The 54,335-nt window shown below is 53.5% G+C and overlaps 1 protein-coding gene across 1 annotated transcript; it reads right to left on the bottom strand.

Annotated features, from left to right (window-relative positions):
• Positions 1-5,211: 5,211 nt before the first annotated feature.
• LHX4 (LIM homeobox 4) lies at positions 5,212-47,396 on the bottom strand. The gene is made up of 6 exons (XM_004767892.3): positions 47,111-47,396; positions 29,846-30,017; positions 14,457-14,659; positions 10,016-10,170; positions 9,532-9,703; positions 5,212-7,306 (listed from the first exon to the last, which is right to left on the bottom strand). Exons 1-6 carry the CDS (start codon positions 47,184-47,186, stop codon positions 6,912-6,914), a joined length of 1,173 nt encoding a protein of 390 aa, XP_004767949.2. The 5' UTR covers positions 47,187-47,396; the 3' UTR covers positions 5,212-6,911.
• Between the last annotated feature and the right edge of the window lie 6,939 nt (positions 47,397-54,335).

The raw sequence follows: 54,335 nt of genomic DNA, 5'->3' as shown, positions 1-54,335 counted from the left end.
GCCAAAGGAAAGATCGCCAAAGGAAAGGGTTCTAAAGGAAGATCCTGAAATCCCATTGGACAAAAATGAGAGAAGAAAATGAATGCAGAAGTCATCCAGGCACGTGTGTTCCATGCAAAAGCCCCACCCACCGTCTCTAAAAAGATGTTAACCCCCTGTCCTAGGGCAGGAGTGGATCGTCTAGATTTTTATTCAACATTTTGGGTGGCTTATTTTTATTACTCCTTTCAGAAATATAATTTTTAAAAGAGTTCCTTTTCCTACTGACTTGGCCCCTTTTAGAAACACTGGGGTTTTTTTCTGCAGCAGCAGTGGCCACTGCCTACTTCCCCAAGGCAGCAACCGTGCACACAGCCGAGCAAGCAGCCCGCGCAAGCCCTTCACTCACAGCCCCCTGCGCAGCGGGCAGAGGCCGTTAGGAAGAAAGCACCAGGAGGTGCCAAATGATAAAACTGAAGTGTCATTCTTCTAGGGAATGCAACAATTTTCCTTTTAGACTGTAAAGGACGATTTTGAAACGATGCCTCAAATATCAAATCTAAGGAAATACATCCAGACACGTGAAGGACCACCTCTCGTGGTTTTCTTCTAGTTTGGCAATCAGTTAAGTTTACAACACAGTGATTAGCCTTTGGTCTCTTATTAGCCTGTTCTGTTTTGGCTGAGTTGAATCCTACGCCCAAGGAGAAAGAGAGAAAAGCTGTGAAAATACTGAGTGTTGAGCCTTCATTCATCCTGGGTTTGTGTCTTATTTTATTCTGGCCAGTGATTTCTTTCCTATATTCTTCTTTAACCAGCCGTCTTTTTGAAAAGCCACTGTCAGAAAATCACGCTGCTCAGGGGCTGGTTTCTAGTGACCACCAAGAAAAAAAAAAAAAAAGTCAGATCCCCTCTGCTTCCTTTGTGAGCTGAGAACACATTTCATAATTCCAAAAGTTACTAGACTGGCATTGTCCCGGCAGCTGTGTGTGTAGAGTACAAAGTGGAAACGGTCTAGTGACTGTCAGCCTGATATACTCAAAAGGATTGCCACCGTCCCGAAGGCAAAGTTCAGTAGTGCCCCAGGGATACTCAGATGAGTAATTAAATTGAGGAGCAGCAGAGCCCTTCGTAGCCGCTTCGTGACTCTCCCTCGCAACCACGCAAGGGACTGGGCTAGTGAAGGAAACCGTCCTCGCGTCCAGCACCTCCCGGTCCCCCGCCAGCACCCCCACTGCCACGTGACGCTCTCATGGTCACCCACCCTGGCCGCCTTTCTCGGCCTTACGAAGTATTTACCCTAATTCCCCCTCCTGATAGCAGAGATTTGGGTCTTCACTAAAAGACTTTCAAGCCCCCCAAGAATCTCGCTGGATGTCGCTGCGGTGTCGTTCCTGTGTGACGGCACAGACTACAGACCGTAGGGCACAGCACGCACCCAGGAGCTGCGTAGAGTCGGGACGAGCTGGCAGCAGAATGGGACTGAGGACTCGGGAGTCCAGAGCCCTGCCCCCTTCCCTTGTACCCAGGCAAGTTGTTCTTGTGGGCAGTGCTGCTCACACAATAGGATGACAGAGAAGCCGGCACTACCACTGTCTAAGGAGTCTCCAGATACGTCACCATGCGCTCCAGGAGAGCCAGGGGCTAACATGACGAATGCGTTTGGTCTGCCCAGCCTCAGCACACCCCAGCAGCACCGTCCGTACAACCCTCTGCGGGGACTGACGTGTTCTGTGTCTGTGTGTCCGAGTAACGGTAGCGACTCGCCACACGTAGCTGCGGAGCACTCGAAACAGAGCAGGCGTGAGGAACGGAACTTGCGGTTTTACTGAGTAGTAACCAGTTGAAGTGTAAACAGCCACGTGTGTCTAGTAGCCGCCATGTGGGCAGTGCACCTGTTTGGGATCTTCTCTTCAAATAAAACTCATCACTAATGGGAAAAGCACTAGTTCTTCCTAGATGGAAACCCAGCTCTAAAGAAATAGGAGGACTTCAATTTTTTTTCTTTCTTTTTCTTTTTTATGAAAGAAGCTGTGTTGCTTTTTCCATTCCAGCCAACCTTCAGGTCCTGCACACTAATAAAGCCTCTGGCAGAGGAGAAACCGGAAGATTCTTCTAGAAGAGCTCATCGAGGAGCCCGGATGACTCTGATGAGTGTTTCTATCCTTCCGTCCACCTCTCGCCCAACCACAGATGTTTGCACATTCTTTCCCTGGGGAGAAAATGTTGAAGTGGGAACGACTTTTTAAAAAATGCACCAGGACAAGCGGGGCTCCGTAGCTCAGGGGTTAGAGCACTGGTCTCGTAAAAAATGCACCAGGACAAACATTAACTAACATTATGTGGCCAATGGGTTTTCTCTGCCCATTCCCTAAGTTTAGAAGCAGAGAATTGGAATCCAGAAAATTGCTGTCAGCAAAGCCAGAGCACTTCCTCTAATCGAACCCTTACTGGGCACTTCTGGTATTCATGGCTGTTAGTCGTTCTGGCATTCAGAGTTGTATTTTGGGTCTCTTTCCAGTGGTGAAAGGACCCCATGTCAGCTTGGCTTTTTGTCCTAATTATATCAAGAGAAAAAACATCCAGAGAACCAAAATGAAAAGCAAGACACATCCGCTTCTAAAGAATGTCCATATTTATTTGACATAGTTTTACCATACACATCTCATGCCAACACACAGGAGGCGTATACAAACAAACGCACCAGCTTCTGTGTTCCAGAGTCACACGGCAATAAATAAGGATGGGTGGGTCCTTTTTTTGTTCTTTTTTGTTTTGTTTTTTTTTTTTTCCCCAGGAAATGAGACTTCATTTCTTTTTAACTGTACAAAATTTACACTGCCAAGGGTGAGGGCCACAATCCAGAGCTTAGGGGATCTGGGGCTTTGAGGTCTGAATGCAAGTTCAGAGCAGCTTCTGGGTCCCTGCAGCCCTGAACCCACACGTTTGGCTGCACACAGTCCTCGAGTGGGGACATACACATGATTCTGGTCTCTAGGTGGGCCGCAGACGAGAGCGGGGGTGTCCTCCCCTGTCCACCTGTGCTCTGCCTCCCTAAGGAAAGGAATGCTTGGCACACCTCCCAGACCTGCAGCTGCCTCCTCACCAGAGCTAGCAGCATGAAACTGTGCTTTCCGTGGGGTCCTACCAAGCAGTGTGTGGATGGGATGGCTTTGCCACGCTCTCTTTTTTTGGCTCCGGTCACCGTGTTAGAGCAGTTAGAGCAACTACTGCAAAAAGGGCCAACTGACCAATCCAAGAAAGAGAGAGCCAGTGATGTGCTTTTTTATTTAGCTTTCAGCATGCCCAGAGCCCGTCAGCAGCAGCCAATAAAACAAAACTCATTTCCGCTTAATTGAATTTTTCTTCATGTCACGGTTTCCAATTTTTAAAGTGCAGTGTTTAAAAATGAGCCTCCTCAGGCCTTCCAGCTGCTGCTGGCTGAGGAGGTGTGGTCATTATTTCCGCGGATATAACAGAGATGTCAGTCGGGGTGCGTGGGAGGGGTCACGCAGGAGCCTGGGGGGCCAGACGTGCACCGTCACTGGGCACTTCTGCTCGGCTGAGGCCTTACCGCCCGTCCTGCAGGGAGGCAGTTATCTCAAAATAACCAGCTTGAGCTTCAGAGACGTTAATGTCCTTTGTTCTAGCTACACTTTCTGCAACGTGAGCTTCAGGATGAAGATCTAATGGCCCCAGTGATCTTACTAGTTTTCATGTTTCACGCTCAAAAAAAAACAACCAAAAAGAAAAAAAAAAGACAAAACCAGAAACAAAAGACCAACTTTTAAAGACACTCCAAAATGCTTGTCTTGGGTCTTGTTCTCTTTCCCTGGTGTTCACTGGTTCGCAGGAGTAACGTGATCAGTACGGTCGCTGATTTTCATTCGCCATTACAGTCCTGACTACCAGCTGGGGCAGGAAAGAGAAGGGACGAAGGTGGAGCGGAGCCGGCCTTCAGTTTGCCCGGCGAGTCCCTACAAGGAGCCAGGCTCCCCGGCAGCGTGATTTACCCAGAGGGCCGGCTTAGCGCTTGGATTTGGGGTTTCCTCTACGCTTTTCTTAAACATCTCCGCAAATGTAGATCCTTCCATAGCCACTTGGGCCCCGTTTTTGCTCATACCAGTTATCCCTGGAAACTGGAGAGGTGGGGAGTTTGTTTTTCTTTCTGACTTTAATTGGCTCCGGGATTCCGAAGCCACCTACCCTAAGGTCTACCAGCCAGATGACAGTCGCTAGCTAGCTCATTGCCCTCTTGGAGCCAAAAACAGATCCAAATATTGTAAATGCCTGTAGAAGTTCTCGTTTCATTTGAAAAATTCATCCATATCGTTTTAGCAAGGAGGAAACTGCTCCCATGTAGCACTCACCCTCGGTAATAGAGGGTTACTAGGGTATTAGCCTATGAGCACAGTGAGCGCTAGGTGAGTTCCTTTAAGAGAATGTCAAGGCGATAAGCCATGGAGGAGCCAAGGAATCGTCTTGGCTTGCGGTGGCTCCGTGGGGCCCTGGCCCAGGCACGTGCCAGCCTCCTGTGTGAGGAGACACACCTCAAATCGGAGGCCTCTGGGGGCTGTACTTCTAAGTGAGGCACCAATGCTGCCGCTTTCCAGGGAGGGGGCTGTAGGGAACTTCATGCAGTCTCCCCGGCTTTCTGGCCGGTGCTCTCAAAAGGGCTCTTCAAGCCAGCCGACACCCCCCCCAAACCCAAGAGGCTGCTACTGCCTTCGACGGTGCTGCCGTCTGAGTGCAGGAGACCTTATGTTCCTGGGGGGAACCAGGAACCCTTCTCCCGCCACCGAATCGGGAATGAGCATGAGGAAGTCACTTACAAAACCCAAAACAGATCAACTTCAGTTGATCTTAAAAAACCAGCGACACACACAGAGGGCGCCTGTCTCTCCAGAGAGCGCACCCTCCCTGCGCGTACGCGCCCAACACGGGAAGTGGCTCTGAAGTCCTGGGAGTCCCTGGGCCAGTCAGGCCGAGACGCTGGCGAGGGTGGGACAGTGGGTCGCTGGTCCACAGCCCAACACCGTCTCTGTCCTGCGTCCCGTGAGCAGCCTGCAGACACTGGCTGGAAGAAGCTGTCCTCCAAGGGACAGCTGTGTCTTCCTTCCCTTCACACAGCTAACCGTCTTCCGTGCATGTCCCCGTTCCCGCTCTCCGCGTTCCCACTACTGTGGAATCGCCAGGAGCAACCTGGCTCGGTGTGACCCAGCCCCACCCCTACATCGGGAGCCTGAAGAAGTCTAGGCTTGCAGATTCTCCAGGCAAAAGTCACAGCAGTTGCAACACACCAGAAAGTAAGGGGACGATCCCAACTGATGAGAGCCAAGGTGGCCAGAAGGCTGATCCCAGGAATTCACTGACTACGCATTTCAAAGCCTGACTGACCTCATTTTAGTCGTGGGAAGGTGCCTGTAGCAGATGCAGCAGCCAAAGTGGTATTTTAGGCCTTCCTTTAGCCTGCCACCACGTGCCTGAATCCCGGGGACCTCAAAGTGCGACGAAGCACTCACAGAAGGGGCCAGCATCCTTACGCTCCTGGCCCGTCACTTCATGTGAAAGCGAGGCAATGCCTGCTTACCTCTTCCTACTCTCTTGTTTAAAAAGATGGAGGCCAGAAGTTTCCCAAGGGGACCGGACTGCTACCTAGCTCCCTCCCCGTGCTGTGCGCTGCAGAACTCCCTGACAGACAGATGTGAGGGGTGACTTGCGGCAGCAGCCCAGAGAAATGCAGCCCGAGAACCACCTGGAACCCTTCAGGCGATCTTAGGGCTGTTCCCTAGTGATCATCTCCACCAAGATGGGCCAAAAACATGTTACTAGTTCTTGGTAGACACCAACACTGTCCAATTGAGTCAGCTACCCCAGAGAAAGCTCTCATTTCTCAAGGGCTGGGGTGGGCTGGCCAGCTCGTCTGCACCACCTCCTGCCGAACAGACTCAGGCCGGTCCAGCCTGCGGGATGGGGAGCTCTGGGAGGCTTGTCTGCTGACGTGGCTAAGCGGCCTGCACGTTTAGAATCCAAATGCGCCTGCACGTTTGCACTGATTGTCGATCTGTTCTTTCCGTATTCTAGCTTTAACCACTGTGTAACCCACAGCCTGCGTTGTGGAATAAATGATACGAGCAAATTAAAAAGGCACGGTGTGCACCGAGGGGACTCGTCGGGCAGTCGCTGTGATGGTCCAGGGCCACTCAGCTCCAGCCTGAGTCACCTGCAAGGAAAACCACTTCTTGCCATCGGGGTTCAGTGATAAGGAGGGGATTTCTTAAAGACCAAAATGGACAAATATTGTCTGGCTTGTACTTCTGGGCAGGAAAGAAATCATATTTTTCATAGGAAAAAAAGAAGAAGAAGAAGAAGGGGACGTTTTCAATATCAAATGGTGGCCATCAGAGTTTTCACTGACCTTTAATAAGTGACTTTTTATTTTCAAAATTAGAGTTCAATAAGGTGGTCCAGAAATCACTTTTATTATACTCAAGGGCCATGATGCCTCTACCTCAGGGATCTCAGTTCTGGTGAGAGCAGTGGTTCGGGAAGCATCTCATAAGACACCAGTCGGAGCAGAATTCCCAAAGGCCAAGGTGGCCTGACGGTCACCTCGTGCTACCAAGCACCGAGCAGCCAAAGCCTGTAAGCAGGGCGGGGGTAGGAAGCCACCAAGCAGCACCCTAGCGCTCTAGGCTCTGCGCCCCTGGGCCGTGTTCTGAGAGGAGGCTGCCTTCCCACGACCACCCCCCCAGGATAACAGGGCCCTCGCGTGGTCTGGCCTCTCGGCCGCCCAGGGATCAGCGGAGGACTTCCATTGAAAATAATGGAAATTCACAGTGGCGCGCTTTTGATCCTGAAAAAGCAAGTCTCTTTTGATCCTTGAAGACATTCTCTCAGGCCAGGACGGGTAGGGTGGGGAGGAGAGATGTTTAAAAAGGAGGATGATCCATTTCATCGAGCCAAGAGGCTGGGCTCGTGGGGAAGTCGGGATAGCCTACACTGCTTCCTGTGGAGATGTCAGAGGTGGGTCCCCCAGCCATGGCTCTCCGCGTCTGGCTCACTCCCTGCCCCGCATGCGCAATGATGCCCAAATTACTGTCCACCATGTAATCCAGCCCATGGAGCAAAGGAGCGTGAGACGGCAGGGACGATACGGAGGAGGGAGACTGGGGGGCTCCATAGGGGCTCCCGTCCCTCAAGTCCTGATAGGATTGTCCTGTCCCGTCCATGGAGAAGCTCCCATTCATTAACTGTCCGCCTGTAACGTCCCCCACGTTGCCATAAATCCTATTGGTGTGGCCAAGTTCTGAGAGAATTTGATCCTCTGTGGACAAAAGAACGGAGATTTATTGTCAGCCGCCAGGACTCCGGTGGTCCCTGTTCTTCACAACCTAGGAATACACGTGACCAAGGAAGGCGCCCGAGGGAGGCCGCTGCCTCACTGCCAGGCTCGCGTCAGACGCCACCACCGTCCACTTGGCAGCCCAAGACGGACCCACGGAAGAAACACCTGCAGACACTGCCGGCAGGTCCCAGGGGTCTGGACAAGTGTCTGGTGCGTTCGCTGGTCCCATGTGGCTCACGGACTAAGCTACACTAAAGCATATGAATGCCTGAACTTTGTGGGGTCATCCGTCAACACCCCTTCCTTCTACAAATGGAAAACTACGTGCTGACAGGATTTCATCTAAGAGCTTTCAGGCTGGGAAAACTTCTTGGTTTCTTTGGTTGGGAAAGAAGGCCCATGAGGGCGGGTAGCTGAGGGCCACTCTTGGGCATGGACACAAAATCCTTCTGGTCTACCCAGAAAAGCGGTTCAGTATCGAAGGACTCGGTTTCTCTCTCTCTCTCTCTCTCTCTCTCTCTCTCGAATACGCTCTTCACTGGGGACAAAGTATTGACTTGATTAAGGCAAATGGGCATTCTTGTTTCTTGAAGAATTTCATTAAGGGCTTCTAACAGAACCTGTGCTACCCGGAAGAATGCATCTCTCCAACAGAGGCGAGCGGTTTTAGTCTTAAGAAAGAAGAGTTCTGTAGTTACCCGGAGAGGTCCATGACATGTCGACCTGGGGTCCCACCTGCGCCCAGCAGAAAAGAGCTACAAAGCAAGACGCAACGATCCCGCATGTTCCAGACGTTGATTCTGGCAGCTCGGATCAGACTAAATGGCTTTCCTAATTCCACCAACACAATGGGAAGGGGAGCACAGGCTCTTGAACCCTTCCCAGGACCCCAGAGGGCAGACCTCCCGAGTAAGCAACAGTCCTTTCAGGGCACCGTGCTCTGGCCCCCAGCTGGTTCCATCCTCTGCCCCACGAACTTCCTTCTCTATTCCCACCCTGGGCCCGTGCATCAGCTCCTATCAAGCCTCCCCAGACGAGACGTCGACACCCATTCCTTCTACAACCTGCCCCAGGTCTGCCCACCCCTGCCCCCCTACCCGCCAACTCCACCCAGAAAATGGAAAGGGGGAAAGAGCTCATGCTCTTTAAAGGGGGGCAGAATGGTGAAGGCTCGGCTCCACTGGAAAATGGCCATTATCTGGCCTTTTGCCTATACCTGTCATCCCATACGACCCTCTGTGGGTGCCACAGGCTCCCTGTGGGGACAGTCATGACTTCCAAGTGTACCACTATGCTGAACTTCACCCAAACACATCCACAGTCGGCTGTGTTCATCAAACCCCACAACAGCACTGAGATGGGCAAGGAGGTAGCTGCTCCCCACTTACAGATGTGGAAACTGAGGCTCAAGAAAAGCGAATCGATCTGAGAGAGCCACAACTGGCAACTGGATTTCTGAGCCACCCCCACCCCACCCACCCACTGCCTGCTCTTTCTATCCACCCACAACAGAGGACCTTCCACCGCTGAGGACTCAGTAAATGAGAATAGTTATGGCTGTTTGCAAACAACCTTGGGATCCCAGACATGCAGCGATTTGCCATTTTGCTGACACACGAACTTAAACGTAGCGCATGCGGCAAAGCTTCTGTGCGGGGGCCAGGACGGAGTGAGCGGTGGGGGAGGGATTTCAGAAGTGAGACCTGTCCCCATCCCACATGGGCTCACTGTGGTGCTTTCCCAGGGCAAAGGGCCTCCTGAGCACGTCCTCCCCGCCACCAGGAGACGAGGACGGGGGCTGCTCCAGGGGATCATGGGACGAAGGCCAGGGTCCCCCCGAAAGGGAAGGGAATGCAGGAGAGGGGCCAAAGACTGGGGCCGAGACACAGCTGTCTGTTCCCAGCTGCACGGGCCAGCGAGAGAGCCCCAGTCCGCAGGAAAGGAGGGGAGGTCTTGGGGCCCAGGATCCTGGGGAACTCAGCTTCCACATTTCAGCAGCAGAGCTCTCTTGTGTCCTACTCCTTGTCCCGTCTGAAAGGGTCACTGACACCCGCCCGCCCCCTTCACTGCAAGTCGCCGGGAAGAGCCTGGCTTCAGGAGGCAGTTGTCCAGGCCTCGAAAAAGATCCCTCCTGCTTGTCCAGAACTACTGATTCCCGGGGGCCTTTCCTAAGGCCTCGGCCTCGCGCCTGCTGCCCTGCTCACCTCGGAAGCTCAGCTCACTGTCACTGACCCCACAGTCCTCGGCAGAGCTCTCCTTCTCCTGCTTGCCGCCGGCCCGGCTCCGCTTCACGCTCTTGTAGAACTGTCCCCAGCGGTGCCGCCCCGCGTCCTTCTTCAGGCGCTTCTCCTTGGCCCTTCGGTTCTGAAACCAAACCTGCCACACGAGCAGAAGGGACCCACTCGGGGGGTGTCCACCGCAAACCCAAGGCCCCCAGGGTCCCCAGGACAGGTCGCTGGAGACGCACTGAAGCGTCGGTCGAGCTCAGGGCCTGCAGTGTGATGTGCCCGCTACTCCCTCTGCCTCCGGCTCCGCTTCCACAACCGTCCCCGGGTCCCAGCTCCCAGGGCACTCCCTGAGCCTCCCTCCTGCACAGCGTGGATGGCACAGATCACACCCCTGCCCAGCGAGAGGGCTCAGGCCTGGGACCCCCAGACGGTGGAGGCGACCAGAGGCCCGATGTCTCACCTGAACGACCCTCATGTCCAGGCCGGTCTCGGAGGACAGCTGCTCCCTCACGTGCCGGGCGGGCTTGGGGGAGTTCTTGTAGGCGCTCTTTAACGTCTCCAGCTGCTTCGCGGTGATGGTGGTTCTGGGCCGCTTGGCTCCGGCCTCGGAGTCGTCTGCAAGGAAGACCACTCCTTACCGGGTTCTGCCTGCCCCAAGCATCTGGGGCTCATCCCCTTCCCCCCTCCTCCTGCAGTCTCGCCCACCGTGGGCAGAGCCATGGGGAAGAATAGGGAACGACCCCCACGGAGCCCACTCCTCACCACGGGCCTTCCCATGTCACGGAAAAGTGAGGACAACAGTCCCTCGCTCCGGTCCCCGCCCCGCTCCGTGCCCTGCCAGCCCAGCCACGCAGGGGCTCCCACCAGACGGAAGGGGTACGGAAGGCAGAGACACCTCTGCCCCTCCCGCCCTCAGGAGCCCCCCACTTCCCAGATCCCTTTGCGGGGGCCACTCTGAGCTCAGAAGGGGTGACCAGCGCATTCACTAGTCATCTAAGCAGCATTCCCCCATCATGGGTCAGACCCCGCTGTGGGACGCGCAGTCAGTTGCGTGGATCAGACACGGGGAGGGAAAGACGAGGGATGAGGCGGCTCCACAGGACCTGCTTCGAGCTCCCTGACGCGAACGGAAAATGAGCTGCTTACTCGGGCCAGAGTCAGTATTTTTTGAAAACCACTGGTCTGAGGAGGGTTCAGGACAACACATGGCCGGATCCCAGTCTTCCGTGGATTCTGAGCAGATAAGCCTGGAGTTCCCGGCGGTCAGAGGCAAAGACCTGGACGCACCCGGGAGCACACAGTCGGGGCAGACGGCTCGTCTCCCCTCCCAGCGCTAGACCTCCACCGTTCTCTGCGGGGCACCCCGAGTCCATAGGCCGCCACTGCGTCCCTGGCTCTCTGGGTCTTCTGGGTTCCCTCTCTGGGTCCTTTAAAATGTCACTGCTATATTCCTACCTTCCTTTCCATTTAAGAAAACCCTCTCTTAGGACCAATAACAGCCAACATTTGCTAAGCACCTACTATGTGCCTGGCATGATCTGAGAGCTTCATGTGCAAACAACCCTCACGACAATTCCAGAAGGTGTTTCTTGCAGCCGGGAGACCTGAGTTCAGCCTTCTTGCTGAACGACGGAGTGACGTGGGCGAGTCCTCTCCCTGCTCTGAAGCCCAGGGCACCAGCGCCTGCCCTGAGTGCGCGGCACATGGCCCGAGTCCAAACGGCAGTCAGGTCCACAGCCGAGGGAGGACGAAGTCCCCAGTTGTCTCCCCTTGGGCTGTTTTCTGCTCCAGCAGAGCCATCACAGTCCGTCCCCTCCACCCGCTCCCTCTCGGGAGCCCTGCGGCCGAAGAACAAGGCTTCCAGATCTACCACGGCAGAGACTGAGGAAAACCTCCAAAGTTCTCTACTTTAAATTCTATCGAAAGGAATCCAAATCTTCTGCCCCTATTTATACAGATGACAGTGGACAGCATTTGATGCCAACATGTAATAGGGCACTTTGAATACATCTCTACGGTCTTCGGATCTAAAATGTGAAATAATGAAACCAGCAAAACAATGTGATTCCTCAAGAACTGTCTAATTTTTAAAAAGGCCGGCCTAGTGATTTTAGAAACTGTTTTCACCGCGGCCATTGGGATCTACCCGCCATCCTGGTTTGGTGGCCCAGGGGCTCAGAACTGCTGTCTCTGTGCACAGGACTTTGTTCTTGCTATTATGGGGACTATTATGCTGTTATTTTAACATTCACTGTTATTATAATTTAAAATCTTTTTTATATCCTATAACAATGTCATCCAAGTATTCATTAAGTAGTGGTGGCAGGGCTCGTGCTGAAAAATGTACCCAAAAATCAATAACTTTGGTACGGAAGTTAAATGTGATAAAACGCTATGAAGAAGGCCAAGCGAGACCATGATATCCTCGGCTGTTAATTTAGGAGAGAGCATTCTGCAAGGTATTAGAGATAGTGCTGAGAAAATAAAAAGTAGCATTAAGGCAAAGATACACTTCACCGGCTATGGATTTATGTGCTTCCAGAATACATCCCCCCCCTCCTACTTTTTACATTAATTCCTATGGGAAAATTAGTCTTAAAATATGTTGGTTTTGAATTATGCAGGGTCTCCTAGCACTTGTCCCTGGCATAAAATGCAACCTCATTATATTGAAAATGCAAATATCCAGGGGGATGTAACAAATGAATGAAATCATTCACACTAAGGTACAAATAGCTGATATTAGGCCCTTTGTGTAGCCCAAGGGGAGGAAACTGTAAGCCTGAAAGAGGGTTTAGATCAGCAAGGAGGAGTTAAAACATACAAAGAACCAAATGTCCCAAAGCAGACAAAGGTCCCCGCTGCACTCAGGTTGCCCGGATTTCACAGGATGGACTGGCCTCTGCCCCATTGGCAGCCAGAGGCAGGAGGAAGGCGTCGGTTAAACTGTATGACCTTCGGCTACCTGAAATCCTAAAGCAGATTTCTCCCACTGTTGACATTCCTCTTCCTTGTGCCTCTCACTCTCATTCAGCCTCCCTCTCCGCAGGCGCCTCCTATGCAAACCTCAGGGAAGGGCCCTGGGTGTTACTCCCCACCCCCCATATGGAGCTGAGAAATCAAAGCTCAACCAGTTACACAGCTGGCCAGGGGGCCCCCAAGTTAGTGACTGAACAGAGATATCCACCAGCCCCTGATGCCAAGTCCCGTGTCCTCCTGAGGTCTGGTGCGACACAAAGAATCCCCGGTGGAAGTGTGGGCTCTGCCGTCACTCCTGCCTCCCAGCTGGTCTCCCCCCACCTCTTGAACCGTCCCCAGCAGAGGTGGGTGCCAGACCGTGAGTGCTCAGGGTCTAAACAAGGCCTCGGAGGATGAGGGAGGTCACACATTCTTAGTATCTCTGGGGAAGGGCATCCGAGTTCCAAAGGCAGCTTGGGATCTCTGAGCCCATCTGCTTTGATGGCTTATCCCCGACAAGATGCCCTAATCTTCTCTGACATCATAATTGACTCCAAAGCAGCAGCATCGGGGGAGCTTTAAGGAACCAGAGCAGATGAATACGTTAAGGCAAAGAGCCTGGGAATGGGCTTGCCGTGGCCCCCGGGAAGAGGAGGACGGGGACTTGAAGGCCTGTCCATTCCGAAAGGCCAGCACTGTGCGGGTTTTGGGAGAGGAGGGTGGGAGCCTCTGACCCAGGCACCCCTGCAGTGTGTCCCGCTCCCCTCCCACCAGAGCTAAGCTGGGCTCCAGCTGCCTCACCAAAACGGACGGTATACCTCTGCCTCCTCGCCACCACAAAACCCTCAAATTCATTTCTCCACGTATGGATCAGATCTCTGTAACGCATGGGCATGGGGGCCCAGGAAAGATCTAGAAGGAGATGCATGAAAGTGTTTTTGCTTTTTTTCCCCCATCAAGCCCAGCCCCGTTGAGAGCTGCTTTTTGCAGTAACACCCTGAGTTGATAAAAACTCTAGTCCAAGGCAAATGACCTTGATGTTTGCGAGTTTGTGCGTCTGAGATTCCCAGGAAGGGTTTGGCCAAATGCCAAGTCTGGAGCCAGGGTGAAGGGCGCAGCACGTTGGGGCGCAGCTGTGAGAGAGCAGCCGGAGCGGGGGCTCCAGCGGAGGGAGCTTGGCCTCCCTGCGGGGCCGCAGCCCTGTCTGGGTCCTGGAAAAGCCCTGGGCTGCTCGGGAGCATGGCCCTGGAAGGCCAGAGCAGCTCACCCTGGGGCCCTGACATCAGGGTCGGCCTTGTGGAGGTCTCCACATGGCAGAACCCATTCAATAGGCTGAGGGGGCTCAGGGGAGGGCAGGGTGGGTGGAAAGTTCTGTGGCTGACTGGAGTCTCTCGGAGTGAAGACTGGCTCCTGCCTCAGGGACTTCAGGAGACACGAGGGGTCCTCATCTCTCAAGGAAAGGGGAGACCCTGCCCTCGACAAGCCTGCAGTCGGAGGGGGGAAACAGAAGTATGAGCTGACATGGGCCTCGCTCCGACTCTCGCTGACAGAAGCCTTTGAGGTAAGGGAGCGCCAAGGTTCGCGTGCACCCCAGTACACAAGACTGCTGAAAACCCGGTGTCCACGGTAGACAGCGCCCTGTCCCAGGCCCCCTGCCAGGCCGGGAGCCACCGCCACGAAGAGCACAAGGTGCTGACCGTTCTTCAGCCGCCGACTGATGTGGGGGCCAGGCCCGCTCTCGGGCCCCGTCACCCCACTGAGGCTGTGGCAAGGCCAGCCAGGGCTAAGGGATGGGGGGTGATGGGAACCGTCCCACAGGGGTCCGTGGAAGCTTCCCAGAGTGGCAGGGTGTGCGCAGGGCTCCGGGGGAAGGGCAGCTCGGAGCCGGCAGGACGCGGCCGAGGGCTCGGCCCGGCCCGAGGTCAGCAGCAGGCCCGGCTTACCGTTCTGCTTGGCCGTCTCATAGTCCTCTTTGCACACCAGCCGCCCGTCCTCCAGGAGGTAGAACTCGTCCCCGGTGGCCAGCTGCCGGTTACAGATGATGCAGGCGAAGCAGTGCAGGTGGTACACGAAGTCCTGGGCCTTGCGCACCACCTGGGTCGGGGGGATGCCCTGCTGGCAGGCCGTGCATTTCGTGCCAAAGCGCCTGTCCGGGTGGCATGAAGGGATTAGAGCTCAGTGGGGGGGGGGGGACGGCCCCCGACTTCCCATCACATCAGCCCCTCTCCCACCCACCACTCTGTGCTGTCCATGCGCATCGAGGCCTGCGTCCCCCAGCCCCTGTGCTTACTGTCCCCTCGGTCCCCGGCTAGCCTTACGGCTTTGCGGCCCAGGTTCTCTCACCACCGCATGAAGAGGCTGCATCAGAGCGAGTTTCCAGTGCCTCTTCTAAGGCCAACATACCTGGGCTCCCACCTGCCTGATCCATACGCCCAGTTCCCTCTGAGCAGGCTGGGTCAGCCTCTGCAGCCTGGTCTGCAGCTTCCGGTGAGGCCTCGACGACCAGCCCCACCGGGCAACTGCATGTGTTCGGGGCTGGTGTGCAGAAGGCATCCAGCGAACACCTACCTCTTCACGCGCTCCCACAAGGGGAGCCAGGAGACCCCCACATGCCGGTGTGCACACGGCAGTCCTGGAGAAACCTGGCTATGGCCGTAAGAGCGGGGCTCTCCCCAAAGCTCCTCTCTCCTGCCCTCCCCTTCGTCCCGCACACACCACAGGCCTCCATGCCAGCCTCCATCCCCTTCCCATGCACCGCCCCTGAGATGCGCTGGTCTGAGGTGAGCCCAGGAATCTGCACTTTGCACACCCCTGCACCACTCTGGGCAAGGAGTCTGCAGACCTCAGTTTGAACAGCGCTTCTTCAGCCCGCTCCCTGGTCTACACCTTTCCGGGCCAGCACGGAGGCCACCCTGGGCCCAGGATGGGAAGTGGGGAGAAGGAGACCCACTGAAAGTAGGGTCTGGTGGGATCACTGAAAGCCCCTTCCCCATGCCATCCAGGTGGTCATAGAGGCCAGAGGGGAACCTGGGGCCAGTGTAGACGCGGGTGCTGAAAGGGGGTGCTCCCCGGCAGGTGAGCCCTGCCTGCTTCAGGAGGGAGGCGGGAGGGATTGGAGAGGCAGGGGCAGAGTTTAAAACAGCAATCAACCTAATTATTCATGACATTTCACACAGCAGAACTTTATCTTCTTCAGGATGAAAGACTTCGCCTAATGGATCTGGGGAAGGTTTGATTTTAATGGTCCTTTTAACTAATGCTTATAGGCAGCCTGATTTCCCCTGAAAGGACAGTACATATTTCATCCACATTAATACCAAATAAATTAATTATGGTCATGGCTATCATGATGAATCCCAGATTAATGCAGAATGATGGGTCTCTTATGCGGTAATGATACCTGCTGGGGGGCGCCAGGGGCCCGGAGCGGGCGCGGCCAGCTGCTGTTTCGGGAGCTCCCCACCCAGCCACGCGGTGTCGCAGAGAGAGAAGTGGGGGGCTCCGAGTCTCGAAGTGTGGCCCAGGGGACTACTCTCCTGAGACGAGGTCTGAGAAGCGTGTTGGGGTGTGAGAAGCTGGGGTGTCTGGCCCAGAAGGACCCCCAGACCTTGGTGTGGCGAGGGGAGTGGGGGGCACAGGAGCAGGCCTCCAGCGCAGGGTTCTCCAGCCCACGGCTCAGCATGGACTCTGCAAACTACCCCCGACTCATCCAGAATTGTGCATCATGAAAGGTTTCATCAGATTTTCAAAGGGGTACAGGACCCAGAATCAGAGCTAACACTTGTTGAATGAATAGATCCGCTGATGAAGAACCACACTTTATAGAGTATGTACTCGGAGACGGCTAAATCTGAGGGTGGAGAACAAAGCATACGGTCCATTCTAGAAAGTTCTACACCTTCCAGAATCCAGGTGAAACCAGGCTTCTTCCACAGCTGCTGTGTAACCAGGTCACCCACGTTAAAGAGGAAGGCAGGCAGGCAGCCGGTTCTATCCCCTGTGAGTAGATGCGTGCATGTGTCTGAGGGACAAAGAGAAAAGAAGCCTGTGTAGGCATGTGTCTCTAGTGTGTGTCTTCAAAATGCCTGCAGTGTGTGGATCCTCTCTAGGCCAATTCACAAAGCAAGTGTTAGAAACGAAATCGCGCCTTCAGCATGCTCCCCGCAAGCCCTCTCGCAGAAAACACAAAAGTCCAGTGTCCACATCCTTTGCAGCAGGTGCCGGAGCACAAGCAGCTCCAATTAAGAATGAGGTTTTCCAAAAAGCAAGCCTGATCTCGTGGAGGGTAGGAGGGCTGAGGGGAGGCTCTGGAACAGAGGAAGGATTCCCTGGCAGAAGACCACATGTCTCCCCCTGAGGAAGCGGACTGTGGCTTTCAGTAACCAGAAACTCAGCTGACACCAGAGCCCCAGAGACATGAAAGATAACGGGGGTATAAATTTAATCTACATACCGACAGTGATTCATGTGTAAAGGGGGCAAGTGCACAAGAAAAATGAAAAATAAATGGACTTTCCCACCAGCGTTTTTTAGCAATTGAAGCAATTTTCCTGATTGTGGGATTTATACCAATAGTAAGTGCGAGTTGCTCCTTATTACCTTTCCCCCCTGGAGCACAGCCAGCGGGACCCTCAATGAGGGGGCTGTGTGTACCCCTTTGACCCACAGGGCTCCCCCAGCTCGGCCCCACCCCAAGGGGCGCCCCTGCGACCCACTGGTCAGAGCCTGTGGCCCCAGAATAAGGCACCGCTGTGGGGGTGTACACCCAATGGAGACACTGTCCCAGGGCTTCCAGAGCTGCGAGCAGCCCGAGTCACGGAGGAGACGGCCGTGCCTAGACGCCTAGATGACTTGTTCCACGACAGGCCGTAATGAGTCGGTCGTAGTTCAAATTCCCTGGTCCAAAACAAGGTCAAACGGTGGACTTGGCCGCTGCACAGACAGGCAATGTCTCAGCAACCTGACCACCGTTGAAGGATGCTGGGGTGGAGCAGAGCTGGACGCCAGCCAAGGAAGAGGTTTCTGAGGGATTTTCCAGGTCGGGGTACTACCAGGATGAAGGTGCCCCCTCCATCCTGCCCCCGGGACCTACTGTGTGCAGGCCCTGCTCTCTCAGTGCACCTGCATCACCCTGCTCTCCAGAAGGACGGGCTGTCCGGTCCGCCCTGCCTGGCCAGGCCTCCAGGGACAGCGGGTCTTCCGTCACCCAGGGAAGGCAGCTGGAGCCGATCCAAGTGACAAAGGAAATGTAAGGAAGGACTTGCTCATGGCCCCCAGCGCTTTCCTCCTCAAACCAGCATCACTGGAAATTCTGTCCTCCTTGCCCGGCACAGAGCAGGCAAGCACCGAGCTGAGCCAAGGAAGGCGAAATGTGTCTCCGCCGTCCAGGAGGGACCAGCCCAGATCCTGATCCTGCCCCTCCCACCGGAAGCTTCCAGAAGGAAACAGAAACCGAACCCGGCTGCAGTGAGGCCGCCACCGAGGAAGACACGAAACTCTGCCTCCCACTCATGCGGGCCTCCTGCTCACTCCCCCACGGTCACGTGTGTGCCCCGCAGTGAGGCGGGTGTTAGGGTTCCTCCGCACAGACCAGAAGCTGAGGCTCAGATCCGGGTGGGGGCCGGAGCTCAGGCTTCTGACCACTCAGCTGGCATGTGGCAGGTGTCACAGGAGACGTCCCCAAGGAAGCCGGCCATGGTGCCGCTACCCCGAGAAGGGAACCAGGCAGAGGGGCATCCCCAGCTGCTCCCAGCCACAGGGCATGAGGCTGCCAGGCCGGGGCTGCCTTGGGAACCCTCCCCCCGGGGATGTCCCTCCGACACACCAACTGACCCTGCTCAGCTCCTTCCCTGCTTCTGCCCCAGGGGTCGGCATGATGGGCCTGGCCGGTGGGCTGGGGAAATGCACCAGACATCACAGCCGACAGCCAGGAGCTGCCCCTGACCCTGGGAAGGGGGCCAGGCCTGTGTCCTTGGCCTCACCCTTGGCTCCCAGGCTCAGCCTGAGTTCCCATCTGCCCATTTCTCTGTCCACCTCTGCTGCTTCTGACAGGCCCGGTGGGGCCAGTCTGCGGGCCCAGGACAAACCTGAGGGTGTCTGGATCCTGCAGGAAGAGGGCAACAGGCAGGTCCTGCAGACGCGCCTTCTAGAAACAGATGCACACAAATCCCATAGCACACCCTGATTTTAAGTCCTGTCCCAGAATGCCAGGGTCCACATTCTCGGCATCGAAATACAGCTCATGGAAGCGCCTACTGTGTGCCCCTGTACGCACATCCTTGTGCTTATCCCTCCTCATGGTGGTCATTGCCAGCCCGACATCCCCCACCACAGCCCCTGGTGAATTTAGCTCCTGTCCTTCCCGCCATCATGCTTGCTGACTTCACCGTCCACGCAACGGTCCTTCCTGCCCCTGCCCCCTCCATTCTTTAACCTCCTCCTCGGAAGGTCATGGCCTCTACTCTTGCTCGGCCGCTCTCTTCCACGGTCTACCTAGCTCCCTCCCCCAGCACTGACTCCCACCGCTCAGCTGTGGCCAGACCAGCTAATCCCTTCACTGCCCACAGGTCCTCATGCGCCTCCCACCCTGGTTTCCTCCTTACCCAGCAGGCATCGGTCCGTCCATCCATCCGTCCGTCCGTGGTCCATCTCATGAACCCTTCCCTTCCACATGCCCCCACCTCCCCAGCCTGCTCTCCGCCCTCAGCCGTCTCCACCCAGCGCCTGACTTAACGCCTCCCCGACTCAGTTTACATTTGTGATCAGAGACTCTAAAGGGCCTGAGGAACCCCCCACACCTCCCTTGTCCATTCGCTCTGCTGTGCTCCCAGACCCCCCTCCCTCCAGCCCCGCACCTGCAGTCCCAGCCCGCAGCTTCCCATTTCCCAGACAAGGCCCGCCATGTGCCCCCACGGTCCCGTGCAGCCACCCTCTGTCCTGCCTTCCCGCCACCTCCTACTGAGGAGCCAACCATGCTCCCGTTCGAGGCCGACCGTCCACCCAGGCCCTGAGTCTGTGTCTTCTTGGCCCATAATTATGATCAGTCCTGCAGCAACTGTTCCTTTCGCCCCCCCCCCAGTTAATTTTCTGTATCGACTCGATCTTCCCCAGCAGTGTTCAAGCATGTTCTTGTTTCTGCCACTTCAAAAAATGTCTGGACCCCCCATGTCCCTCCAGCTACCACCCACTTCTACTCCTTGTAGAGGGAAACTCCTCCAAAGAAGGGTCTACATGCAGGGTCTCTAATGCCCCCCATTCCCACTCCTTTCTTAAATCCACTCTAATGGTTAAAACCTTTTATAATTTTTTTATAAACATAGAATATATTATTAGCCCCAGGGGTACAGGTCTGTGAATCACCAGGTTTACACACTTCACAGCACTCACCAGAGCACATACGCTCCCCAGTGTCCATTGATGGTTAATTTTATGTGTCAATTTGACTGGGCCATGGGATGCCCAGATATTTGGTCAAACACTATTCTGAATGTGTCTGTGAAGGTGTTTTTGGATGAGATGAACATATGAATCAGTAGGCTGAGGAAAGCAGGTTGCCCTCCCCATTGTGGGTGGGCCTCATCCAATCAGTTGAAGGCTTGACTAGACCAGGAAGGCTGACTCTCCTAAGAGTAAAAGGAATGTCCTCCCACCTGACTTCCTTGAGCTGCCACATTGGTTTTTTTCTTGCCTTTAGAGTTGAACTGAAGCATCAGCTCTTCTTAGCTCTCCAGCCTGCTGGCTTTTGGACTGGATTTTACACTATCAGCTTTCCTGGGCCTGCAGCTTGCTGACTGCAGATCTTGGGGCTTCTCAGCCTCCAAAACCACAGGAGCCAATCTTTATAATAAATCTCTTTGTATTACACACACACTCTGTTGGCTCTGTTTCTCTGGAAAACCCTGACGGAGATACACTCCAATCAGGGTGCCCACCCACCAATCAACCCAAACCGCCCTTGGCAAGGTCACCATGACCCCAGCATTGCAGACCCAGTGGTCAGGTCTCTTCTTCCCCGACCTTTCATTGGCGTTGGCTCTCTCGCTTCTCCTTAGAACACAGAGCTCACTGCACTCACACAGTTCTCCTGGTCCCGCCCCCGCCCTCTGGCAGCCTCTTGCCCAGACCTCTCACCTAATTCCAGACTGCTCTATCCCACTGCCTCCTTGGCCTCTCTGCACAACCAAACTCCTGATCCCCCCCCCCCACCACCAGAATCTGCCCCCCTTCAGAGAATGGGGATTCCGTCCTTCTAGTGACTGAGGCTGAAAACCTTGGACCCCTGCACCCAGTCTGTCGGCACACCTTGCTGGTACACCCCCCCAAATTCAATCAGAATTGGACCGCTTCTGACCATCGGTAGTGATGCCTCCCTCGTTCAGACCACCATCACTCCTTGCCCACAACTCACAGCATTCCTGGCTTCTGCCCTTCCCCCACACAGTAGCCACAGTGCTCCTACCTCACTCCCCTCCTCGACACCTCCCAGTGGCTCCCCTGGCTCAGGGTCAAAGCCCAAGTCCCTTACTAGTCCCCAAGCCCCTCCACAATGATAAAACCTCCTCTCCTACTGCTCTGCCTGCCCACTGGCCCAGCCACCCTGGCTCCATGCACCCAGGATGGCTTCCTTCCTTGACTTGAAATGCTCTCTCCCCAGACACCTGCATGACTCACATCTGCTTTTCGGCGGGTTGCCCCTCACGGGTCGCCTTCCCCAGGGGCATTCTTTGACCAGCCCTGCCCTGGATCCAGCACTTATTATCGTATCTCCAACGGATGCACCGCACAGTTCTTGTGTACCATATCTCTCCACCACCAGCAGGCGAGCTCCATGCCAGCAGGCCCTGGATCTGTTTGGTTCACCACTGAGTCTAGCACCCGCAGCAGGACCTGCCTAGGGCACATGTCCCATGGGTAGCTGGTGAATAAACAGCAAGGACCCGTGCCGAAGGCATGCAGTAACACATGTCCTCCATCTGGAGGAAACTAGTTCAGAGAGGGAGATAATGTACCAGAGACCACACAGCCGTGAACGGCAAAGACAGGACTGGAACCCAGTGCTCTTTCTTACATGGCCGTAGGGAGGCAGTCGGGGAGGGGCTAGCCCCGGCCCCCGCCAGCCTCTGATGGGGGAGGGAGGGGCTGCCACAGTGCAGTGCCCTGTCCCAAGGAAACAAAATACTGCATAACTTAATTTTATGCTTTAATTGCTTGGAGGTGATTTACGGCAAGCTGTATATTTTTTTCCCAGCTGACACTTCCCTCCATGTATTTCTTTTATCCATCACCACACTTGACAGGTAAGTTGCTGATATTTACTGTTACTGTATGTACCAATATTTCCAACATCTATCACCACCCCAGCCATGTCATGGGCACATATAGTTCTGCCCACGAATGGTCAGCCTTCTCCAGAAAGAGTCAGGGACTATATTTGGAGAAGGCCTTACGCTAGAAAGTGTCAGATTCTTGGGGAGGGGAGACACAGCCCCCCACAACACACATTTACACGGACACCTCCCAGACCCACTGGAATGGCCCCAAGGTGCTCTGCCTTTTACTGGGGGGTGGGGAGGGTTGCGGTTAAAAATGCTTTTCTTGTTAACAAACATTCATTGTTATTCCGAGATGCATCCTACCAGAAAAGATTTAGAATCCGTGACCTAGTCCAGCCCCCTCATTTAACACAGAACAAAACCGAGGCCCAGAGAGGGGTAGTGACTTGTCCAAGATCACACAGCTCGTTTAGTGGTAGAAAAGGGGCTAGAGCCCAACTCGCCCTTTCTCTCAGCAGTGCTTCCCTCCTTCCCCGCGGGGGGTAGATTCACTTCCCAAGAGGCAACGGACATCAGATCCAGACCCGACCCTCTTCTACAAGCTCTAGCCCACCTCCCTTAATCTGGGTAAACACGCGTCTGGCCCGTGGTCTCAGGAAATTTCCTGTGAGCGGTGTCATAGGAACCACACAACAGGCCTCGCAGGTAGATAGGCCATTCCCTCTCCACAGATGGGGACAGGCTGGGATCTGTCGTCGTCTGGCCCAACCACACCCCCCTCCCGCCCACCCCTGCCCTGCAGCCGCCTGACCCACTAACTCCAGGCTGATTCCTCTCTATGCAGGTTTCGCTCGCCTGACACCGAAGCATCCAGGGGCAAGAGCCACCCGGGATGTCTGCTCAAAAGCAGATAAACCACCCTGACTCCTGATTCCAGGCCCCGAGGCCGCAGGTCAGCAAGGCTGCCAGAAGGCCCCCGAGTCGCTGTGACACGGGCCCCTCAGAGAGGCCCCGTGCAACAGATGTTCTCGGTGCTCCTGGGGCCTCCACCCTTGCTCTCTGACTCTCTAATCCCTCAAGACCCCAGTGGTGGTGCGGTAGGCACTGTGACAGACAGTGGTAGGGACACTCAGGGACAGAGGTTCCAGCCCCTCCAGCCGACCGACCTGCTGTGCTGACACCCTGCTCCCACCCCAGGGCCCAACGCTGGTCAGGCCGGGCTGCTGGGGACAGGGGCCCTGGAGCCAGACCCCGACTCACACAGGCCCCTTGCGTGTGACCACGGCCAGAGAACCCACAGAAAGGGACCCCAGTGGGCGAGTGCCGGCAGGGCGTTTCAGAAGCCCTGCCGGGAAGAAGCTTCCAGTGCCACGGAGGGGCGGTGAAGGGTTGAAAGAGGGCACAGGGCGGTTGAACCCCAGCAATGAAGGGACCGGGCGCTACCACTGTTGGCCAGTGTCCTTTCCTGGGGTGAAGAGGAAGCTCCATGCGTCCCTCTTTGCCTGGGGACCCGCGCCCCGGCCTAGATGCCAGCTGACTCACAGGTTGATTTGCAACCCCCTGGTTCCAAACAGATTCCCCGAGGCCTACAAGTCTCTGGGCTGCAGGTCCCACAGATGTCAGGAGGCCTCCGCCCCAGGCTGGGCTCAGCAGCAGCGGGGGCGGGGGGGGGGGGGCTAGCACAGCTAAGAGGGGCGCTGGGGGGCGGGGGCGGGCAGATAATCCACAGACTCATCACAGCCAGATCTACAGCCTCGGGTCCCAGGGGGAGCTGCTCCGCTAAGTAATTGCTTCTGCCTTGATTACAGGCCGTCGCAAATGACGGTGGGCCTGGTCCCACCAGTGTGTTTGACTCTTACAAATGTCCACATGGAAGACACTATCTGGAACATCTGATCGTTACCTTAAAAGGTTTAATTTGCTTAGCGAGGGAATTAGACTATAAACTATTAAGAAATTATGGAAAGTCACACGTCAAAGGGACCCTCCCTCTGTGGGTTCCCTAAGCACATTTTGCTAGAGAGCGAGAGAGAGAGAGAATGTGTGTGTGTGCACGCATCCACACAAAGGTGTGTAGTTTCCAGAGATAACGCTGACTTGACAAGGACCATGTCAAGTTGACTGGACCAGCAACCAACCCCAGAACTGAGGTGGCCCTTCCTGGGGTGACAGAGTAAAGACTGGCTGGAGGCGGTCATACCAGCACAGGCTGGGCCCCACCATCCCCCGCAAGAGCTGGGGCTCCTGCTCTGGAAAGTGAAGGCTTCGGGCACAGCCACAGAGCTCTGGACCACACAGGGAGGGATGGCACCCTGGGTGGGGAGAACTCACAGGGGCTCCTGGAACCACCCCCACACCCACAGGTGTTCCGATCACCAGACCTGACATTGCCACTGGACACAGGCCAAGCCTCCCCCCGCCTCAGGACCCCCACCTCGCCTGCAGCCTTTTGTCGCCTCTGCCTCCAGGAAGGTCCTTCTCTTTCTTCCCCGCATACATCCACCATCAGGACCTTAATAAAAACAGTCCCTACTAATGACGACACCCAGCACCTCATCTTACTCAATCCTCAGAACCCAGAAAAGCAGAGATTTTTATTCTTCTCCCCCTTTCGAGGCAGGAGACAGAGGCTCTGGGGTCAAATGTCCCGGGACACACGGGAGCGGGATTCAGCCCCTCTGGGAGGCCCCCTCATGGGACAGCTGAGCGTGGGCCTCTGCCCACATTACCTGATTTCCTGGGGGCATCTGCCCAGCTGATGGATGGAGGCCCCGGTCACCAGAGTGGTGATGGGGCCAAGGTCACCAGTGAAGACCAGGCCGGAGCCAGCGAAACCACCCTGCGTCCTGGCCAAACACAGAGCGTGCTGGGGCTGAAACAGGCTGTTCTGAACTGTGGGGATAAATCAGCATCTCCGGGCTCCCAAGGACGCCGCTTACCTGCCCTTGGCTGACAGCCTCACTCACTGCCTGCAGATTGGCTGGCTGGGGGAGGGGCCCATGAGGAATGATGCCTACCACCCGGCCTGGCTGGGGAGCAGCCCACCCAGCCCCCCACTGACAAGTAGCCTTCTCTCCCACTGGGTCTCCAGCAATGACTGCCCGCCGTGTAGATGAAGGTCTCAGGGGCAGGAAGACACCCTCAGAGACGCTGGAACCCCCTGGAGTGGCAGTCACTCTCAGAACTTGCCTCCGACTCTCCCCTCCAGCCCCCCTGTGGCAAGTGAGCTCACAGGCAAGCCTGCAATGTTCTGGAAAGCTGTGCTTTACCTAAACGCTGCTCTCTGTGACCCTGTCGCCGTGTTTGTCTTCAGATTGTAATCACTGCTGGTTTGTTTCCCAAACCTTCATGCAAATTCCCATGGCATCTATGGCCCCAGAGCACTGAAGGGTGCCCTCCCAACTCTGCCAGACTGCCCTCCCCCCACTCTGACGTTAAATGTCATCTTAACAGGAAGGTCTCCAAGCTGGGGGCTGGGAAGGGGGAGGAGGGAGGCCAGGAGAAGCCAGTACAGACCTAGCCCCGAGGGACAGCTCTGACAGCCCGGCCTTCCAGGGCTGTAGGTCAAGTGGCCACACGTCAGGGCCAGAAACCCAGACACTGATCGAGCAGCCAGCATCGAGCTGGACATGGTTTACACGCTATTTCCTTCCCGTTTCGCAACAACTCTGCGGGCTACCATGAGGGTCTTGGAACAGATAAGGCAATGACGTTCAGAAAGCCCTAATCACTTGTTCGCTGACAAACAACTAGTTCAAGACAGGTCAGGAATTCAACTGAGCACCGTCTGGGTTCAACAAACCATTCTGTTCATAAAATAACTCCCTTACGTGAAATGTTCTGATAGGCGCCATGAGCATTCTCACTTTTTTCTGAAGAGGACACTGGGGTTCAGAGATGTTAAGGCACTTGCCAGAGGGCACCCAGCTGATGCTGACAGAGTCAGTACTTGAACCAGTTGCTGGAGCAGAGAACCTGTGCAGTTCACTGTGCTCCAGGGGAAAGGAGCCGCCAGACATGAGGAGGGGACCCGGAAGCTCTACTCCCAGAACGCCGTCCCCACTCCGGCCCTAGTCTCTTGGCAAGGAGATGGGGGACCTGAGACGCGCAGGACACACCATCCAGAAAGGACCTGATTAGCAAACGCAACACAAGGAGCTGCTGGCTCCTCAGCTTGTGATTCTATTGTAATAGCCTTGGGACCACTGTCTTAGTCAACTCACTGCCTCTTCTCTGGGTCTCAGAATTTTATTCCCTCTGGAGAAAGCCAAAGACCCGAAAGGCAAAACCAGCTAATAACAGCAAAAATTCACCCAAAGTTACTGAACAAGACAGAATTCAACAGCTCCAAGAGGAAAATGCGACAACCCACAGAGTACGAGCTTCCAACAATCCTTCTTTCTTTGTCTGGGCAAACATCAACATCGCCCTCTGCTGTCAGCCGCCAGTATTACCACATCTCCTGGGCGGACAGCCGGTGGAAGGCTGACCTCCCCCCACCTCTGAGGTTTTACACACCTCTAGCCGGGCACTCTTCACAGTCCTGACTCAGAAGACTTCACACAGAATAAAGGATACCCCTTAGAGAGGTGCAGAGCAGTGGCCCTGCCCCTTGCTATGGGAAAAATACTGATCCTGAAGCTTAGCACCCGAGAGGGGGTCAGAGAGGTCCAAGCCCCCTGAGCAGGCTATGGGGCACCTATCAGAAAAGGACAGAAATTTGTCTTCCTTTTTTCTTTTTTTCTTCAAGGAACACAGAGAAGAGAGTCTCCCTGGCTCTGAGCAGGCCTCTTCTGAATCCCACAGCTGAACGATCAGAGGTCTGGCAGGTGAATTCAAGTGTACAGCACCCGCCTTCCCTTCTGCAGTCCCGTGTGGGACCAGGGAGGGACCTGAGGCTCCAGCGCCTGCTCTGCCCTCCAGCCCTGCCATGTGCCCTCTCTGCTCATGTGTCCCCTGCTGCGCCATCTGCCAGCAGGTGCCTGGTGACTTTTAATGAACAGTCACGGGGAGCAGCCCACTGGCTCTGCGGCCATGTTACAGGCTGAGTCCCAAGGGGACAGAGGTCCCTAGACCCTGGGGAGGAAGGTGAAGCCAATCCGACCCTGGAGGATTGAGTCCTTCCGTGTCCTCCCCAAGGACTGTGATGGGCTCCACCGAACAGCCGCAGTCCCGAAGAGCAGTGTGGGGCCTGACTGCCTGTGGAGCCAAGTGTTTTTCCTGAGAGGGCCTCAGAGTGGCCCAGTCTGCAGGTCTCAGTGACCCTCCATCAACAGCAGACAGAATCACCTCAGCCTTAAATTTGTCTCCACACAGCCCCTCTTCACAGAGGAAGAACCCGGAGTCAGCCCTGACTCTGCGGCCAGCTCTCCTACTTCATGAACAGATCCAGCCCTGGGCGTGGGGGGTCCTTTTATGAAGCAGAGCAGTCCTGTGGGACGAGGAGAGTAATTGTGACTACATCACAGGCCTGGGGCTCCGTCGGTTGGAGGTCCAACTCTTGACTTTGGCTCAGGTCCTGATCTCTGTGTTGTGGAATTGAGTGTCCCCCCAACCCCCACCCCAGGCATGGGTCTCCGTGTCAGTGGGGAGTCTGTTGGACTCTCTCCCCCAACCTCTGTCCCTCCCCTCACTTGCACACTACCTCTAAAATAAATAAATACATCTCTAAATAGATAGAAAGATAGATAGATAGATAGATAGATAGATAGATAGATAGATAGCTGAGGCAAAGGCCTGTGCATTTCCCAGGCATCCTGGGCCTTCACAACTCCCAGGCAGCAAGTGGGGACAGAAGGAACTGGTCAGCAAACAGGCTGTAAGTTCACTACGGGATCTACTCTTCGTGGCATCAAACCCAGTGACAGTCTGTGGGCAAGGCCAGGTGCACAGGCCATGCCGGGGATAGAAAAATGGAAAAATAAACCTTTCCTTGAGCCAACAAGGAAGACGAAACAGGTGAGGAGGCGTGAGCAAACACGAGACTACTGACACGAGTCACGGGGCGAGAGAAGGGGCAGGTGCCCACCTGCGGAAGAGCGGGACCACAGCCAGGGAAGGATGGGGAGACCTCGAGAGGACAGACAGAAGCCCTGCAGGACAAACGAGACTGGGTCAGGGCCTGCCTGGGGACGGGGGCGATCAGCACCCAGGACAGTGGTGAGGTAGGACTAGAAGGAAACTGGGGCACAGGGAGGAAGGCTCTGATGGCACAATGCATCTGGAATATTCTGTGGGTAAGGGGGCCCTGCTGAAGGAGCTGGGGGCCAGGGTCAGCTGTGAGCATGGATGCTGTCTGGTGGGGAGGCATGTGGGCTAGAGGAGGTGGGAGGTTGGTCATGAGGCTACTGCTGAGCAGTGTTCCAGAAGGATCCAAACGAGGGCCACGGCACAGGGCGGCTACGGAGACAGGAGGGCAGGGCACTGGCCTGAGTGAGTAACCGTCACTGTTACTTCTAGTCTTGGGCTGGTGGCTCATCGGGCTGTGCTAATCCTTCCCTAGCCTGCACCCCGGGGCCCCTTCTGGGTTTAAAGGGTCCCCTTTACTCACTACTTGTCTCAAACCCAAACCTACACTTGAGCTGCTACCCCCCCCCTCCCCAAACCCAGAGCCAGCTAGTCAAGGTCCGAACCCCAGGGAGGGGCTCGAAGGAGCTTCTCTGAGAACAGAGTCCTGTGACGTGATCCTAATGGGATTCGCCCGCACCCCAGCCAGTGGTCTGAGCACCTACCTTGTTCCCAGCTGGGCAAGAAGGTCATGCCCCTGGGCTCACTGAGGCTTCCCAGAGGTACACAAATGGGGGGAGGATGGGGCCCAGACCCTGGAATGCAGCTGACCCAACCCCAGGGCCAGGCCCACCCACCTGCATCCTCTTGCTCGCTCTCTCTCTCTCTCTCACACACACACACACATACACACACACACAGAGGGAGAGAGTGGAATATTTTTGGCCGAAGTGTGATGGTGCCCAAGAGTGTGGCCTTCTCAACACAAGCCATGTAGAGACCACTTTCATCTTTAATGTGCTTTTCAACTCCTGATGGGCAAAAGAAATTTGAGAATCCTCAGAAATTCAGATCACTTATTTCCCCGAAGTTAAACGTTGGGAGGATTAGGGAGAAACACGTTCTGTCTCCAGGACTGGCATCTCTCCCCCTTTGCCCTCCCTTTGTGCAGAACACACCACCTTGGAAGGATGCACCCCTTCTCCCTGAGGTTTGCTCATTTGTGCCAAAGGTTTGCAGGCTTTGATAAGCCTCCCCAGCAGTCCCGTCCCCCTCAGCGCAGCCCACGGGCCACCCCCACGGGGCTCGGTGTCACTGCGGGACGACCCCCTCCTCCTGGTCTTGGTGTCGCTGCTGCCAGCAGGTCCAAGTGAGCTGGGGCCCCAGGGTCAGTGCCTTGGGTAATAGGTTCCAGGAGGAATGTCCCAGACTAAATGTCACAGAAAATAACTTCTAGGAAGTCCCCTCGCTGTGACCAACAGGATTTTTCTGTTGGTCAGTCTTCAAAGCTAACGTTCAGGTGTCAGACATTGTCCTAAGGACTTTACCCATATTGATTCATTCAAAGCCTGTAACAAGCCTATGAGGTAAGAACTATTATCACAGACCCATTTTAAAGATAAGCAACCCGAGGCGGAGAGAAGTAAACTGCCCGAGAGCCCACAGCTAGTAAGTGCTTCAAACCCCATCGTGGTCTGGGCACTTTACCACCCCAGGAAACTGCCTCTTCCTCCTGTTCTCATCAAAAGCAGTGACACCGACAGAGCCTGGCTGGTCCCGGACCGGAAGCAAAGCTTCCAAGCCTCCGGGGCCCTTTAGCAATCACGAGACTCCTCTGGATTCGGGGGTGAACCTCCAAGCACCTACTCAGAAAGTGGCAGCAATGAGACGGCCTCGTGTCCTGAGGCAGGATTTATGGGAATCTTTGGTCTGTCCCCCTAAGGCCCCCCACTCCTCAGCAGAAATGGCACTCACGCCCTCTGCCACCAGCCCCTCCCACCTCACTCCCAGGGGAGAGCCAGAGACAGACCAGAGCCCCGGGGGTTTGGACTTACTTGAAGAAGTCTTCCTTGCAGTAGATGCTCCCGGCCCTGGAGAAGCACCTGTCGGCCAGTGGCATCTGGCAGTCTGCACACTTGAGGCAAGAGCTGTGCCAGTGTCGGTCAAGGACCTTCAGGATGAACTTGTCCAGGATGTGCTGGTTGCAGCCAGCGCACTGAGGGATTTCTGTGGGGAGCGAGACAAGGCAGAGTGAGCCTTCCACGCGGCGCTGCTCACCATGCCAGACCCGTGTGGATGCCCTCCCTTCTCCACGATTCCTCTCCCACGGGAGGAAAAGGGCATAACCCAAAGCCTTCGACTGCCCCATAGAATGGGGTGGGGCATACACAGCATGGAGGTCACCGGTCCAGGCGGCAGGTGGGAACTGAAATCCAGCCCACCCTGTGTGTCCCATTAGGAGGCAGGATTCTCAAGGGGCAGGAACAGGGTTCCTTTCGCAGCTTTGTGTCCTGGCTGCTCAGCACCGCGCCTGGCGTACCCAAGTGTCTTCACAGAGGTGATCATGGAAAAAATACTTAATCACATCCTCTCCAAGAAGTTCACCTTGAAACAGTTCACCAGTTTCTCCTGTGCACTCCAAATCATCAACACAAGTAGGAAAACCAGATCTCTCGGGAATCATCTGTGTTTCTTGATTCCTATCATGTTTGTTGGCGTGTTATAATTTAAAAGTGTTAACATAAGGGAATTCACCTCAAAGCACTTGGGAAAAAAATGTGAACCATCCAAGTCTATGTAGAAAGAAAGCTCAAGTACTAAGTCATTCGTATATCAGACCTGTAGACAGGCTACTGCGACCTTCACGTCATGATATCTCTAGTGACGGACACACGTGTCAGTGACAGGCCCAGTAAACCCCAAAGCCTGCCTGTTCCCATTATGGCCTCAGCAGCTACCAACATTTGCCTGAAAGTCAGACCACTAGGTGCCTTGCTTTTTGACCCCATTCCCAAAAGGCCCCATGAACTACCAGGTAGTTCTACCAGGAGCACACTGGGGCAGATCCTCATGGGTCTGGGAACCAACTACCTGTCCTCATGCATATGGCATTTTTTCTATCAAAAAACTCTCCCAGCTGCCTAAGTGGCTCAGTCCATTGGGCATCTGCTTTGGGCTTAGGTCATGATCCTGGAGTCCCCAAATCAAGCCTTTCTTCCCACACCCCCCTCGGAGGGGAGTCTGCTTCTCCTTCTGCCCCCTCCCCTCCCCGCTCACCACTTGTGCGCAATCTCTCTCTCTCTCTCTCTCTCCCCCTCAAATAAGTAAAATCTTTTTTTAAAAATTTTCCTCCTTGACAAAATGTTCAACCAATTAGATGCCGAGTCACTTACAAATAGTTCCATGTGCCCAGCAAAGTGCTAAGCACACAACAACAACAAAATTTCCATCAAAAAGTGGGGACGAGTAGAACACAAGGTAAGACTATGGATTCTAGGGCCAGTCCACCTGGGCTTGAATCCTGGCTCTGCTTTTTAACCTTCCACGAATTACTTCCCCTCTCTCTGCGCCTGTTAAAGTGGGGGGGGGGGGTGAGTTGGTGATGACAATAGCACCTGGTAGGATTGTTGTGAAGAGTAATTGAATCAATAGGGCTAAGGCTGGGCCAGTAAACAATAAGTGCTCAATAAAGGTTTGCTGTTATTAGGAGATAACTGCAGTAACCAGGTGTTAGATGTGGTGCTCTTGTGGCTGAGGGGAAGGAAAGTTAGGGGCAGGTTCATGGACCTGATCTCATTGGGCTCCTGCAAGAATCCCTGTGTAGGGGCGCCTGGGTGGCTCAGTGGGTTAAGCCGCTGCCCGGCTGGTCATGTAGATGGGATCGAGCCCGCCCACTCTCTGTCAAATTAATAAATAAAATCTTTAAAAAAAAAAAAAAAAATCCCTGTGTAGATGAGAGCGCCCCACATCACAGCGCAGCTCCGCCAGGCCCCGGGCCATGGCTGTCGGCCCGCAGGTCGCGCTCCCCAGCTACAACCGCACCCCTGCCTGTCTCAGGGTCCCTCAGGACCGGCACCCCTGGAGCAGCAGGGAAGAGGGGCAGGGGGCTGAGACCGGGAGAGATCTGGAGGCTTTGAGGAAGGAGGGAGACTCACCAGGGGCTCCTGCGGTGCGACCAGGCCAGCCCGCGAGGGGAAGGGGGGACAACTCCTGTAAAAACGTCATTAGGGGCCTGGGGCGCGGGGCTCTCCCGCCCGCCTTTGCATTTGCAGCCGCTGCATCTGCTGAGCCAGGGGCTTGCGGAGGGAGGTGAGGAGCAGATCGCTCTGGCACCGTTTTGCAAGCGGAGGGGAGACGAGATCGAGGCCCCCGGAGCCGGGCAAGCCCCCGGGGCCGGGACCCACCAGCCGCGGGGGGGCCCGTCCCAGGCCGGGTGATGCGGCGACACCGCCCGCTGGGGGCGTCTTTGGGTGAGCGGCCGGCCCGAGCCCCGGGGCCAGGTCCCCTGCCGGCGCCCGCGGACGCACACGAACCCTTGGAGAACCCGGACGGAGAGCGGCGGTCCCGACCCGGGGCGCCCCAGCCCGCTCCCTCCCGCAGCCGCCCCGCTCCGGGGCCAGAGGGCGCCGATTCCCACCTAATTGTTGGCCGGCCTTGCCGCGGGCAGAGGGGCGGCTGTATTTCTCCTCGCAGCCGCCAGTGCAGGGGATGAGGGCGAGGATGTGTGCTCATAAAATTTATTTCGAGCAAGGTAGCTCCCGGGAGCTTAATCTGATGAGTATTCGAGAGAGAATACATTACGGCTAATGCATGCGCGGGCGGGCGGGCGGCGGAGCTCGGGAGGCGCAGACGGCGGCGGCGGCTCGCTTCGCGGCAGCACCAGCAGCGACCGACCGGCCTCGGCCTTCAGCTTGCGGGTGCTTCCTGCTGGGTCCGGCGGCGCGGCCCAGACTCTGGGTTCTCTGAGGCCTTAGGACTAAGCCGGGGTCCTCGAGTTTGGCAAAAATGAGAGGCTCATTCTAAGGGCCCTTTTTAGGTTAAAAAAAAAAATAATAAAATCTTTCCTACTGTACTCAAACAATGTAGATTTTTTAAGGGGGTTGGCATTTTTAAAAACAAAGATAGCGTAGAAATGATTTGCGAGATCCATAATATTCCAGTAATTGTAAAACTAGATGTCAAGAGCCTCTTATGGGCTCTGCCAGGTCCTGGGTGTACATCCGCACCACTGGGTGAGGAAAGTGTTCTTATCCCCATTTTACAGTTGAGAAAATTGAGCTTGGAGATAGGAAGCAAAGTGCCCAAGGTCCCGCAGTGGGGGGAAATGGGACTTGAACCAAGACCCGATGCTTAAGGTTGGCTAACCCAGCCTGAGAGCTGGAGGGATCGCGCCTCGCCTGGCTGGCTCTACCCCTGTCACTTTATGGAAGGAAGAGGTAGTCTCAAAGCTGCTCTGTACAGTGACAAGGGAGTAGATGAGCCACTGGAGTCTTGTGCTCCGTAACAATTGGGCAAACGGAAATGTCGGAGACACACATTTAGATCCTACAGACAGAGTATGCCTGTGCCGTATGGGATGGACACCTAACGCCCAGAGGACGGTGGGAAGCAGAAGGTCCTGGTGCCAGCTTGTTGATGACATCTGTCAAGTTCAGATTCATCCCTGCCAGTGAGGGGGTGGAGACCTGTGAACTCAGATCCCACACTTCAGGTGACAGCACTCCGTGTAATTATTTTGATTAGTGTGAAATGTAAGCTATCTAGAAATTTTTCCAGGAGCAACAACACAAGCCTTTTTTTTTTTTAAACCTTGCAATAAATTATTACTATTTTTAAATTCAGAGAGCTCACACAGGACAGAGGTTAAAGAGGTCTCCTACCAGAAATAAAGTCATAACCAAAATTTCCATGGAGGTAGAAGATCTCCAAGTCCCTAATAAACTCAACTTATTTCCTGCAGTATTTGATATCACAAGATTCAACTTTAAAAACTGGAATTTAAGCCGGCCCTGGGAGTCATTAAGAGAGAATTTAACCTGTAAACTCAGATTCCGACATGAGGAGTCCTTGCACTTAAAATGAAAATTTTTACCTTATCTACACACAAGTGTTCTTTGGTGATGTTCTCTACTGGGGCTCAGCAGAGAGTAAGACGGTCATAAAAAGACAGCAAAGCCCATGGAACAGCCAAGGAGTCTGGGGAGATGCTGGTCACCCGGTTCAGTGTCCTCCCCATCGGCAGGGCCCAGAGGCTTCTGTGAGTCCCGCAGAGTGACAGGGCTCAAAGCTGTATGGGCAGGGAGAGTCCCTTGGACACGTCCCAGGACACCCACACCCTCACAAACACATATATACACAGACAAACACACATATTTGCCCATACTTAGTATACACACATAGAACACAAACACACATATACATACAAACACTTACACAATCACAAATAAACCAAGATACACCCTGAGACAAACACGAGGGCACCCATACGTACCACATTCACACAGCCATGCACGTTTGCATATACTCAGACATACTTGTAACACACACACCCGGAGGTACACACTCACACATACACATAAACATGCACACACACAGCCTCATACACAAGCTGAGGCTTCGCCGCCCTTCTGGAAAACAGCCAGTTCTTCTGAAGGCTAGCTTCATCTCTGGAAAGGAAACTATCTCCGAAGGAGGGAGCTGTCCAACCCTGGAGCCCTTGGGGAAAGCGAGCATTGAGTGCTACAGAAAGCTAGGGGCGAGCACCTGGTTGGCTCAGTGGATTAAAGCCTCTGCCTTGGGCTCAGGTCCTGGTCCCAGGGTTCTGGAATGGAGCCCCACAACCAGCTCCCTGGGAGCCTGCTTCCCCTGCCCCCCCCCCGCCCCCATCGGCCTCTCTGCTCAGCAGGGAGCCTGCTTCCCTTCCTCTCTGCCTGCCTCTCTGCCTACTTGTGATCTCTGTCAAATAAATAAATAAAACCTTAAAAAAAAAAAAAAGAAAGAAAAGAAAGCTAGGGGCAAGGAGAAACATTTTGTTCCAATACTCTTGGAAAATTGTTGTGAGAATTTGCAAGTTTTCAGTTCTGCTTAGAGTTTACATCTTTAGGTCTGCCAAATTTTTTTTTCTAAGACTTTATTTATTTATTTGACAGACAGAGGTCACAAGTAGGCAGAGAGGCCGATGCGGGCTCGATCCCAGGACTCTGGGACCATGACCTGAGCCAAAGGCAGAGGCTTTAACCCACTGAGCCACCGAGGCGCCCCTGCCAAATTGTTTGTAATAAATCCCAGATCAGAGTCTGATAGACCTGGGTTCATATCTCAGTCGACCATGTAAACCCTCTTGGACAAACGGCTTAACTTCCTTGAGCCTCAGTTTTCTGATCTGTAAAACAGAGATGGTAACACCAGTCTCGCAGGGTTGGCTGCGTGATCACATCAGACGAGCATAAAACTCCTAACCCCATAAGACCGTTGCTCAGCTCACTGGTACCTCCCTTTTCCACTCCCCATGGCCAGTCACCAACAAGATGAATTTATATATTTAAAGTACATTAAAGTCATCTCATGTTTCCTTATTTCCCAATATAATTTCCCCCTCCCTCACTGACCTCCCCCTACACACATAAAACCCTCAAAACTCTCCTCCATCGTTTTACTTCTAAAGCATCTGGCAGATGTACACCCCTTTCTAACCAGCATAATCCCAGAACATGAATAGCACATAATGCAACATTACAAAGTTAAGTCTTTTAGGAACAAAGAAATCTGGCATATTGTTTCCTCCACAGAATGAGGGCAAATTTGCCAGACCTTGGTCTCCACCCCATATATGAAAGGTGAGAATGGAGAGGTGGGTTAGGACCACCGCCAAGTGGACCTCACTTCACTTTTGCTGTTATGTGTTCAGGTAAGAGTGGGTTGAGTTCATATTAACCATTGAGGATTCTAGTATTTTTCTTAGAGATCTTCAAATGTCCAATGGAAAAGTGACTATTTCTTATTTGATGAAAAATGGCTAAAAACCTTTTCTTTGCCTGTAGCCTTAATCTACCTCTTCATCAAGGAAGTTTATAAAGCTCATAACCTCCAATCACCTGAGATACTGCAGTGTGGGCACGAGGGGCTTAGTTTCAGAGTGGCCCATCCAAAAATGGACTCCATTTTAAATACCCAAATTCCTCTATTAGTGAAGTTTCAGAAAACTGGGAAGTAGGTCAAAAAGTCTGATGTGGTCTCTGGCAGACCAAGTCCCCCCCCACCCCCACAGCCCGCCTCACCACCCCCCCCCCACCTTCCGAGTAACATCTAAAAAAGTGTTGTGTGTTTTTATCTCCCCGCTCACGTGTCTTCATTTCCAAGCAACTGCTCTCAAGGAGCAAGGGGCCACCATGAAGCATTTTGGAGACAGTTTGTGTGTGTTTGTTTGATCGATTTTAATTCTTTGAAAAATGGTGTTTTCTATCTCTCTGGTCACGGAAGAGCAAGAAGGTGAAGAAAAACATTTTTTCCACTAAAGAGATGAAAACTAGAACCAACTCACTTGGCAGTAACTTCTAAAATGTACTAAAGAAAGTGCACCTTTCTGGGAAAATGTACTGGAATTTCCATATTTCTGTTGGAATCTTAATGCTGATAAGCACTTTGGTATTTGATATTTGATATTTCTAAAACTAAGTTTTTTTGAGTTATTAGGAATAATGTTGACCCATGTTGAACAATGCCCTGAGATCAGATTAATATTTTCTAAATTTTGTACCTTCATGTTGCCACTTTGGAACACCACTCAGACCCTGCTTTTTAAACTGCCTTTTGGGTGGAGCTCCTCTGTTGGTTTCAGAATTTGACTGAACGACGTCATTCCCACGACAAGGTTTTCCTTGCTTCTTTCAGGATAGGAACCATGATCTATGTTCCAGCGCTCCTGGTGGGGTGGGCAGATCCAGGACACTCCTGGGAGGCTTGGCCCCTCTTGGGACACCCAGGAGCCCTCCAGCCGCTGAGGGCAGCTCAATATGCCTTGGTTCTGGTATTTAAGACTGCCAGCACTCTGAACTTTGTTGAGTACTTGCAAATCTCCAAGTTCATTTACTCTTCTCAGCAACCTTGTGAAAAGTTAACCTCTACATTTAAAAGAACTTCCTGGGGTGCCTGAGGGGCTCAGTCCTCAAGCCTCTGCCTTCAGCTCTGGTCATGATCCCATGGTCCTAGGATTGGGTTCTGCAAGAGCTCCCAGCTCTCTCACTCCCCCTGCTTGTATTCCCTCTCTAGCTATGTCTCTCTCTGTCAAAATAAATAAATAAATATAAATAAAAATAAATAAATAAATAAATAAATAAATAAAAAATAAATAGATGAAATCTTAAAAAAAAAAAAAAAACAACTTCCCAAAGGGTACACAGTTGGGGGCCAAAGTGGGGCTAGAAGTTTCTTTTTGTCCTGCACATGTTCTGGGGCTGACTGAAGACCAAGGCTTCAAACAGGGCTCAAGAAACCCAGTGGCTTTCACTCCAAACTCTTTTGTGGTGACTTCACTCAAGAAGTAAGTAGTTTTGGAACTCATCTTAATTAACATTTTGGCCAATATATGTTTCTCAAACTACATAATTTCATTTGTTTGTTAAGTTTCTTTACTGACTCCACACTGAAAGAAGAAACTAAATGGGGCTTTGAGGAAACACATATACAATGGAAATACTGTATGAAATATTGTTTTCCTTAGAATTCTCCATTCCTTCCCCACATCTAAGGGAGAAGAAGAAGCCTGTGGGACGCCTGGGTGGCTTCCCTGTTTGGCTAAGTAAGGAAGAGTCCCGCATCGGGCTCCCAGCCTGTTCTCCTCGTTCATACTCTCTCTCACTGTCTCTCTCTCAAGTAAATAAATAAAATCTTTAAAAAAAAAAAAAAAAAAAAAAAAGAAGGAAGCCTGTTCCCAAAAGGCAGGCTGGGGAAAGCCCCCTCAGTCAGGGGTGGGGGGAGGTGGGGGGGACATTAATTTAGTCTGGGAGTGACTAATTCTAAAGTGTATCAACATATGGCCACAGGACATAACCAAGCATGGCATCCTGCCTGCTAAAAGTCACACCTAGCTTCTGGGATATCCAAGTCTAAGGAATTATAACAGAGGTATAATTAAAATTTAATTAAAAGTTCTATTCCTGGGGCACCTGGGTGGCTCAGTGGGTTAAGCCTCTGCCTTCAGCTCAGGTCATGATCTTGGGGTTCTGGGACTGAACCCCCACATCAGGCTCTCTGCTCAGCAGAGAACCTGCTTCCCCCCGCATCCCCACCTCTGCCTCTCTGCTTACTTGTGATCTCTGTCTGTCAAAAAAAAAAATTTTTTTTTTCTATTCCTGGATCCATATTTCACAAATAAAACTTTCCACTTCAAAGTTGCCATCATCGCCACGAACAATAAAATCCTGTTTTCTGGTCCCAACTCCCCCTTTCAATGCCCTGATCATTGTGACTGATGGAAAGGGAACGGAGGACTAATCCCTCTTTGCAGTCCACATTCAGGGTGAGCCTGAGACTCAGGAAGTGCTGTACCTGAAAATCATGACGCTATGTGTGTCTGGGTTCCCCCCTCCGCGCTTTATTTTCCATCTCCCTACTAAGAACAATTCATTTTATTGAACAATTTATAGCTTCCTTTTTCATATTTCCTCCTATTCTAAACTCATGTATCTTGAAGAGACCATAACACAGTCTTCCCAAATACTTTATACATTTTCTTCATAACTTAGTAAGAATTATCCCATAAACAACACAACCAAAGCACAAAATTCCAATATTAATTCTTCAAAACTTAAGCAGAAAAGGTATATTAAACATCATGGTATTTTGTGATGGTGATGAATCATTAAATAGAGACACACAAATCCTGAGAAAAGCTTAATTAAAAAAAAAAACCTAGTGTTGCATTTAAGGTAAATCATACTCTCTATTATAATTATGTTTGCTTACATACTTTAAAAATACATCAACCCACAGGTCTCATCTAATTTCTAGTCTTTCCTAGTTTGTGTGTGTGTGTGTCTTGACGAATGACTAAACACTAGGAAACAAGTCAGAAAAGCCTTCTCATGTCAGAAATGACTGTGCCTAATGTTTTTTCCCTCCACTCGTCCTTCAGAATCCTCCCCCCCACAACAGATTTTATTTGTTTCACTTGGTGGTTTGGGGTCCCTCTGACAAGCTCCTTTGTTCTATTTCTGCTTAAGCAGCTCAAAAAATAGTAACCTTTTCAATATAAAGATCAAATCCGAAAGTATCCTGGAGACAACTTCGATGTTAACCATTTTAAGGCTGAATTTGGACAACATTTTAACAGGAGTCCTATCGTCAATAAAAGACAGAATGTAAATATGCATTTGCAGGTATGGGATTATCTTCTAGATTACATATTCACACAGAAGTAATGCTACTCAGTAGGATATCGAATCTTCTGGTGATTGCAAATAAAACAAAGTCGCCTTAAACAAATCCGTGACAGTCTATGGAAATGTTGTGGACACCTCTCTGTTTCCACTCCATCTTCGCATTTAATCATTGCTAAATCTCCACGATGGGTTTTTCTGATGTCTCATTCCGTAGCAATATTCCATATGTTTGGCAACCTCTCCCTCATAAGGAGAAACTTTCAATTAATTTGGCTGCAAGTTTTGTCTCTATTAAGCTATTCCCAGAACCCATCCCTTAACCCTCTAACATTATAATTAAAGTAAATTATACTTTAAAGGCATTTGGGGGTGAGCTACCGCAGTAAAACATCTGTGGCTAGTGAAACATCCCGACTGACTGACGGAGGGAAGGGGGCTGAGGAAATCTGAGAGACGAAATCCACCAAAATAACAACAGGACTAAGGACTTGCCTCCCAAGATGATTTTCCAATCCGCCATTAATACAGTTAACCTGGAGTACATTTTCCAAGGGAGAATCAATTCCAATTTTGCCAATTAAACCCAACCCGTCTGCCTGCTCCCAAGAACAGTGCCTCAAAATGGTTCATTTGTGCTCCATTTTGATCAGGGCTCTTGCAGAATTCAGGACCTTAAAAAAGGGACAAAATCTCACAGCAGCATCTACTTTAGATGACTTTTTTCCTACTATAAACAACAATAGCCCAGCTCCTGGGCAGCTTCTGTCCTGGACCCAGAAACTGCCCTTCCTTCCAAGGCTCCAAAAAAGGGGTTGGGGGTGAGGGACCCCATCACCCTTCAGCCTGCTCAACAGTCAACCTCTAACAAAAGCCCTGTGCTGTGAGTTCCTGCAGGAACCCGAGTGTACCCTCCCCCGCTGCAAAGACCTCACAAAAGAAGGAAGGAAGAAACAAGGAAAGGAAGAAAGGAAGACAAGAAAGGAGAAGGAAGAGACACGTGAGCCACATTGGAATTTTACGAACAGCAGCAGTTCACTCACATCTGTGTCCTGGGTATTGTTAACACTCATTTCAGAAAGAAAAAGGCAGAAAATCATCACAGAAGGACACCTGCACTCGCCACCCCCACCATCTCCGAACCCCGCATCTGGTGCTACCACAGCAAGCTGCTGTTTGTCTCTGTCCAACCTTGTTTCCCAAAGTGGATATTATTCCTCCCGACCCGTGGACAGCTAAACTGTTTCCAAATCTCTCCCATTCCAAAGCTTCTCAGCTCTAATCCTGATCAATTTCCCTAAATGAAAGCGATGCTATAAGGTCCCTCCACCCAAGGCCACCAACCCTCCCCATCCACAACTCTTCAATTTGGAGGAAACTAGTCTCCCCGGCCAGAGAAATCCACCAAATAGCCATCACTGCTGAACAAAACAAGAAGCTCAAAGTAGTCTTCTTAACAACGTGAGAGAAAGGTTAGTCCCCGTTAACTAATTTTGCATCCCGGCAGGACTGCAGGTGTGACCCTCCCTCCCCCCCTTCCTCCAGGCCAGCCGCAGCGCGGGTGTCCCTCTGGGCTCAGCCTGCTAATGCGGTGCTAAGTACTCACTAATTGACTGTAGCACACAGTGAAAGGGCACTAAATCCGAGGCAAATGGGAAGTTAGGACAATGGGAGTATTTAGGACTTGAGGCTGTCTACACCTGGTCAGCGGGGGTCATCAGGTCACTGTTCAAAACCCAAGACGCTCCGTGAACCGTGTTTTGTCTACTCGCTGGTGCTTTGCCGGTTTCCTGTCTCCCTGGACCCCCACCTCACCTCTAAGAGGCTGCAATTAAAAAAAAAAAAAAGACTCTGGTATTTATTTGCAGTAGTGTATGTAGGCGGTCTCCAAGACGTCTTGAGGACTCGCTTTGCTCTAATCCCCTGAGCATTCAGCCAACATTCTTGCCTTAACCCTGCTTCGTTTTTGGCGTGTCAGGAGGGAGGTACACCTAGCATTTGGTCTTCCTTCTACTTCCCGCCACTCCCGGTTTTATCCCGCCCGGCCTGGCCAGTAATTCCTCTCCTTCCTGATTAGTTTCACTCTTCAGATCCCGTTAAAGGACACTCACTCCGGCACCTAAAAAATGTAAAAAAAAAAAAAAAAAAAGTCCCATTCCGGATGAAGCCAACCTGGCTGGAGCGCCGCAGACTGAAGCCTGCGCACGGTCCGCGGCTTCCTTCATAAGCAGGTGCAACCTGCGGCCGGCGCCGTTGCGCCTTTCCCCGCACACACAGGGGCACCGACGACCTCCCCAGGTCGAATTTAATTTACTGCATCCGCTGCCCGGATAGAAACCTCATTTCTCTTGAGCCGGCCACGTTTCCAGCTGTCGTCGAGGTCCGCTAAGCGCTGGGAGCAGGGCGGGGAGCCGAGGCTCGAACCCGGACTGCGCGCGCGGGGTGCGCGGAATGCGCCGACCCCGGCTGCCTCCAGCATCCGTGCATAAGGAGCCGCTGCCCAAATGAGGGGGGAAATGCTTTTCAAGGGTTAAAGTCCCGGAAAGCCTTGGGCCGCTGGCTTTGGAGTTTAGTTATGTCTTCCCAGATGCTGGCGAGAAATGGGTAAGGGGAGAAGGAGGTGTCGGTCCGGCCTCCCCGGGCGCGCTGTCGGCTCTCCGGCTTACACCGCCTTTCCCCGCGGGTAAAGTCTCGGCCGCCGCTCCAAAGGGGCAGAAAATGGGACCCAGGCTTGGCCAGTCCCCGCTCTCTGGGGCCGTTCCGGAGACTATGCCGAGAAATGGAACGGGCAAGGTGGATGGAAGGAAAGGGCCGAGGCGCAGGAATGCCGAACGTGGCGCGGTGTGGACACAGAGGTCGCCCGTACCTTGCCCCCTTCGCAGGCACAACCTCTACCTCGGGCTGCGGGACGCGGGAGGCGCAAAGCTGACTCTCCCAGATGGGCCGTTCTGTCCGCACTTGCTTCCACCGGCAAGCCCTTAACACCCAAGGCGCCCGTCGAGCCAGCGCCCGGCACCCGCAGGTGCGCAGCAAACGCCTGTTGAAGGAATTCATCGCCAGCTCGCTGGGCCACCCCCGCCACCAGCACCAGGCCTGCGCCTACCCCCGGGAGGGGGTGGGCGGGGAAGGAGCTCTGTCCCGGTCGCGCAGGGGTCACACAGGTCGCGATCCCGGACCCAAGCCTGGCGATCCAGCCCAGCCCCGCCAGGCCCTGGTTTTCCACTACCCCGCCCGGGGAACATGCGAGGAAACAACTCGAGTTGGGTCGCGGTCCCAACTCTTCTCAGTCCCGACATCTCCATCCAGTCCCCGCACACTGGGGGCCGCTCGGTGCAGACCTTCGCCCCTCACTCGTCCCGCCTGCCAGCTCCCTGTCCGTTTACATCGTTAATTCCGCTCCCTGGGCGCACTGGGGCCGCGCACTGCCAAGGAGGGCTCCCCTCCGCCCTCGCCGCCCTGTTTGATCGAGACAGTGGAACCCGGGAGGTCGGAGCCTGCTCGCCCCTGGGGCGCCCCGGGCCACCCAGCTCCGCAGCGAGGCGCTGCCGTGGTCACCCGGGTTTCTCCAAATTCCCCTCCGGGTGGGGCGAAGCTCTGGCCCGAGGCTGGGGTGGGATCCTCCAGCTTAGGGTATCGGAATCCCCAATCCTTAAGGCCTGGTCTGCCGGCGGAGACAGCCACCAGTCTGACCTTTAAAAGTTGGCTCGTGCAGGACAATATTTTTGTGAGCAGGTTAGGAGATTTGTGGTGCCCAGGACTGCTGTCTGAATTTCTGTATCGAAATCTGAATCAATCAATATCTTTCTGTCTCTCCATATATATAATATATGGCGATATATATCATATAATAAATTTTTCCCTTGTTTTTCTTTCCGGCGCGACCAGAAAAGGCAGGAATGGAAAGAAGCTGGAATAGCTTCTCCCGAGTTTGAGTGAGTCTGCAAGAAGGATGATAATGTCAGGAAAGAGGACTCGGATGCAATCCGAGCCGGAAGATTGACCCCACGCACCCGCCGGCGGCCCCGAAGAGAAGAAAGGAGCGTGGGGCTTCTTAGAGAAGTTCTTCACCCAGATCCTACCACATACAAAACCAAATACCCTTTACTCACAACTTCGGGGTTCGGAAGAGCTGCCAGAAGTCGGTCTTCTGGGAGATAAGGGTGGGATGAGAGGTGCCCTACACTTGTGACCCATTTATCGCTCCCTGCCTGGACCCAGCGGGCGGCTCCTTTCTCCCACCAGCGTGGCCACCTCTTCAGCCAGCAACCGGGGCCATCGGGGGCCATTGTCCTTCCCCGCGGTGCCCGGAGAAACTACGTGGGAGACAGACCAAAACCGAGGGCAAGGGGCGATAAAATGTTCACCTCCCTGTATGTCCCTCACTGTTCCAAGTCCTCGAGGCGTGCAAGGGGGGCCAGCGGGGCCCAGAAGCGTGGGGGAAACTGATGAGTTTAGGGAAGAGACAGATTCCGAGGAGGAGGCATTCACAGAATTCAATGTTGCTCCCAGGTCAGAAACTGTGAGAATCTGGACCTGGCGTTTCTACAGCCCAGAGGGAGGCAGCAGGAAAGACCCGAGCAGAGCAGGTTTCGTCCATCATGAGAGAGAGAGACCCGTCATCCTAATCGTGGGACAAGAAGCTGGGACCTGCCAGCTTAGGGCAAGGTCCCTTTCTGAACCTATCCACCTACCCAGAAAAAAAACCCACTCAAGGCCGCGGGCCCATGCTGGACAGGACCTCGGCCCGCCGTGCTGGACGTGAACCCCGAGGGTGCAGCCTCACACAACCGGGCTCCCACCACCGAGAGCAAGGAGCCAGGGGCTTTGAGTTCCTCAAACACTGACCAGAGGCAGGAGCTGAGCTACCCAGCAACCCATGGGAGACTTAAGGGGGTGGGCTCTACCTCCCTACCCCAAGGTGATCTCAGGGTCTGGGGTGGGGGATTGCTCCCAGACTCTTCCCGCCGATTCTTTCAGAGCTTCTCATCCCAGGCTGATGCCCCTCAAACAGACGAAGATCTTCAAGCTTGTCTGGAGAAGTCTGAACCGAGGGTGGGCCCCACCAGGCCACCCCAGAGCTGTGAAAGCTGTGAGGCTCTCATGGGCCCTGCACCGCCTCCCTGCTCGGGGAAGCAGGACGAGAGTGACCATGCTGGCAAGTCTGCCCAGGAGCGAACAGTGGCGGGAGGTGGCTGGGGCGGGGGTGGGGGGTGGTGCAGGGAGCGAGGAATAAGCCCGCCCAGGGAGGACTTATTACATTACTTGGTTAACACTTTCCTTAAGGGAGTGCACCTCACCCACCCACAAAAGAATATTCGGACTGGTTCCAAAACAAACTGTATTCAAACTCATAAAATGCCCCATCAGGTATGAGGCCAGGGCACCAGAGGGACCCAGGTTGGGGGACTCCAAAGTGCTCCATCTGTCATGGCTCAGGGTAAAGAAATTAAATACACCTATGTGTGTGCCCTGCGTTGGGAGGGAGAGAATATAGGGGTGCGGTGTGGGGAGACCCAAACCTTCCAGTGTGGGGTTGGACCTTTGTTGGACAGCTTTTCTGTCCGATATCCCAAGGTTTAAACACCGACAGGCTTGGGATGACACTTTTTCTTCCCTGAGGTCTAAGGGTTTGTCCCCCACCCCCATGGACAGTTGTTAGGCCAGTGGCCCCCAGGTTCCAGAAGAGAATGGTGGTGTTTATGCGTGTGAGGGGACCACACCCCACCTATGCCCAGTTCTCTGCACCAACAGCGTGATGGCCAGCAGCCACATCTACTGGAAGGGGATGAGCATGTTCCTGCACACGTCCCCCCTAAAAAAGCTGGACTCCAAGTCTTCAGGGATTGGGGCCCTCAATTTTAGCCACTGCTTCCTTCAACAGGCCCCAGAACCGGGACAAGACAAAAGGAAGGGCAGACCAGGCCCTCCTGGTTCAGCATTGCCTCTGCTGGGCAGGCCTGGGACGAGAGTCCCACTCTCTACTTCATTGAGTTCTCCACAGCTGGAACCCAGACTTGAGCCCCAATGAACTGTAGCTCTGAAGGCAAGTTCTGAGCATTTTAGGAAATTGAGTTCCTGATGTTGAAATCAAAGTTGCCTCTGAGCAAGAGAAACAAAACGTGAGACATATAAGAGTGTGCGTTGAGCATCCCAAGAAAGGCTGTCCGAGCAAAGTGGACTGCCCTTTGCGGTCCTGGCAGGCCACCTACGGACCACAACTGTTAAAGCACTGAGGTACTGGGTGACACCGCAGGGAGTCACACACCCCGTTCTGCCCCCTCACACGCTCCCCTCACTCCCGCAGAGCTACAATCCGTCTAAGGACTTGAAGCGCCTTTGCCAGAGGCTGTGTTTCTGTTTCTGCGGGGGCTGAGAACGCACTCCCTGCTTGCACTCCCTCCTTGCCCGTGGTGGGCTGGGGGCAGTGAGGGCAGCAGCAAACCCCAAAGCCTTCTACAGACTCATCTAGGTCAGCAGGAAACCTCCCAAGGCGCGGTGCAGACGTGGAACTGTTTGCCAGCAGTTAATAGGGAAAGACACAAAGGATTAACTGTAGGATATAGTCAGAGCACAGCCTACCTAGATTTGGGTGAAGCTATCCCCTTCTAGTTCCCTCTCAAAAACTTCCCAGGAAGCCCAGGACGCACGCTCGCCAGTTTGCCCTTTGAGTTATGGCCTAGGCAGAATCCTTGCCGGGAAAACCCAGGGCGCCGGAGGGCGCGGGAGGGCGCAGGAGGGGGCAGCCTTGCGCCCTTCTGGTTCGTAGGTAGATAGACACCATTATTTTATTTACTTAAAATAAGCCTTGAGGACGTGGCTACCGCTCCACTAAAGAAATCGCGGTTGGAAGCACAGTCCCTTGGCAAGCCGAACGAGGAAACCTTTCCCTCTCCAAGGTGCGCAGGGGTGTTCCGCAGAGCCCGCGAGGGGTAAGGCAGGACTCACTAGGCGCCCGCCGTGCGCGCGCGATGCCCCGGAACCTGCTCCGGCCTCTGCACGGATTGTCCACCCAAGACACTATTTGGGAGTGCGGGACAGAGGCAGATTCCCTCCGGGAAAAAGCCTAAGCGCGCACACCCAAACACATGCAGAGCCCTGGGAATAAACACGCCTCGAGCTCCTGCAGTTTTGCTAATATCGGGCGCTGGAAAGAAAGTGAGTGGGCGAGCCAAGTACCCAAATACCCTATGTGCACCCTATGTATCTTCCTGCCGAGTCCAAGCCGTCCGGAAAGTATGTCCTCGCGTGCGCAAAGGCTGTACCCCGAGTTCACAACTTCGTCCCGGCGCTTCTCCCTCCCCTGCATTCCTCGGCTAGCTGGAACAAGGCGAGTTGACTTCCTCGCTGGAAGAAGCAGGCAGTCCCCAGCGGCGCAGGCTGCGGGCGCCGCGGGCAGCAGCCGCTGAGGACGCACCAGGCGCGCACGCCCAGCGCGCGGGGACAGAGCGTGTGGCCTGGGCTTCCGCGCCGCCAGCCCCGGGGGCGGGGGACGCGCTTTCCAACTTCCCGCCAGCTGGGGTGAAGTTGCACTAGCGGTACTTCGAGCTTTGACCGTAACCCCAGGAGAGAGGATGATTTACGGGGGCTACCCCAACCCTCAGGCCTGGCCTGCAGTTCGTTCCCCTGGTGTCCCCAGACAGCACTCTCCCAACGGTCCTAGAAAAGCCATGGGCTGGAGATGCGGGGTTCGGTACCCTCGGCTGGCCTCGAGCACGATCGCGAGGCTTTCACTTTCGGCCCCCAAAGCCAAGAGCCAGACCCTTTAAACGCACTCTGGCCAGTGCCCCTGCCCTGTGACCGCCTCTGCGCCGGGGCCGGCGGCCCCTCGCCCCTCCCGGCCCCTCCGGTAGAGGCTACACGCAGCGTCCGACCCGCCCCGTATCGGCCACGGCTGCTGGCTGTCTTGTTATTAAATTAAATCAGCGAGAAAGGGGGGTGTCTTACGTTGCATCGGCACACCAAGCATCTCCGGGAGCCCCTTGACAGCCCCCTCCGCGGGGACAGCTGCGCTCTGCATCATCTCGGAGCGAGAGCCAGTGAGTCGCAGTCTACGGAGATCTCTTGCTCTCTCGCTTAAGCTGGATTCAGAAATTTGAAAATAATAATAAAAAACCCAACCAGGCCGCCGAAGTCGCGGTGGAAGCCGGACCCTCCGCCTCTCCGGGAGGATTCCACAGGCTGGCTGGCCCCCTCCCCCCGCCAGTCCTCAGTCTGTTTCAAATCCCTTTGATCTCGCTCTCCTGGGTAGGTGCACATCCCGGGTAGAGGAGACGCTGTTGCTGCAGCTCTGGCTTTTTTCCCCTCCTCCTTCCCCCGCCCGCTTCTCTCCCCCTCCCCCTCCACCCTTCGCGTGCCGGCCGCCCGGGAGGCCGCGGTCACCCAGGCATTTTGATTCATTCACACTGCAGGAACGGCCGTGACGTCGCTTTCCGCAGGGAGGCCCGCCCTCCAGCCAATCCCCGCACCCGGCAGCGGGCCGCGGACCCGGCCGGAGCTGGGGTCCCGGTGCCGGGAGTGCGGAGGGCCGCGCGGGGGGGGGGGGCGGGGCCGCCCAGGACGGGGCGGGGCCTCGCGGAACGTCGTGTCCCCCCACCCGCTCCCGGCCCTGCGCCCCGCCGTGCGGGCTCGCGCCCCGGGTATAAATACTGCGGCGGGCACGGCCCCGGCAGCAGGTGCTCCTGGACGGCGGAGCCCGGGGCTTGCCGGTTTCCATGGGTCCTGCGGGGGTTTCGGACTCGGCGGGTGGCTCATGTGCCAATGCCCCTCCATTCGGACCAAAGGGTGGGGAAGGGCGTGGCAGACCCTCCGAAGGCCCGGGCCGCACCGCGGTCTTCGCTCGCGCGCTCTCGGTCCCGGGCTTCTCTCCGCCCGGGACTCCATCCTCTAACGCCTCCTCTTCTCTAGCTAGTTCCTTTCCCGCCGGCGCTCCTCAGCCCTTGCTCTTGCTCCCCCGCGTCTGGCCGAGGCGAGACCAGGGACAGTCCGCACTCGGCCAGCAAGGCTCGAGCCACGCCGCGGGCGGCGGCGGGCGGGGGAAGGCGGCGGGGGTCTGCGCGCCGAGGGGATCGGGCGCGGACTCCCGATGCGCGCCCCCGCTCGCCGCGGCCTGCGGCGGGGAGTCCGCGCTTGCCTCTTCCTTGGCCCCGACGGGTCCCCGCGCCCTTTGGCTGCGGGCTGCCGGCGCCGCTCTGCTGCCCACGCCGGCTCCGCTGGGTCCTGTCCTCGGTCCCCAGGGACCGCACTGCCTCGCTTGCTGCGGCTGCGGGCGCTTTGAACCTTTCGGACCTCGTGCTTTCGGGGCGGCAGCGCGCACGCGGACACCCGGGCTAACCGAGGAAGGCGCGTGTGTTGCTTATTGTATGTACAAGGCACACTTGCACACTTAAATCCGACGCAAGGTCCTGGCGGAAATAAGACAGAAGGCCCACCTCCGGGGCAGGTCGCCACCAGGGTTCTCTAATGCTTCATCAGTGAGCTCGACGCCGCTTGGCTGCAGGTGCGGGAAGCCCACCTCCTCTGCCACGGGACCCAGAGGCTCCACGGATCCCACCCCCGCGACGCCCCCAACCTGAATTCGTTCCGGAGACGTAGCCTGATGTGCCCTTCTAGCCAAGTCAAGTCCAGCTCGGGCGGGGAAGGGGACGGTGTGCCCCCTCCAACCTAAGAGAGCGTCCCCCGCTTTTTCTCCAGGCGTTGTCTCTAAACAAGGGACACCAGGCGCGGTGAGGGATGAACGTGACGGGGGGGAGGAGGGCACGGTCATCTCTTAGAATTTGTCTTCAATGAAGTCACAGTGACTTTTCTGTCTCCTGGGACTGGGTTGGCATCACCTCTTGCCCTGTTGACCTGCCTGCGAGGTGACTCCAATATGCAAGAGACCCGGCAACATTTTCGATGTTTACCAAAAAAAAAATTTTTTTTTACAAAAAATGTAACTAGCAAACACGGGAAAATGCCACCCTCACTAGCAATCAAAGACACGTAAAAGGAAAACATCATAGTACATACTTCTGTTTTGTGTGTTAAACAACCAGCTAAGGTGGGGGGAATCCTAGAATTTGGTGCTAGTGAAAGTGCTTTGAAACTTGTGCTCTCACCATACTGTTAGTGTGCTAATAAACTCTTAAATCCGTTAGGAAAGCAATTTGGCAATATGTATCAAACCCTATAGTTTGTTCATATCCTTTAGCTCTTATAATTCCACTTTTGAGTGTGTATCCCACAGAAATAATCTAAAATGGAAAAAAAAAGATTTCATACCTGAAGATGCTTATTACAGTATTATGATTTGGGGGGGGGAACCTCTGCTATCCAACAGAAGGAAAGTGACTTAGTAAAGTAGATTAAATTTGCATTGTAATATGTTATACAGTTATTGAAACTATGAAAACTAGCAACATGGGAATACTTGTGAAATACTAAAATCTTAAAAAGCATGATACAATATTATGATTATAAGTTTTCCAAAATGTTAGTCAAAGATAAAAGCAGTGTTAATACCCATTGTTGGCTAGGGTGTGGAGAAATCAGAAAACAATTTTCTGGTGGGGATACAACGAGGAACAATGTCTTCTGAGGGCACTTTTGCAATATATGTTACAGTCTAAAAATGTGATGGATTTGACCCAATCCATATAGAAATTTAGTCACAAGAAATAATCAGAAATATTTATAAAGAGGTAGTTGCAAGGATGTTTATAACATTTTTGAAAGAGAATAAATTACATATCCAGCAATAGGAGATTATTAAATAAATTAGAGTAAATAAAATAGAATGTATATTGTCATTAGAAAATACAACAAAAATATTTAATAATGTAGGATAGTGAGGTTTATTAGACAAAGAGTGAATATGAGGCGGTATGCGTTCTTTTAACCAGCACAGATAGAAAATATATGTTAAAATATAAAAGTGGTTACCTACACAGTGGATATTTTTATTATCTTAGTTTTCCTTTTTTAAGTTTTCTAAATTATTTTATAAAAAGAAAAAAAACTAATAATAAAATTGCTTTCAAAAACATTGAGAAAACACTGAAAGAAAATATATTAAAATGCTCTTTAAAAATCCATTGGAAGAGGGGCGCCTGGGTGGCTCAGTGGGTTAAAGCCTCTGCCTTCAGCTCAGGTCATGATCTCAGGGTCCTGGGATCAAGTCCAGCAAGGAGCCTGCCTCCCCCCGCTGCCCCCCTCTGCCTGCCTCTGCCTACTTGTGATCTCTCTCTCCCTGTCAAATAAATACATAAAATCTTTTTATTTAAAAAAAAAAAAACCTATTGGAAGAAAAGTAAATTAGGGAAATGTATTATGAATTTTTTTTCTTTTTTTCTCTTTCCCAGATTTTCTATAAACTGGTAACAATTTTTTCAGTAATATTAGTAAAAGAGAAAATATTTATAGGCAGTGAAATGTCAAGCATATGTGGCAGTGACTTTTATCATTAAAACTTTTATTTTGGGGGCACCTGGGTGGCTCAGTAGGTTAAAGCCTCTGCCTTCAGCTCAGGTCATGATCTCAGGGTCCTGGGATCTAGCCCCGCATCAGGCTCCCTGCTTCCCTCCCTTTCTCTCTCTTCCTATTTGTGATCTCTCTCTCTCTCTCTCTCTCTCTCTGTCAAATGAATAAATAAAATCTTAAAAAATATATATTTGGGGGGCACCTGGGTGGCTCAGTGGGTTAAGCCTTTGCCTTTGGGTCAGGTCATGATCCCAGGAACCTGGGATCAAGCTACCCCCCCACCCCTCCACCCCCACCCCTCCACCCCCACCCCCGCATTGAGCTCTCTGCTCAGCAGGTAGCCTGTTTCCCCTCTCTCTGCCTACATCTCTACCTGCTTGTGATCTTTCTCTGTCAAATAAATAAATGTAATCTAATCTTTTAAAAATAAATAAATAAAAATTACATTTTAAAAATGCTTTCTGCACTTCCTGCTCCCCTCATATGAGCTTGCACAGGTCCTGCCCTCTTTTCACTGCTGGTCACTAGCCTGTCACTGGGGGAAGGGGCAGCACGACTGTGGGGGATGCTCGCCCAGCGCTGACTCAGCAGATGCCTTTCTCACCTTTATCCAATGACACAGGAGCCCCGGGAGGCCCACTTGGTTCTCAGTTCTTCAACTTGTGGGCAGCAGCTCCCCTGCACCCCACTGCATCCCCACTCATACACTCCCACTGCTCCTCAGCCAATAAATGGCCTTGCCGCTTTCGGAGACTTTTCCAGAAGTATGAGCTAGGTTCCATTCCCAACATCTTCCACTCACAGCGTGCATCTGCCAAAGCACTCACATCCTTCCTGCGGCCTCCACTTTCCCATCTGTAAATGATGCAACCCCCATGCAAAGCTTTCCTTGAGTAGATACTCAAGTGCCTTCAGCTACTGATAGCAATGGGAACATACAGTGGTAATAACAGCCACCAACATTTACTGACAGTTTGAAACTCTGCCAGGCACCCAGGTAAGTGCTTCCACCTACATAATCCATCTTTTTCCTCATAACAATTCAATAAATGGTATTGTCGTACCTATCTGGAGGATAAAAAAGCTGGGTCTGACTAAGGGGCTAAGGTAGTCTCTCCCCCCACAGAACAGGCGGAATAGCTGCATCCCATCGGAAGCCTCTCTGGTGGGTCTGTGTGGAACTGACAGAGCAGGGGTCTTCTTCTTAGTGAAAGCCACCCAAGGGCTGGCAGGTGACCCACCAGGGGCGATAGTCTTTGGGGCTGACCTGAGACTTTCAGCTACAGCTCTGTTGGAGGGTGAGCACCAGAGTACGGCTCCGTGGTGAGGTGGCTCTTCCTGGCTCTAAGTTCTGCCAGGGAGGTCAGTCAGTAAGGGTTTCTGGTGCTTTCTGGACATCTACACATTATGTTTCTGGGAACCGGACTCGACATGTCAGTGGATCCAGTTCCGAAGGAAGAAGCTCTAGAAACCCAATTCATGAGGGCGATTATAGCTTGCAATTGTCTAGCACTTGACAATTTACAGAGTCACTCTACATATTTTATCTCATTCTGATCTTCATAATCGTGCTGGGCTTCGGTATGATTATCAGGAAACGGAGAGGTTAAGTGGTTTGCCTAAGGTCACGCTGCTAATAAGTTGCAGAGCCAGCTGGAGATGAAATCCAGCCTTTGACTCCCACTCTGGTGCTCTTCGCACTCTACGCAGCAGACTTCTAACCCTTACATTTTAGGAGCTCCACAGAGTGGGCGAGTTCACCCTCAAATGCCAGGAATTCCGAACCCCAGCTTCCTTCTCCACTCACAACTCCTGCTCCCCATCAGCCCATCTCTAATCACCTCCTCCTCGTCCTCCTGCCTCTCAAACCCTCTTTCATCATTTGCATTTTGAAACTGTTTCCTTAATTATTCCCCTGCTGTTGGAAACCTGCTCTCCCCCTTCTCGGTGGCATTCTTTGATTTATCTCTGTCTGGATAACAGCTCCCCGATTCTCCTTGGGGAATCCAATTTTCATTCATTTTTCCACTGAGCTAGATTGATATAGACCCTCTGCCCTGGTCCATATTACTCATCCCAACAGAGAGAACCAGGGAGACCGACCCTCAGCCCGGCCCCTGGGGAGCCACTGTCTTGTTCAGGGAGCCACAAGGACTTCTCCAATAAAAGGACAGGGGCCTTTGCTCTTCCCCATCTGTCCACCCAGTCCTTCCGGTCATTTGTCAAGGGCCCCTTTCGTGAGCCCACCACTTTGTCATCTGTCTCCTTCTCTTCCCAGAACCTTCCAGGGATCTGCCCCCACCCCCAGGATGCTGATCAGAAGGCAGTTGCTGCTTCACCTAACCCTGCCCTGTGTCCTTGATCCAGGAATTGAAGGGCTGTGGAAAAGAGGTGGTTCTGCCCTTGGGCATCTAACTCTCAAGATAAGACTCTGAGGCCATAACCAACTGAGAAACGGAATAAGACAAGAGCACTGGGTCCTCAGTGGAAGAAGGAAGGTGACAATAGCTAACACTTCTTTCGCCAGCACTGCTCCAAGTACTGGTCCATATGTGTTAACTCATTTAATCCTCACAAACCCTTTGAGGCAGGTATTATTATCCCCATTTTACACATGAGGAAACTGAGGCACAACAAAGTCAAGTGACGTGCTGAAGGTTGCACAGCAGTAGACGGTGGAGTCAGGATATGAGCGCAGGTAGTCTGGCTCTACGTTTGCTAGCACTGCCAGCATCATCATATAGCCCTCATTTGAAAGTCTCTGGGTATAGCCAGGTGGTGGGTCCACACAGAGCCCACTACCTGGCAAGGCCAAGTCCTCTGAGGTCCATCTGTGCAGCCGTCACACCCCATGGCCTGGGTGCATGAGATGCTGGGGAATGAATCGGGGAATTTGGTCTCATTCTAATTTCAGGGCTTATTTTCTTTATTTCCCATTAGAAATCTAGAGCATCTTAGATCATTTCTGAATTCATGCACTCATTGAGCATCTGTTGTATACAAGCTCCTTCCTAGACCCTGGAAGACAATCCCCCAGAGGGCCAAGTGCAGACGGCCCATAACTTGCTTTGCTCCAGAACTCCGAGAATTCCTGTGAGATAGTGTCAGCCAAGTTCCCCAGGTGCAATGAATACATTCCCTATGCTGGGAGGGGGTTGGATAATAGGTGAGCAACTCTTTGGGTTCTGGGCTCAGGGTGTCTGTGTTCAAATTCCAACTTGGATATAGTCTAAGTGGGGCAACTTTGGCAGGATCCTTCTCATAGGTGGATTGGGTAACAGTAGGACTCTCCTCACAGGTGGTCACTAGAGGCACCAGGATGATTTCTCCTAGAAACGTTGGCTGGCATCATAATTGTACCCCTTCTGCAGTATTGTGTCTGTTTTTCTGTTTCTCTTGTTTTATATTTATGGGAGAAACCTGGGGACAAGAAACTTATTCGGGTGTTTTCAAGCAACGACTAGAACTTGGGACCTCTTCTTCCTAAAAATGTTAGTTGGGAAAGAGAAAGAAAGCCCCATGGTGGTAGGAGCAGACTCCGCGCTCTTCCCCCTTGCGGAGTGTGGGAGACCTGCTCCTCCAATGTGGTCTCAAGCTGGGGTCTGGGTTCCAAAACTGCCCCTTGGGTGAAGTTCCAGCCATCTTATGAAAAGCTTCCTGGCGCCCAGGGCAAGGGAGTCAACCTTGCTGGCCTCATTTGCCTCATGTGTAA

The sequence above is a fragment of the Mustela putorius genome, unplaced genomic scaffold, assembly GCF_011764305.1.
Source record: "Mustela putorius furo isolate JIRA1106 unplaced genomic scaffold, ASM1176430v1.1 tig00537335_pilon_pilon_pilon, whole genome shotgun sequence".
NCBI classification, from domain to species: Eukaryota; Metazoa; Chordata; class Mammalia; order Carnivora; family Mustelidae; genus Mustela; species Mustela putorius.
The sequence above is the reverse complement of the archived record's forward strand: the minus strand, read 5'-3'. Positions and strand labels throughout refer to the sequence as shown.

Excerpts from the sequence above, each read along its gene's own strand:
- LHX4 (XM_004767892.3), bottom strand. The coding sequence starts at position 47,186 with ATGATGCAGAGCGCAGCTGTCCCCGCGGAGGGGGCTGTCAAGGGGCTC. Across the intron at positions 30,018-47,110 it reads GCTTGGTGTGCCGATGCAAC|AAATCCCTCAGTGCGCTGGC; the intron begins GTAAGACACCCC and ends CGCTCCCCACAG. Across the intron at positions 9,704-10,015 it reads TGGACATGAGGGTCGTTCAG|GTTTGGTTTCAGAACCGAAG; the intron begins GTGAGACATCGG and ends CTCGTGTGGCAG.